This window comes from Lissotriton vulgaris, chromosome 1_1 (genome assembly GCF_964263255.1).
Source record: "Lissotriton vulgaris chromosome 1_1, aLisVul1.2, whole genome shotgun sequence".
In the NCBI taxonomy this organism is placed as follows: Eukaryota; Metazoa; Chordata; class Amphibia; order Caudata; family Salamandridae; genus Lissotriton; species Lissotriton vulgaris.
The window spans coordinates 1464903989-1464976077 of NC_141685.1; positions in this window are offsets into that span (position 1 = coordinate 1464903989).

The following is a 72089-nucleotide window of genomic DNA, read 5'->3' on the forward strand; positions in this document are numbered from 1 at the left end:
TGAGGTTCGCTTGGGCAGGCTGAAAATTATTCTGTAAGCAGCTGTAATTGTGTTATCGAGGATCTTGGCGTCCCTTCCTCTAAGTGCCTCGCTCCCATAGGTGATTGTTGGGAGGAGTTTAGCTTGGATTACTTGTGCCAGAGGCAGAAGAGAGGAACCAGAAAGTTTGCTGTTTAGTGCTTTCAGTGAAATTGCCAAATATAGCCCTTTTCCTCGTATACTTGTTCTCTGAGTGGAGAACTGCCCACTGTTATCGATCTTTACTCCTAAATATTTGTATATTGGGGTGCCTCCAATTCTTGTCTTGCTCCAGAACCATGATGTTAATTTTCTTTTATTCTTGCTGATGGTCATCGTCTGGGTTTTCTCCAGATTTATTGTCAGCTCGTTTTCATTTGAATAGCTATGTGTTGTGTTAAGGAGATGTTGGAGCCCTACCTTTGTGTGGCTTATTAAGACAATATCGTCTGCATATAGTAGACAAGGTAATTGGAGCCCTCCTAGCTTAGGAGCCTGGGAGTTGCAGCTGTTTAGAATCAGTACAAGGTTGCCTAGGAACAGGTTGAATAAAGTGGGGGCCAGGACACAGCCTTGTTTCAGGCCCTTGTTGGTCTGTATGAGCCTGGACAGAACTGATCCATCCCCCACCTTTATCTGTACCCTGTCTCTGTATGAAGGTTGATCAGCAGATCCAACAGAGGTCTCGATATCCCCCAGTTGTTCAGTTTAGACCATAAAATGTTCCGGTTTAAATGATCAAAAGCAGCCTTGTAGTGTATAAAGCAGAAATGGATGGGCATTTTATTTGATTCTGCCTTGTCTATGAGCATGCCCATAGTCAAAATATTGGTCATTGTACCTACTGATTTGGCAAAGCCTGTCTGGTTGACCGGGATTATGGATCTCTCTGTGGCCCATGCCAACAACTCGTCTAGGAAGATGCCTGCGAAATATTTAGCCTCATTATCGATTAAGGCCACCAATCGATAGTTTTGAAGGGATGCCTTGTCTCCTGCCTTATAAATTGGAGAAATGATGGAACCCTTCCAGGAGCTTGGCAGGATGTTGTAATGTCTTATCTCCAAAAAAAGGGGTTCGAGAGCTGCTGCCCAACCTTTCACTTCTTGTTTATAAAGAATTGGCGGGATTCCATTTGGTCCTGGAGCTCCCTCACTTTTTCCTTTCTTAATTTGGCGCTGGATAATATTTTGTAAATTCGGCAAATCATCGTTTAGAGTCGAGTTCTGGCCCTCTTGGGAGCTGATGTCGCTGTTGAGTGAAAGTTTTTTACAAGTATCCGTCTCGCGGTCCAATATTGACACCTGTTTTTTTCCCGTTGCCTGGTTAAAGTGGGTTCCAAGGTAATTTGGCCATGTCTCTTCTGTGATGTTGGATGAGACCCCATAGTGCGTCGGTCTTATAAACGAGTTTATCGATTTCCCGAACCTTGCCCCATCGTTTCGTTTAATATCAGAGTGAAGTCTTGCCCATAGATTATCCTCCAAAGATTTATTAGCTTCCCATTTTTGTTTTTTCAATGTTGAGTTTAATTTCGGTAGGTGGTCATGCTTTACTGTATCCATGGGTTTCTCTTGAAGTTCTCTCATTGTGCGGTAAATTGATGTTTTTGTGCCTCTGATTTTTTTTTATGCTCTTGAGTGAATTTGCTCGATATGTCATAGCCTAATTTTGCGTGTGGCTTGAATCTTGTAGTGTAATTAGACATAGTGTTTGTGAATTGTTCCCATTTGGCAGTTTCGCTTGATCCAGTGCGAGCCCCAAAATGCTGTTTTGCCCTTTCGACTAGAGTTTCATCTGTTGCTGCTGAGTATTTGATTTTGTTTGAAGTTAACGGTGTGGACCGACTCTTTTGCTTCTTTGGATAGCTCGAATTTGGGCTTCACAGTTTCAAGAGTGGTTTATTGGGGACAATGATCGCTATCTCCGCTTCTGCCTATCCGATAAGAGTTTATGTGTTGGAATAATGGTAATGAGATGAAAGTATAATCTAATACGCTGCTTTTACTTGTTGAGTGAAATGTTGAGGCCGGAGGGTTGTCTCCGGATATCCTTCCATTTAGCGCCCTGACGTTGAAGTGTTCCAGTTCTTCTAGAGTCTTGTTGCCTAATTTTGTTTGTTTGGATATTTGCGACTTCCCTTGTGGTGGGATATCCCAAATTGAGTTTTGGGTTAGGATCTCATCTTCTTGCGTGGTGCCCATGAGGTTGAGATTGAAGTCCCCAGTGAGCATAACGTTAGTTGTAGGTCTTTCCCTTATGCATTCCTCCATGTAATTGCATAGGTCTTTAACTGCTTTTGTTTTCTTTCTCGGATGAACATAGACATTGATTAAAGTGAAGTCGGTATCAGCGATACCTGTTTTTAATTGCGCCAAGGGAAAGTTTACTGCCAGCGAGGCTGTCGAAGATGGTCCAACTTCTTTTACCGTCAGGATGCTTGTAGCTGATACATAAGTTACTAGGCCACCTTGAAGGTGCCCGTATTTAGCTGTCCTTTTTGCGCCGGTGTAGAAGCACAGGTATCCCTGAAGGTGCGGGGGATCTGCAAGCCATGTCTCTTGTAATGCCACGACGTCGAAGGCTCTAATATAGTTCATGAAATCTGATTCAGTTATTTTAGAGGCTAAGCCGTTGATGTTCCACGAGCATATTCTTAATAGGTCATGGATGACCTCCCTTGACTTAGTGCCGGTTTGTCATTTGTTGTTGTTTATAGTTCTGGCTATCCACCTTAAGTCAGACAATCCAGCTGATAGCTTGATCTGCCGCCTTTTCCACCGGGATTAATATTTCTGGATATCTTGGCTTTGTGTATGGTTTTATTGTAATTCCCCAGTTTTTAAAGGTCTCTGCTTCTATTTTCTGAGAAATTGCCATAGTTGTCCAAGTTGCTTTCGTTTTTTCTCTGCCTGTACCATCATCGTCTTTAAATTCGATGGATACCAGGTCAGAGCTTTTTACTTCTACCAAAGAGGGAATATGGGATAGCAACCGTGGGATGTTGCCTCTGTTGAGTGTGTCGTGTCTTCCTTGCGAGATGTAGTCCGGGTTGAACCATGTGGTGCCTGTTACGTTTCTTTGCTCATTTGTGAACCCACTCTCTATTTTAAGTTGGCTTGATGGCATATGCTCTACTAATCGTGCTGCGGTTGGTTTAGCCTGGTTAATTTTAACTGCAGTGACTCTTATCTCTCGACCAGATATATGCTGATTTGGTACAGGCGGCTTGGCCAGGTGGTAGGTATCACCGGGCAAAGGGGGTGGCGCGTGAGGTCCGCAGTCACTGTGGTTGCTGGTTCTTCTTCTATCTGTAGGGACAGGATTGCTTGAGTAATTGTGAATAGTTGACTATCTGACGACCCGTTGCTCTTCCCTATATATTTTGGTTCCGAATTGTTCCCAGGTCTTTTGCCCGGAGTATGTTCTTGCTCTGTGAGTTGAGGAAAATTAGTACCAGACATCCTGCTACTTTTTGGCGGCCGTTTCAAATCGGATTCGAAAGTTGCTTTACTGGCCCCACAGAGTTGGAGGCATGAGTCTTGTAATCCGACTTCGGAGTCTTCATGTGTGATATATCCAAGTATTTCCAAGTTCTTAATTTTTTGCCCCTTCCCGTCGGTTATTTGAGTTGGGGCTGTTACCTTGGCAGGAGACTCAGGTAACTAGTGCCTCCCTCAGTCTCTGATATGTAAGTGCCACCCTCAGATTGAACTATGCTTTGTTCTGTGGCTGGAATATTCCCAAAGAGGTGCATGAAGCCTTCGTGATTCGAGTTTATTTTATCTTTTCTACCTTTACGTTTTTTTGCTCTTCTTTGTTTAGCATTCATTTTTGTGTATACTTTTTTTTCCTCCAAGTTTTCAGAGAGTGGAGGGTCTGATGTTCCAAATTCGCTGGCCACTATGCTTTTGGGTATGTTGGGTGAAGAGGCTCTTGTTTTGGAGTTTCCTTGTTCGTTAATTCCCGGCAGTTCCTTGTTCCTTGAGTTATCTATCACTTCTTCGAAGATGCGGTTGCATGGGTTGGTTTGTTGGCACTGGGCAGACCTTTTGAGCTGTGTGCACAGGTCGCTCAATATTGTTGGAAGTGTTGACAGTTTGTCGAGGATTGGGCCGCATCCACATCTACCTCTGTTGTTCCTGGGTGCATGTTGCGGCAGATCCAGCTTGTTTTGAAGAAGCGTGTTTAGCGTGCCCAGCTTCCCGTCAATGGCGACCACAAATAGTGCCAGTGTGTCCAGTAGCGTTAATTGGGTGTCCATTTTGTCCGATTGATAGTTGAGGGCATCTACCAGGAGTTGTATTGTTTTAAGCAGACTAGGCCAAGCGCTTTCGTGCTTTGTGTGTTTTGAGGTTTCTGCATGATTTTCTGAAGTTGTGGATCTTTTTTGACCCCTCTCTGACGCCCCTACACCCACGCCGGTTGTTCGTGTGAGCCATCACTTATCGTAATCGGTGTATTAGCGCTTGTCTCACTTCTGCTTTTATCTTGGGAGTATGCAGCTAGTAGATCTTCCCACTCTTCCTTTCCCAGGTATGAGAATATTTCTATCACCTCTGATGGGGAAGTTAGGGGCCTGTCTGTGTTGGCTATATCCCTCCCAGGCCTCGATGTTCTGTTGTAGTCAATCTCTTGTGCAGTTTGAGTTGAAGCTAAGTCTCCCAGGATTGAGTCATTCTCTTTCCAATGCTCCTTTTCGGTGCTTACGTTTGTCTCCTTGTGGTTGCTGAGGTACTTTGTTGCTTCTTGGCTTTTCGGTTCGCAGTTCGTTGGTACGTTAATTTTGCGGCACGTGCTGATTATATTTTCCTCACAAAGTATATCATTAGCAGTATTGCCGAGATCTGTGAAGCTCTTGTAAGGTTTGTCTGCAGACAGGTTTTTTGCGTTGTTTGCCCTGTGCACTTGAATAAGATTTGTTTCTAAGACAATTTTCATTCCAGGCTTTATCCCATTGGTAAAGTCCTGAGTAATACAGATTTTATCGCGAAGGGTTGATGTCACTTGTGGAGAACTTCTGGCTGTAGGGCTAGTGCTTCCCTTACTGTTGTTCCCGTCTGAGCATACCCTGCCACACTTACCATCACCACCCCCTTTTGTACCGCTTTTGGCCGCCATAAGTGTGGCAGGGTATGCTCAGACGTGAGTCCCTTGCCCACTTTGCCACTGGATTCAAGCAAGCCGGGCTAAAGACGGCTGGAATGCCAGAAACCGGTCCTTGGAAGCTTGTTTCCGGTCCAGAGAAGACATGGCTTGGCAGTTCGGGCTGCACTGTTCCCATGAGGCACAGGGTCCGACTGATTTGCATATAGCCATGTCTGAACTGGGGTGGCAGAGAGGGCTAAAGAACGGTGATGGATTAAACCCAGATCTTTTGACTGGGTGTGAGTGTTTGATTGATTCAGATGCTCCGTCCATCACCACCCCCTTTTGTACCGCTTTCGGCTGCCATAAGTGTGGCAGGGTATGCTCAGACATGAGTCCCTTGCCCACTTTGCCACTGGATTCAAGCAAGCCGGGCTGAAGATGGCTGGAATGCCAGAAACCGGTCCTCGGAAGCTTGTTTCCGGTCCAGAGAAGACATGGCTTGGCGGTTCGGGCTGCACTGTTCCCATGAGGCACAGGGTCAGACTGATTTGCATATAGCCATTTCTCAACTGGGGTGGCAGAGTGGGCTAAAGAACGGTGATGGATTAAACCCAGATCTTTTGACTGGGTGTGAGTGTTTGATTGATTCAGATGCTCCGTCCATCACCACCCCCTTTTGTACCGCTTTTGGCCACCATAAGTGTGGCAGGGTATGCTCAGACGTGAGTCCCTTGCCCACTTTGCCACTGGATTTAAGCAAGCCGGGCTGAAGACGGCTGGAATGCCAGAAACCGGTCCTCGGAAGCTTGTTTCCGGTCCAAAGAAGACATGGCTTGGCAGTTCAGGCTGCACTGTTCCCATGAGGCACAGGGTCAGACTGATTTGCATATAGCCATGTCTGAACTGGGGTGGCAGAGTGGGCTAAAGAACGGTGATGGATTAAACCCAGATCTTTTGACTGGGTGTTTGATTGATTCAGATGCTCCGTCCATCACCACCCCCTTTTGTACCTCCTTTGCTCATGGAGTATCCGCGAACGCGCCCTGATATCATGCTGCTCGGACGACCTGGCCGACAAAATAGTGACCAATAGCGTCCAGTATACAACAAACAGCGGCAGAAGGTCAGTAGAGGGGCAGTAGGGCAGTAGAGGGTCAGTTGACGGCCTTGATGGTCCAGTAGGTGGAGCTTCCAGCTGCACCTCCGAGACACCGCCTGGGCTCCTTGCTCAGCTAAGTTTGTCTGGGGTTGGTAACAGGCAGGCTAGTGATGTAGGCAAGTACTCAGGGACATGCGTAGCTGGGGGGATCTTTAGGACTCCTTGGTGCTCCCTCCCACCTGCCGGGTCCACGCTTCGCAGCCCCCTCCGCAAGAGCGATGCGGCTTACCTCCAGACTGTCGGTAGCCACATAGCAGTAACATAGGAGTCGCAGAAGGTCCACCTCCGGCCTCCCACCTTGTTCCTCGGACAGAGCCAGTGGTCAGTCATCACCCGTGAGCAGTTGACCCTCAGCCAGCAGCCAGCAGCCAGCAGCCAGCACTTCACAAGTGTCCAGTAAGGGTAAAGATGGGGTGTTAAGGTGAGGTGCACAACAGGTTCAGCCCAGTGTTGCTGAATGCCTGGTGCCTAGTGCCTGGTGCCTGTTGTCCAGTGCTTGGTGCTCAGTAAAAGATCTTTTGCGTTCCTTGCTTTGTGCCCTGATTTGACTGTTTTGTCTGTTTTGTGCTGTTTTTGTCTGTTTTTGTCTCTTTTGCGCTCAACCCAACCCAGCCCGGGTTGCAAACTTCAAGCGCTCAAAGGTTCAGATATCAGAAGTCAGAGAACTCAGGAGCATACAGGGCTCTTGCAGCTGCGCCCTCCGTGGTTCCCGGGTCCCGGGTCCCGGCTCCCGGCGGCTCTCAATGGCTCAGAGTTGCACCTTGTTCTCACAGCTGCGCCCTCCGTGGTTCCCGGCTCCCAGCGGCTCCCAGCGGCTCTCAGCGGTGCCTTGCTGCAGCCTCCAGTGCTCCAGCGCTCGCAGCCTACAGATCGTGTGGAGGTGTTAGGGCGCTTAGTGTCATTCAAGGTGCTCAGGGCGATCCAAGCGTTCTGAGGGTTCCGAGGGTTGTGACCCCGCGGCGTCCCCTCAGCGCCCCCTTAGCGGTTTTCTGCGGCAGCTTCCAAAACGGCTCCAGCAATGACTCTAACGGCTCCAACAACGGCTCCCACCTCCAACAACGGCTTTCACAGATAGAGGTGGTGCGTTTGAGGGTGATGCTCATTCACAAGCTTCCCTAGAGGAATCTGCGTTGTTCGGAGACGAAGTCTTGGTGAAATATCATACAGCAGCCAGAGACCTAGTGATGCACCTGCCCGATTTTATACTTGCATAATCTGTATTTTAATGTCCCTGTTTTTAACGCACTCTCTCTTTTCTCCACTCCTAAACAAATTCACAAAAGCTCCGCCTCCCAGCTGCTAAAACAATGACACCGCTACTATCAGTGATTGTATGACAGTAAATATGTGTTAGTATCTGCATAAATAAGTGATGTGGTATGTCTATAAATAATGGAGTTTTAAATGGGTATATAATTGATTCTTTGCATTACTAGCTAGGTGTGTGAGTAACTCTATGGATGACTGGTAGATTGTGACTGAATGCATGGATGTATGAGTGCATATTATAGTCCTGTATTGATGAGTAACTACATGTATAAGTGACTGGATGTGTGTGCGGACCTAAGAAATAGTGAGTGCTATGTAGTATATGGCATTCTTCTGTGTATGGTTTCAAAAATAGTAGTCAGCATTTTAGAATTGGTGTATCAAAGTTTATATTACAGCATCAGTATGTGCATCAGATTGTCACGTAGATGATGTAATGAGTGATGTCATCAGTTATGTCATTTGAGATGTCATCAGTGATGTCATCAGTGATGTCATGGACCATGTCATGAGTGATATAATATGTGACATTACGGTGGCACGAGTTATAGTTAGTTCAACTAACTATAACAGGTGAATTTCTATGGTTTTATGTGAGTCAAATGTTCAACTAACTATAACGTCCCTGAAACCTATGTCTTTTTCAATGAATTTCAAAGGTTTTTTAAATGTCAATTTCATAGTTTAATGTTTCTAAAACCTATATTTTTTCAAATATTTTTTTAAATATTTTGGAACTTTATTATACGTCTTCCTTTTTTTTAACTTTAAAAATTATGTAATTTTTTATATCTTCCCCAAAAAATATGTATATATTTTTTTGGGGGTGAGAAAACTGCACTTCTATACTGGTAGCGTAGCAAGCTCGATCACCACACGAATCCTATCCGCCATATTGCTAAACTCGTAAATTATGCACATTTCGTATCTGACGACTTCGTGTCACAGCGTAACATCGTATATACATGAAGTCACCCCAGGTGCTACTTTGGTATCCGACGGGTACGCAGTACCAAGCCTTGCGTTACATCATGTACGTATTGGGTCGCGCCCGCTGCGCTTTGCTTATGTGATGAGTACACGCTGCCACAGCGTGTGTTACATCACAGACGTTTAGTATCGCGCTGGGTATGCCATTCCATTTTTTATGTCTCAAAAGTATATCTAAATACCTTTAAACAGTATATGAGAGCAAGGAAGAATCTAAAATATTTCAAACATTTATATATTTCTAACTGTAATAAACTTATATAATGATAAATATATTTAGTCAAAATCGCATCAGATGCGGCCTCCTTGCGCGCTCAGTGCGCAATTGCCATGGGACCTTAAAAAAAGCATTTCATTAGTTCATAACATTTCCCTTTGTAACAGTTTAATGGCCCCACCCTTTTTATTCATTCTCTCTACATGTCAGATTCTATATTCTTGTCTAATGACTCGATAATGCCTTACCACTTAACCGCACAGGAACTGAGATGCTAGGTCCCAAATCCCACCAGGCAATAACCCAGAGCTCAGTAGTTAATGTTAATGTTAATGTTAATGTTAGTTGGGATTTGTTAAGCGCTCGTACGCCCGGAGGCTTCATGGCGCTGCAGGAGGAACCAGGCAAGGCAGTCAAAGAATAAAGCAGTGCTATCAGTAGTAAGCTTGAGAAAACAACCAGGTTTTCAAAGATTGTCTAAAACTGAGGATGTTATCATTCTGCTTTATATGGAGAGGAAGGGAATTCCAAAGAACAGCGGCTTGGTGGTCAAAACAGCTACCTCCAAGGCGCTTCCTTTTGAATGGAGGTACAATCAGAAGTGATTTATAGGTGGATCGAAGGTGACGGGTGGGGCAGTATTTTTTGAATAAATCTCTGATAAATGAAGGGCCAGAGTCATTCAGGGACCTGAACAGAATGCACCCAGCCTTGAAGGCCACACGTTGCTCAACTGGAAACCAATGTAGCTGCTTGAGGCCAGGTCTGATGGATTGCCTCCTGGATATATTCAGAAGGAGCCTGGCGGCTTGATTCTGAACAAGCTGGAGGCGTTTAAGCTCACCAATTTGGAGGCCGAGGTAGAGGCTGTTAGAGAAGTCCAGCCTGGACAGAACCAAGGAAAGGACGATCTGTGTGAGGGCTGCTGAAGAAAAGAAACGAGCAATTTTTTTTATTTTCTTCAGTTGAAAAATGCTGGAGGATACCACCGCTCCAACCTGTCTTTTTAGCGAGAGATCCTCGCTGATGAAAATACCTAGGCTTTTGACCACGGAAGACTTAGTAGGAGGCGCTCCCATGTTAGTGGGCCAGAAGTTGGGATTCCAGCTAAGTGGGCTCTGTCCGGGCAGGACCAGCTCGGTCTTGCCCGGGTTGAGCTTCAGATGATTGCAGCTCATCCAACTCAGTATGTGGGACATAGTTCTTTGGAATTCGCCCACTGAGTCCATGGTGTTGAGAGGGAAGATGAGCTGCAAATCATCCGCATAGTTAAAGATGGTTACATTAGCATTCCGCAGGGAGTGCAAGAGAGGGCGTAGGTAGACATTAAAAAGAAGGGGAGATAACGAGGAACCTTGTGGTACCCCGCAGGTGGTAGGTATAGTGGGAGCAGAAAAGGGGCCCAGTCTGACCGATTGTGTGCGGCCCGAGATGAAAGAGCGGATCCAGGAAGGGGGAAAATGGATAAAATAACAAAAGAGAAGAGACTGGTCTTGGCTGGTTCCTCTCGTCCTAGTCCGTCCTGCAGACTCCTATTGAATTTTGAACCTGAGGAAAAGGAATACAATTAGCAACCTAATCCTCTCTACTCTTTTCTTTTCTAGTCTTTTCTAGTCTTTTCTACAATGATCACCTACCATTCATCTCCAAGAGCTAAGCCCCTCTTCTGGTCTTGCTGTTTTACTTTCTTGCTAGTTTTGCTACTCACGCCCAATTTAGTTTCACCTGAAATTATAAAGCCAACCTTTAATTGTATTGTTGCCTTTTGTTAGCTCTTTCCTTTATTTTCTATTCCTAAGATTACTCACTTCACTATTTAGACGGTTTCTTATTCTTCATGTTCTTCTTTTTCTAAGTGTTCTCCTTTTAGTCTTATGAATAATTATCATTTATTTATTCTATGTACTTCATTTACTTCTCACTCGACTACTGGAGACTTGTCTTGCTTATCCAATCTTGTTTCCTATTTTTAACGTGTCTAATATGTTCCTTTTGTATTTACAGGGTTCCTCGTTAAGATAGAATGGAGTATCTTGTCTTCACGAAGAAATGGAATTACATCCTTCCTGTCGGTAAGTATTAGCCAAATAAACCTTTTAGCATGACATGTATTCTCATTATTTAGTTAGTAAATTATCTGTTCACGTAGCTTTCGTCTTATTCTTGTATCTCTTTTCTCCTCCGGACGTTTTCTCTCTGGCATTCAAATCGTCAACTCTGTCAGCAAGGCGCCTTCCAAGAATGAAGTATTCCATGAGACCGGGTTCCGTTTTCAATTGCTCAAGACTCGGATTACGGTGGGTAATTCTCGAAGCCGAACTATCTTCATTACTCGTTGAACTTAAATTACTAGAAGCTTGCTTTAGACTATGAACTCTCTGTAACACTATCCACGGTGAAGTGCGCAGTTCCAATGACGCGCCCGCTTCACCTGGATTCCTGACTGCTGCATAACTTGAAACTAGACCGCTGACTCAAACTCGGAAATGGCGGCCATCTTACTATGCCAATCAGACCAGGAAGCGTTTGATGACAGGAATTTACTTGTCGACCATTTTATTAGACTAATCACAGCCACAAGGGATCTTGGGGTTCTGGCACTACAGAGTTTCATGAAAGACACCTCTTCTGCCTAGAAAGCTTTTTTGAAAAGTGAGTTCCTGTATACAAATATCTTATACTACAAACAAAAAGCAACAATCATCTTGATCAATATACATGCTCTGTACATTAGCCTTCCACGTGTGATTGCCATGCATCTCAAACGTTCCATTAAAAAACAAATACGTGTTACCCGATGCCCCTGGTGTCTGTGTGTGCACATTATTGTGCTCCCTTTCTGCCTCAGTATTCGTGGCTCTAAGAAGTATCAGGAGCCATGGGCAGAGTGCACATCCTAGATCACATGTGACAAGCAGTAAACAGCGGTGCAGAGCGGTAATATCGACGGAAAAATATTGTGTGACATAAATATCCCTGCAGAAATATCGAAAAGAAGAAATATCAACAACAAAAATATAGTTTGACCAGAATATCGACTGACAGGTAAGTAATATCGATAACAATAATATAGTTGTAATAAATATTGTTTACAAAAATATCGATTACAAAAATATCGATTTTTTAATAATGATATGTATTTTAGTGTTTTTAATGAGTATTGTTTGTCAATTTATTATATGTTGTAGAATTTTATTAGTTATTAATGTATTTTATGTTGAATTTTGTGTTATTAGTTCTGTAGCGGGTTGTGGGTTTATAGGGGAATAGGGTGGGAAGTAATTTAAATATATAAAATTAATTGATTAATTAAAGTGTTAATTTAATAATAATTGTTTAATAATTATTTGTTATTTTCAATTAGTCAATTATTAAATAATTATGTTAAATAATGATGTTAATTGTTTAATTAATTTTAGGTGTGTGTAGTGGAGTTTATATGTGAAAATAGTGTGAAGTAATTACATTTTTATTGAATAATTATTAAATACTTTATAAATTAATTATAATTAATTATTTATTAATTGTAAAAGGGTAAATAATTTTAGGTTTGTATTGTGGTGTTTATAAGTGTATATGGTGTGAAAGCTGTCAATTAATTAATTAATTATTTAAAAAATACATAATTTTTCATTAATTAAATAGTAAATATTAAATGTAATTGAGTAATTAATTTTAGGTGTGTAGGTGTTTGTTAACAATAATATATTTAAATGTATATAATAATTATGTTTATATTCTACATTAAATTTTATAAAAAAATTGATAGTTGTTTTTTTTATTGTTTTGAGTGCCAGCGCTTTCCCTGCTGTTGTACCCTGTGGAGTGGGAATAGTAATTTTTACGTCTACGCTATCCAGCGCTTTCCCTACTGTTGCACCCTCTGGTGTGGGAATAGTAATTTTCACCCCTACGCTATCCAGCGATTTCCCTACTGTTGCACCCTCTGAAGTGGGAATAGTAATTTTTACCCCTACGCTATCCAACGCTTTCCCTACTGTTGCACCCTTTGGAGTGGGAATAGTAATTTTTACCCCTACAGTATCCAGCGCTTTCCCTACTGTTGCACTCACTGGAGTGGGAATAGTAATTTTTACCCTTACGCTATCCAACACTTTCCCTACTGTTGCACCCTTTGGAGTCGGAATAGTATTTTTACCCTTGCACTATCCAACGCTTTCCCTACTGTTGCACTCAGTGGAGTGGGAATAGTAATTGTTACCCCTACGCTATCCAACACTTTCCGCACTGTTGCACCCTTTGGAGTGGGAATAGTAATTTTTACCCCTACGCTATCCAACGCTTTCCCTACTGTTGCACCCTTTGGAGTGGGAATAGTAATTTTTACCCCGACGCTATCCAACGCTTTTCCTACTGTTGCACCCTCTGGAGTGGGAATAGTAATTTTTACCCCAACGCTTTCCCTACTGTTGCACCCTCTGGAGTGGGAATAGTAATTTTTACCCCTACAGTATCCAGCGTTTTCCCTACTGTTGCACTCAGTGGAGTGGGAATAGTAATTGTTACCCCTACGCAATCCAACACTTTCCGTACTGTTGCACCCTTTGGAGTGGGAATAGTAATTTTTACCCCTACGCTATCCAACGCTTTCCCTACTGTTGCACCCTTTGGAGTGGGAATAGTCATTTTTACCCCGACGCTATCCAACGCTTTTCCTACTGTTGCACCCTCTGGAGTGGGAATAGTAATTTTTACCCCAACGCTTTCCCTACTGTTGCACCCTCTGGAGTGGGAATAGTAATTTTTACCCCTACGCTATCTAGCGCTTTCCCTACTGTTGCACTCACTGGAGTGGGAATAGTAATTTTTACCCCTACGCTATCCAACGCTTTCCCTACTGTTGCACCCTTTGGAGTGGGAATAGTAATTTTTACCCCTAAGCTATCCAACGCTTTCCCTACCGTTGCACTCTTTGGAGTGGGAATAGTAATTTTTACCTCTACGCTAGCCAGTGCTTTCCCTACTGTTGCACTCACTGGAGTGGGACTAGTCATTTTTTCCCCCACGCTATCCAACGCTTTCCCTACTGTTGCACCCTTTGGAGTGGGAATAGTAATTTTTACCCCAACAGTATCCAGCGCTTTCCCTACTGTTGCACTCAGTGGAGTGGGAATAGTAATTGTTACCCCTACGCTATCCAACACTTTCCGTACTGTTGCACCCTTTGGAGTGGGAATAGTAATTTTTACCCCTACGCTATCCAACGCTTTCCCTACTGTTGCACCCTTTGGAGTGGGAATATTAATTATTACTCCTACGCTATCCAATGCTTTTCCTACTGTTGCACCCTCTCGAGTGGGAATAGTAATTTTTACCCCAACGCTATCCAACGCTTTCCCTACTGTTGCACCCTTTGGAGTGGGAATAGTAATTTTTACCCCTACGCTATCCAGCGCTTTCCCTACTGTTGCACTCATTGGAGTGGGAATAGTAATTTTTACCCCTACGCTATCCAACGCTTTCCCTACTGTTGCACCCTTTGGAGTGGGAATAGTAATTTTTACCCCTATGCTATCCAACGCTTTCCCTACTGTTGCACCCTCTGGAGTGGGAATAGTAATTTTTACCCCTACGCTATCCAGCGCTTTCCCTACTGTTGTACTCACTGGAGTGGGAATAGTAATTTTTACCCCTTCGCCATCAAATGTTTTAACTACTAATGTTTTTATATTGTTATTAAATGTATGTATTATTATTTTTATATACTTTTATATGTTAAATATATGTATATGTACACATTTATTAAGTTTATATTGATTAAATTTATTTCATTTGTTATAAATAGTTAAAATATAAAAGTAATGTAATTTATTTTGTTATTAATATTAATATTATTTAATTATTTATTTGAGTTATAATATGTATTAAAGTCGATATTTTTTACATCTATATTTATTACATCTATATTTTTGAGTCGAGATTTATGTACTTATCTGTTTAACCCCTTGCATGCTGATGACGAACCCCAGCCGTCATGCACTACAGTGCTCGTGTGCTGATGACGGCTGGGGTTCGTCATGGCCCGCCCCTGTTCATTTGTTTACAGCACAGGGGCGGAAATGGGCCAGCAGTCAAGGGGTTAAGTATAGGGAGTCGATATTTTTGTAAGCGATATTTTTACATCTATATTTTTGTAAACTATATTTTTGTTATCGACATTTAAACATGGAACCGTAAACAGCAATGTTTAGATTTCTTCTTTTGCTGTACGGTCTGTTGTCAGGCTTCACCAATATAGTAGTGTGTTATATGTGAGACTCTCAGATTCACATTTGACATGCATTGCTTGACTATAATGAGCGTTATCTCTGTGTGCCTGCGCATAGCCACAACCTTGACAACGACATGTAATGTTCACCATTCAATCTTTTCAAACACCATTTCATTAACGATAGTTTCCGTCCTCCCGACACATGCTATACTAATCTAAATTGCACACTCTGCGAGGTTAAAACTACAAAAGAAACACACATAAGTACACTTCCTGGCCAGACAGGAACTGAACTACTCCCCTGTCCCCGGAATAATTATTCACACTCCTAAGCTGGCCTGGCAAATGCAAGCCAAGCCCACTTTGCGTACATATAAATAGGATAATCACGACGCCACACGTCCCTCTTCTTCCACACTACCTCAGGCAATATGCCGCATCCACCTCACATATCACAATGCGCAATAAAAAAAAAGAAATGGATCCATGAGGTGTACCCGATCCTGGCAATCAACATGGGCTCTAAATTGTGAGCCCTACTGCCCATCGTCTACGAAAGGGATCCATGAGGTGTACACACTCCTGCAATCAACACTCCATCTGAATTGTGAGCACCGCTGCCCATAGTGTTTGCTCACAAAACAATGACAGCAGGTAAGCAGAGCGGCCTGGGTGCAATGATGTGATCTCTGACCTCAATCAGTCACATCCAGCACTGCCCTACAGACATCTGTTGAGCTCAATGCTGCTGGAGGGGTGGGGTGCATCACCCTGAGTGCGCACGTGGGAAAAAGTGATGTTGCCGTACATAATGATGTGATCTCTGACCGAATTCAGTCATATCTGTCTCGTTTTAAGGACCTGCTGGACCATACTGTAGGCCTGAGCCAGAGGGCAGCGCTGCCCTACAGACACATGGTGTTGGCTTTTAGGACACTGTAGTGAGCTTGTTACTAAGTGTACATGCACACAGGCTTCCGCCACTGCATTCAACGTGCACATTATGCTTGTAACATGCGCTCTGTTCCTTTCTATATAAACCTTCGTATAATGTATAATTATTCAACCTTGTGAATTCTCGAGCACTCCATCCCCTCTTTGAACCACGATTACCACTAACAGTTGGTAGATCGTACTTCAAAAACGAAGGATGCACTTAACTCCTATTTTCTATCAAGCTTGAAATAAACCTTCATTTACCTCCCGACGTTTCCACCATTAAATTATTTCTCCCTTTTCAAACAATCCATTGATTGCCTAAAGAAGGGCGGAGCGGGAGCTGACCCCGCAATGATGCCCTGTGCATTCTGACACCTTCCATTGTGGTATCAAGACACCGTCCTCAACCGGAGACCTGGTCTACTGTACAAATGTACTGCGGACTCGGAGCTTGCATCAACACGTCGTGGGACACACTGGTGGTGGCAGGTGAGCAGTGAAGCCTCAGTGTGCAAGACCTACAATTGAGCACAGTGCAGGGGAAGGGGCTGGTGTGCAGCACCCTGGGTGCACAGGTGCATGCAAGCGATTTTCCTGTAGCTAATAATGTAGGACTATATTATCAAAGAACGGCGATAACATTATCACCACTTTAGTGGCAGGAAACTGCAGCTAAAGCGGCTATAATGGGCGTGATAATATGCCCTTGTGAATTCCCATAGAAGCCCAGGTTCTGGTGTGAACCTGGGCTTCTATGGGAATTCACAAGGGCATATTATCAACCCCTTATTGCTGCTTTAGTGGCAGTTTCCTGCTGCTAAAGTGGCGGTAATTTTATCGCTGTTGATTGGTACTATGGCCCATAATCTCTGGCCTCATGTTTTTCATTTTAAGGACTTGCTGAACCACACTCTTTCTCGCGGACCCCAGCGTCCTAGACAAAAGTGTGACGGGAGGTTAAACACTAAGGGCTGGATGCAGTAGGCCAACGCTTGTCTCCTCCTCCCTCTCTTCTTTTGATCTCCCTCCCCTTCTCCCTTCTACCCGCTCCCCCTCCCTTCCATTCTCACTATGGTCCGACCAGCTATGAAGGTAGGGTCAGTATACTGACCCTACCTTCATAGCTGGTCTGATTACAGTATAAACCCCATTTTTAATATACCAAACTAGGAGCAGAATAAATTATTGAGGCCCACTAGCACAGTATTTTTAATTTACTTTCACCCACTCCACTCCACTACACTTTTTTGCACCACACATAGTCCTTCACAACTAAGTGCTCCTACGTAGTAGTTCGCAAGTCGCAGCACGCCCCTTTTCGTAGAGAACTGGTGAGGAAACTCGGGTGAGTTAGGGGACTCAAGAAAAAAAGTTTTCTTTATTTATTTTGGCTCCACTTATAATTTTTGTGAACAGCCGCAACACAAGACAGGTCCTTGAACCGAGGAATGTGGGCTCACACTTTTCAGATGACGTCCTAGGAGGGCGACCTTTTCTTTAGTACCTCCTTTTCCCCCTAGTTATACATATTATTTATTGTAAACATCATCCGTTTATAGGAGTTTTAAGGACAAACTTATCTAATATTAGAGTGCACCTATCAAACATAATCTAACTGACTATTAGGCACATGAAGCCTGGGTAATTCTACAACTGCAAGAGTTCTATGCGTGTATCACTTTATAACACCATAAGTACTGCCCTTGTGATTACCGAACAAATAAGGCACTGCCTAGGACCACGGAGACTTCAGGGACTGCCGAGGCCCACCCTGCATATTTAAATTAAGCCCTGGAGTGTGCGGATCCCCGGACTTCAGTTGGCCTCGAACCCCTGAACATTTAGTAAACAATACCCGGGATGGTGGCGCTCCCCTAGACTGCAAAACGTCTCTGTGCCCTTCCGCGCCTAATTTACATGTGACATTAAGATCCCTAGTCCTACAGAGACCCCGCAATATAATAATTGGATTGGCCACGGAACATTACCCACCAGGGTCTCATTTCAAATAACAGGTAAGACCCAGCTTTTTTTTGTTTCTTCTTTTCTCGCCATTTTTACCTTCTGCATCCCCTCTATTAAAGCGATACAAGGCTTTCCTTGCTTCAAGTAGTCAAACAAGTATTTGCTATCACAGGGTGGAAGATATGCACCAGCCCTCTAATAGCAAACACAAATGTCCAGTGAATGCACACCCCGGACATTGTATGCCCTGCCCCTCTCATGTCGCCCTCCCTTGGACCATGATGCATTTGTTAGTATAAATGCATACTAACACTACTTACACACGTGTAGTACACCGACCAGAATGTTGTGAAGAAGCAGAGAAAGCGCAAAATATAAATCCTATCAGAAGTCGGATAATAGTTCAATGAGCCGACGACCCTGGCAGGAGTAGAAACAGCTACACGAAGAAAACCGATCTTCAGCACAACGCAAGCAATTTTGAAATATTGCTGAGTGGTGCTTTCTTTTTACCTTCTCCCGCTCGTCGCCAAATTTATGTAGTGAAGAGGCAGACAGAGTGGATCCAATAACTAGATTTATTACAAGAAAAGAAGACACCAGAAACAAACACCAACAGGAGCAGAAAGCAAAGCAACCATCTTCTCCAGCACCGTGTACAAACTCCGCAAGGTTCCCCTCATGACAGCCCTACATTCTAACATTACATACTTAGATTCTAGTAGAAGTACATACCAACACTCTACTATGACTTACATTGGAATACTACACAGAGCACATGACTTTATAGCTAAATGTAAATGTAAATGTACAGGAATTTATATAGCGCAAATCACCGAGCGGTTTCTAAGCGCTTGCTTAGGGAACCCGTCCTGGCATTCCCCTGTGAGATAACCCTAGCAGGGTATCCGCAAGGTGAAAGCCAGGCATCCCGCCGCGAGGGGCCGTTGTGGAGATTAAGCAAGCTATTGCCCAGAGTCGCAGAGTGTGAACCCGTGAATCGAGTAGGCACCGGAGCGAGAATTGTCGAGTCCATGGACATTTTTAGGACTCAAGACCCCGCCGAGCCGGGAATTGAACCCTGGTCCCGGCTGACCTCTGCTTCCAGGTCTGCCTCCTCTAACCAGTGAGCCACACTTCTCCTAAGGGGCTCATGGTTTCATCCACAAGTCTTGAGACTGGTAGGGGTAAGTATTTCGCTTCCTACTACCTATATTGTATAGGTATTGTATAACCGTAAACTAACACTTCTTCCACAGGTATGCTACAGTGCCCAGAGCACATCAGTTTGCAGCAATGAGCTCACAATTTAGGCTGACAGTTTAATCCCCGAGTCTTCACACCAGTAGGGGTGAGTAGTTCAATTCCCACTCCCTATATATTATAAATGCATACTAACACTACTAACACACTTATACTACAAAGGCTAGTATCCTCCTGAGCCCATCACTTTACAGCAAACAGCTCGGATTGATCCGTGAGTTTTCACACTGGTAGGCATGAGTACTTCGCTTCCCAGTCCAGTATAGTATAAACGGATGGTACCGGTCAGTAGTTCGCTTCCCACTCCCTTTCTGGTATAAACGCCTACTAACGCTACTTAAACAAGTATACTACAATGCACAGATCCCATTCTTTTACAGCAATCACCTCCTTTCATCCTCAAGTCTTCACTCCGGTAGGCGTAACTACTTCACTTCCTGCTTCCAGTATACTATCAACACACAGTAGCGGTCAGTAGTTCGCTTCCCACTCCATGTATGGTATAAACGCCTACTAAAACTACTTGCACACGTATGCTACAAACACCTTACCGCATCACTTTACAGCAATGACCTCACGGTTTAGACTCTCGGTTTCATACCTGAGTATAGCACCATATCATATCAGCACCATGCCACTCTGAGCAACACCCTACTTTCAGACCGGTAACAGTGATAACTACCTACTGGCGACTGCCAGTAGGTAATAATAAAGAACGAAATTACAATAGTTCCTTGATTCTTTTAGCTTTCAAAACTTCTCTCTATTACTGCCTTTCTAATTTACAATATAAACAATTTTATTATTATTCAAGTACACATAGAAGTCAGAAATGCAACGTATTCTATCAACACACTTTCTAAAACATTCTACAACACGTGGAGGTTAAAAGTTCTTCAATTTATTTAAACCTAATGATATTTTTTTGCAACATTTTCTAAAACATTTAACAGCACATGCAGGTTAAAAGTTCACAATTGTTTTAAGTTCGACCACTGCCTTCCAAATGCAAGTAGCAGGTGTGGTTGAGTTAAGCAAATTTTATCCTATAATATGTACTCCACGTGCAAACTGCTTTTTCTTAACCAACCGCAAAGATGCTTTCCACAAAGCGAATGTGCACCCTACTTTTAAAAAGCAATGCTTTTCATCTTCCAATCAGGTACCATTTTGTGGGTGAAAAGAAACTAGTTCCCCCATCTTTAAACATATCTCTTATTCTACGAAGGAACTGCATGAGCTATAGCCATCTTTCCATACCTTCCAGCCATACCTTCAAGTTGCTAGTGTGGACCGTCGGACATAGCTATGTTGTTTGGTGCAAGAGGTAAGCAGAACAGAGACTTATTGACTGAGACTTTTCTGTTGCCTGCCATTCACCTGCCACAATCAAACGCCGGAAGAAACCCCTGGTGGGAGGAGGGTCCCAGGGACACGCCACACAGCTGCACAGCCCGCATCGCCATTTCCACTCTGGGAAGGACTTCAACTCTCAGAGCGCACCACTTCCAGACCCAGCTGCAGCGAGTTCTGAGAGTGAGGGGGAGACGGGTCATCACGCTTATAGCAGCGCGGGATGCCCGGACGAAGCCCGGACCAAGGGCGGGCCTGTCTGTGCCCGTCAGAGCCTGAAAGAGTCTGGGCTGGGCTAGACCTTTAACATCTGTATTTTTCACAGCCAGGTACTCAATCTGTAACGAATTGAGTAAGTTTCAAGTTAATCGTGACTGTATTTGCATAAATGAGTAGTCACAAGTTAGGGTTGGGCTCTGGGGTGGTGGGGACCCTAGACACGTTCCTTGTGAGCGCTGAATCTTGTCTGATGCATGAAATTGCACTAACTGAACGGAGGCTATCATTGGACCCGCAATCCCTTAATGAACGTCAGCCTGACAATTGTACAGACATTGCCTCAAGTAATGGTCTGGAAATTTCCATTGTCCCTCGACCGATTGATAACGCTGCTGCTTCACCGGGCCCTATCACTAACACTTACCCTAATCTGACGGCTCAGGACATGAGACTTAATTCCGAGCAGGAGCCGGAGATACAGAGCACCAGTGTTAGTACTAGAGGACAGCAAGCAACAAGAAACCTGGGTGGTAAGAAGGGACCTAACCAGGGAACTAGAAAGAAAAGATGTGTGGCACAGAAGAAAATCAACGAGCAACACATAAATCAGTTTCCAGACTAACCTCCCCGGTTGTGAATAACAAAGCTTGTTCCTCTCTGTCGTCACTCTCTAGTAACGCTAAGGCTAAAAATGGTGGGAATCGTTATGCTGCTTGGTCAAATGAGGATGATTTTTGTAAACGTTTGGGATTATTGATTACTGACCTCCCCTGGTACAGAAGTTGGGCAGTATTGAAGAAAGATTAATCTCACTTAAAAAGATGGCAGCCTTTCCTCAATTAACTAGCTCTGCTGTTGGTGATAATAATGGCAAAGGTGCTGGGCCTATGCTCCTCAGGGGGAACCGTGCTACGGATAAGGGTATAGCTATTTCAACTTATTGCCCAAATCTTAAATATAGCCATACTTGTAGCCAAAACCCGAAGACTCAGATGCCTTCTAACACAAGCACTGACCGTCTGACAAATGCACATACTCAGACTATTCAGACTGTCCGGGACCATAACTTCTCAATGATTCAGCCAGTAACATCAAAAAATCCCGTCCCGTCCAATACTGGGGGAGGCAAGCTCAGGGAAATATGAAAGCAGTTTTAGGTTCTTTGGCACACAAGCAGTGTAGGGCGTATGAGGCCTCGCCCAATGTGGTCTTAAACCTCCCCCTGAAGCAACCCCGCACACAGTGGTATAGCAAACATCCCCCCAGTGCTTGAAAATGATTTTGAACACTGGTCAACTCTACAAAATAAATCTTGTAATTTTCTCAGCACTAGAACAGGGCTAAATGATGCTCTTTTTAGTGAATTCAAAATGGCACGAAGAGTCTCATGGATAGTAAGTCAAACAAATGATTTAGATCTCCAAATCTAGTGCGGTTCATTCTTGATAGAGCAGGAACTGAGGAAATCAATGTAAACGGTATTAATATCCTCCCTTTGGGATTTTTCTATCACCCCCTGACCGATGAACAGTGCTATCGCCAGCAGGCTTTTTTTTTCAATAGCACAACTTCTCTTCATATAGTGCCAACCAGCAATCACTTTGAAGTATTTGGGTCCTTAGATGCAATTGACTGACTAACCAATCAAGAATTTAGCGCATCGTATAACGAGTATTTGCCCAGCCTAGCCCAAGGGTCTATATGCAGTATGCCTGAATCATCTATTCCTGATCAATCCCACTATTGCAAAGAGTTGGTTTAAAAATGACACCACACCCAGATATGGAGTTCCTCGGCAAAGGTTGTTAGTTAGTGACCACCACCAGTTATCATTGCCCTGTGCCACTCAGTTAACTATAACAGAAGGAGTTACAAGCCTTAAAGTAATGCAGCTTGTAATGCAGCCCGATATCAATCTTGCTTTGCTGAAATTACCAATGTTTATTCAGGATAACCTAGGAGATAAAGCCTTTGAAAACTTGTATCGTGGAATATAGAAGGATTACACCAGAAATTGACAAATCCAATTTGGTACGATTTTATTCAAAGTCAGGATATCCTCTGCCTCCAAGAGACATGGGCTAGAGACCCACTACATATTAACGGGTATAGAACTTTACACACAGAGGCAAGAGAAAGTAAAGGTGGTAGATTATAGGGAGGCCTCTGTACATACATCGCAAACAATTTTAGCAAAATGTTATCTAGGTTAGATAATGCTGTTCATCAATTTATTAATATTAAGATCACCATCAAGCGATCAATAATTTTTATTAATTTGTACAATAACATTGCCGCGCTTGAAGTAGAAGCTGCTTTTAATGAGTTAGTAATTGAAGTTCAATCTCTATGACGTAAAGTGTCCATGATACTAGGATTCTTTTTGAAGGAGATTTTAACTGTGGTTCATGTCCTATTGACAACTCAAATGTGTGTGGATTCGATACGTAGGAAGGGCCCAGTTGCACGCACTTTATTCATTCAAAAGTTGGGGAACAGTTAAATGAGCTGTTATGCAGCCTGGACTTAGGATTTGTAAATGAAATGTGCTTGGAACCAGAATCAATGGGTTATACTTTTAGCGGGCGGGGTTTATATTCTACAATTGACATTTTATTGATGTCAAACCGCTATGCCTCTCAAGTTAGCTCATTTCACATTGGAGATATATCTCTCGGTGACCATTTTCAACTGTATCCCACTTTTAAAGGTTGTTTAAAAAGGACAAAAAGGGTTAATATATTTCCCCAGCCTTTGGAGTCACTTGTACTGGACTGAACGAATGGTTATGCATTGACATGGGCGATGGTTGATCCTGAATGTGTTCTAAAAACTGTGGTGACTAAGTGTAAAGATGATTTTGATATTTGTACGAGCGACCTAGCTGGCCCAAGTAGCATTTTGGAGGCTTTTGAGTCAATATCTAGCACCATGAGGTAGGCCCTTTTTGTTCATAAGTCCAGGAAAGCAAAACCAACAGGCTGGTTTGACTCACAATGCACGAAAGTACACACACATTTAAAAAAGATTCTCCACACTATCCCGAGAGATCAGGAGGCCATTAGGGTGGCAAGGAGAACGTATAATCTAGCTATCAAGGGGAGAAGAGATAGCCTGAATAGGAAGCCTGGGAGTCCCTCCATTTGGCTGCTATACGTAGGGATAGCAGTGCTTTTTGGAAGGTGGTAAAAGCCCCTTTTTTTAAACCAGACGGGGACCCCTCCATTGAGATCGCCATTCCAGAGGAACAGTGGGCTGTGCACTTCACAGAGGTTTTTAGGGGGATAGATCGGCTTGAAAAGGAATTGAATAACCCTTCATTAATTAAGAAATCACTTAATACTGACCTTCAATTCACCCTAGATGAGTTAGTTACGGCAATCTCCAACACCTGTGGCGGAAAGGCGCCTGAACCAGACGGTGTCCCCAGTGATCTCTTTAAATTGAATTTATCTCTTCGAGGCCCAATCGTTATGCAAGTAGCGAATCCTAATTGCCACGTTCCAGTTCCAGCAACCTGGACAGAGACAATTATAGTCCCTGTTTTTAAAAAAGGAAACCTTCCAAGACCCTAGATGCTGTAGGCCCATTTTGTTGCTTGACTCAATGACAAAAATCCTAGGTTGTGTTATTTTAGTCAGACTGATAATAGGATTCTTTCTGACTTACAGTATGGCTTTCGTGAAGGAGTGGGCACTATTGAGCAGACTCTTAACCTTGCCTTATTGGTGGTAAAATATGTTCGTTTAAAAAATGGTAATTTGTTTTTAGACTTTGTGGACCTGACAGCCACTTTTGATTCGGTACGACATATCAAACTGTGGGTGATTTTAGGAAAGATAGGTGTGGACCATCAAATTATCCACTTTTTAAGGAGGTTTTATTGTAATGCTCAAACTAGAGTCCGCTTTGATGTTAAGGGTGATACCAGAACTCCAATCCCAATTCGTAAGGGAGTCCGTCAAGGATGTGTCCTCCCACCATTCCTTTTTAATTTGTACGTAAATGATCTTGAGGGCACATTACTTGAACAAAACGATGACTACCCTAAGATTAATGGTCGTCCAATCTCTGCTCTTTTATATGCCAACGACGTGGTTTTACTATCTATAACCCAAGTAGGTCTACAGAGAGTTTTGAATGGTTTTAATGATTTTATGCGGGACTTAGGACTATCAGGGAACACGTCCAAGACTTATGTTATGAGATGCGGTGTGGGGAGGAAAAAATGTTATGAAATCTTTATTGCGAATCAAAATATAGATCCATTACATTAGGATGTAATCAAGAGATAATCAAGAGACCCCACCAGGAGCAGTTCCACTGCTCAGCCCCACATACCAACTGACTTCTTCTTCCACTCAAACACTCTCAACATTCTGATGACATCACATAGACTGAGCAGCAAGGCAAGGGCATGAACAGGGAGGATGCATCAATCACTTACTAGATTATAACACATCCCCCTTTCATCAGAATTGTAAAAATGGATGCATGCAAGATCAATGTACATACATGCAAATTGACAGAATTAAATAAAAATGGTTGGTGATGGACACGCACACATACAAAGAGTCAACAAGCTTCAAGGATAACACAAAGCTTAAAGACATAACACTAAAGGGTAATTATGCAACCCCTAACACAGGTTGAGATAAATACCTCAACCTACTAACACAGGTTGATAAAAATACTTCAACCTGGTGGTGATGGACATGCACACATACAAAGAGTCAACAAGCTTCAAGGATAACACAAAGCTTAAAGACATAACACTAAAGGGTAATTATGCAACCCCTAACACAGGTTGAGATAAATACCTCAACCTACACAAACAAATGTAAGTCCAGAGATACTAAAAACCATCTAGCCATCCTCCTCTTCCCCAAACAAGGGTAAAACCAAAGAACACAGTCCAACACGCCACAGGAGGTTAAAATCAATACCAGTACAAACCAAAGAGGCAAATCAGAGAAGCTACTCAAAAGGCAGACTTCTCATGTGCATAACCGTCATGCACAGCCCAACACTTCATAGGAAGTAAAAACCAATTCTAAAGGGTAAAGCCAAAGAAGCAAAACAGAGAAGCTACTAAAAAGGCAGACTTCTCATGTGCGTACCCGTCACGCACAGTCCAACACCTCATAGGAGGTAAAAACCAATTCCAAAGGGTAAAACCAAAGAGGCAAAACAGAGAAGCTACTCAAAAGGCAGACTTCTCATGTGCGTACCCGTCACGCACAGTCTAACACCTCATAGGAGGTAAAAACCAATTCCGAAGGGTAAAACCAAAAAAGGCAAATCAGAGAAGCTACTCAAAAGGCAGACTTCTCATGTGCGTACCCATCACGCACAGTCCAACACCTTCAACACAAATGCATACTGCATACAATAACTAGACTAGGAACACAGTGTAATACCACTTCTGCATACACCACTGATACTACACACACACTTCCCCTTTTCCATACATAAACAATAACAGCATATTGACAAAACACAAATAACATTGACATAAAATACACTGCTGTTAACATCCAAACATCATTTAAAACAGTTTTAGATGATTACAAATGGGCATACCCTCAACTCAATGAGTGCAACAACTCAACACTACCCCAAAACCCTCAGCCTTACAAGAATTACTAAGTGAGCCCCTACAATGTAAAACACACATGTCTTCGACCTCCAACCCGGAAACCATCCCACCCAATCTTCTGCCGTACCTGCACCCCCCTCGAACATCCTTAACAACTGGAACCCAATCTCCACCGAGGACACCATCCGCCTGAAGAACTCCATCCACTCAGGATCCCCCACAGACCCATGTCCTCACCACATTTTCAACAAAGCAGACTCCATCATAGCACCACACCTCCGAGACGTCATCAACTGCTCCCTCAACTCTGCAACCTTCCCGGAAAACTAGAAACACGCCGAACTCAGCGCCCTTCTGAAAAAACCCACAGCGGATCCCACCGAACTCAAAAACTACCGCCCCATCTCGCTCCTACCATTCCCGGCCAAAGTCATCGAGAAAGCAGTCAACAACCAGCTCGCCGCCTTCCTCGAAAGCAACAAATCCCTTGACTCCTCACAGTCCGGCTTCCGAGCCAAACACAGCACGGAGACCGCTCTCATCGCAGCAACAGACGACATTCGAACTCTACTGGACAATGGTGACACCGTCGCCCTCATCCTCCTCGACCTCTCCGCAGCCTTCGACAGAGTCTGCCATAGCACTCTCCTACAGCGCCTCAACAACATCGGGATCCAAGGAAAAGCACTGGAATGGATCACCTCATTCCTCACCGGAAGAACCCAGAGAGTCCGCCTCCCACCTTTCAAGTCCGAGGCCACTGAAGTCATCTGCGGCGTACCCCAAGGTTCCTCACTCAGCCCCACCCTCTTCAACGTATACATGAGCCCCCTCGCAACCATCGCTCGCCAACACAATCTCAACATCATCTCCTATGCAGACGACACCCAACTGATCCTATCACTCACCAAAGACCCCAACACCGCCAAAACCAACCTACATGAAGGCATGAAAGAAGTAGCAGAGTGGATGAAGCACAGCCGTCTGAAAATGAACTCAGACAAAACAGAAGTCCTTATCTTAGGTACCTCCCCCTCCGCTTGGGACAACTCTTGGTGGCCAGAGGCCCTTGGAAAAGCGCCCATCCTGACGGACCACGCACGCAACCTGGGCGTCATCCTGGACTCCTCTCTCTTGATGAACAGACAAGTCAACGCAGTCTCATCTTCATGCTTCAACATCCTCCGCATGCTCAAAAAAACATTTCGCTGGATCCCCACCGAAACCAGAAAGACAGTCACCCATGCACTGGTTACAAGTCGCCTGGACTACGGAAACACCCTATACGCCGGTATCACCACAAAACTCCAGAAAAAATTCCAACGCATCCAGAACGCTTCAGCCAGACTCATACTAGACATCCCACGCAAAGACCATATCTCTAGCCACCTGAAAAACCTCCACTGGCTCCCCGTCAATAAGAGGATTACTTTCCGACTCCTAACCCACGCCCACAAAGCACTCTACGAACTTGGACCCGAATGCCTCAACACACGACTTTCCTTCTACGCCCCCCCTCGCCAGCTTCGATCTTCCAACCAAGCCCTTGCTACCATTCCTCGCATCAATAAAACCACCATGGGAGGTAGATCCTTCTCCTACCTCGCAGCTAAAACCTGGAACTCTCTCCCCACCCACCTACGTCTCACACAGAACCACCTAGCATTCAGAAAGCAACTTAAAACCTGGATATTCGACAAGTAACTCCCTTCCCCTCCTCAAGCGCCTTGAGACCCTCTGGGTATGTAGCGCGCTATATACATTTCTGACTTGACTTGACTTGACTTGACTAAATGTACAGTAAGGACAAACTTGAGCACCGGTGAGCGTTCCCTCACCCGAGACCTTCAGTTCATCAGTTCCCAGAGAAAGACAAGTTGTGGCGAGAGAAGATCAAAGTGATGGATTTAGAATCCACTCCGAAATAAACTGAAGGCTCCGATGACGACAGGAAGCCTGTTCCCAAAGGCTTCGCCGAAAGCTGGAAGACAGTACACAGTATTGACACCTGTGCCAGTGAGAGTGAACCATCGTGAAGAAACACCCCCACACGACAACTCCAAATTTAGACTGTTCAAAATCTCCAACTTTATCGAAACGACATTGTGGTTGGCAAGGCATGCGTGCTATACATGAAGGGTTGACTTCTTGCAAAAGCGAAGAGACATAACAATCCCCAAGATGGAGGCACGTTTAAATAACGTACACCGAATGGCTCTAGGCGCGCTCTTGCGCCAAAAACGTCCCAAATCAGCTAAGCAGGCAATAATCTAGACAGATGTCATAGAGGTTCGTACGGGAGCAGCTTTAAAGAGGTAAGAGGCACGTGCACCGCATGGCGTTTTAAAAGACTGCTTGACGGTTTAACAGTGAAGCTGTAAAAGTCGCTTTTCCACAACAGCAAGGCCCATGTAACGTTAAAGTACACCATAGCACAGCAACACAGTCCCCATGTACGTACTACTGCCAAACGTACGTTGTTGAAAACCCCTCCACCTCACCGCAGTTACATGTGGCTCCGCAAAATACTGGCTTGGATGAGCACTTCAGCGCTATGCTCCTCAAGTGCAGATTGTCACAAAAAGCCAATTGTAAAAAGAAACGCACCGACTCGCTCACAAAGATGCTCCTCTTGCAGTAAGGAAAAGTTCCTCCAGTCCGTTATTAACACTGCACCAAAACAAATTGTCGAAGGTCACAAGTGGCACAGCTGACATGTTAAAGATTCACGATGCACGGCACAAAAATGAACTGTCTCTCAGAAAACAGACACACATTTAAGCCTCTGTAGGTGTCCATAAAAAAGTTGCTGAACATTTCAAAATGGGTAGCAGGTTCAGCAGGGCTACAGGAAAACTCTCCATACTTTCGTGAGGTCCCACACAGGCCAAATAGTGCCGGCTGGTCAATACAATACAGCCAGTCTTACAGCCAGTCTTTCTAAGTTACCAGTATTTGTAAAAAAAAAAAATGTCATTTTTTCCAAACAAAACCAAAAATCAGCTCTCCATACTTTCCACGGTGTGTAGTAGAACACAGCAGACAAACGTTAGACCACATGTGGTAAATTGAAGTCAGGGAAAGAGAAACTGGCACTTACAGGAAAGGGCGACCGATGATGTGTTCACTGGTGGGGTTTTAGATGTGCCAGATATCTTAAAATCCATATTTGCTTTAGGTTCCCTAAGTCCAAAGTCCATTTCAGTAGCACGCAGGTTCTTTAACTCGTCGCCAGTGTTACAAAAATAAAAGATCTGTAGTCCATAGATGTATCCAGGATCATTGCTTTATTCTTCAGTATAGATCCATTACATTAGGATGTAATCAAGAGATAATCAAAAGACCCCACCAGGAGCAGTGCCACTGCTCAGCCCCACATACCAACTGACTTCTTCTTCCACTCAAACACTCTCAGCATTTTGATGACATCACATAGACTGAGCAGCAAGGCAAGGGCATGAACAGGGAGGATGTATCAATCACTTACTAGATTATAACAGTATTTCTTCCGTAACCTATGGGTCCGGGGTCTGGGGTATTGCAAATATCAACTCTTTACAAGTAGTGGAAAATACATTTTTAGGATATCTATTGTCTGCACCCAGAACAACATCTGCCTATATGTGTCATGCCGAAATGGGATTAACGTATTTGACTGACATTATTAAACTTGAGCCAGTCTTATTGTGGCATTGTGTATGGACTAAAGAAGAACCCACAATAAATAGGGATATTTTAAAGGATATTTTAAAATTGGGAAAAGTTTTAAGGATCCCCTGGATTTATCATGTTTTTAATTTTATGCAGAATCTGGGTCATCCTGAGTATTTTACTGACCGTGATTACCTGCAATCAGTAAGTAGGAAGGAATTAAAAAAAGAAAGTATTGCGATGCTGGAAATGACAAGGTTGATGACTGAAATAGTCAAACCCTCGGTATTGGATAATCAAATGATTTTAAGTGTTTTCAAAATACAGCCCTTTTTAGCCATAGTTCCAACAGGTTTTTACTAACAAGATTGCTCATGTCAATCCATGTTACCTTTTTTTGTGTTTTTTACTCCAAGATTAGGAAAGTGTGGATTCAACCAAAGTTAAAAATGATGGGACTTAGGACTTGCCGACCTGCAAACCCTTGATAATGCGGATACTATCTGGAAAGTTGCGATTGTTTTGAAAAGGGTGGTCGCCTACAGGAAGAGCTTAGTGTTTTAATTATCATTGGATTTTAATTCTGTTATCCTCGACTATATCTATGTCTTTTTAACTTTAATTGATGACTGATGCTAAAGGAGTTATATTATTTTTATATTGTCATTTTGATTACACTGTGTATGTACTGCTTGTATGATTGCACAATTTTACAATCGAATAAAGCTTTATTTGATTTGATTTGACTTAGACCTAGGTTTACAAAATGTGGACATTAAATGGTTTGGACAGAGAGGAATGAAGTGGCACCAATTGTTGCCTTTGTTTAAAACCTGTTTGCAACATCAACACCCTGGCCTCATGATTGTGTACTGTGGTGGAAATAACCTAGGCACATTGACTGGGGTAGGTTTTGAAATGCTTATAAAGGACACCTTTGGACAATTGATGTTACTTTTACCTCAAATTGTCTTTGTATATTCCAATATATGCCAAAGACAGAAGTGGAAATGGTCCAAACAATTTTGTCCTCAGATTGGAAAATCTCAGAAGAAAGTAAACAAAGCTGTGTCTGCATACCTCAGAGACCACAAAATGGGCTCCATCTAGAACAACAACATACGTTTTGATATGGCGGATATATACAGAAGTGATGCAGTGCACTTCATAGATCAGGCAAACCGAGTTCTCCCTAATAACTTGAAGCTGTGCATCCGCACTTATATGTAGCTCCAACTAATGAACACAAGGGCTCTTTTTAGAGCCACCCTATAACTTACAACTTAGGCCGGCTATTTTAGGGCCAGATAATGGCAACACCCCTGGACCCTGGTCAAAATTTATTCTCCACACAGCTGTGGTGCAGCAGCCAGACCATCTCACTTTGAAGCACAGACCTCTCGCTTTGATCCCAGGCTCTACTCACCCATAAGGGTGAGTAGTTGGCAATTTACAAATACTGTATTGATTTACCTTCGCACTCCCAACACAACACCACCTAAGCACCATATACAAGTTGAACACTTGTTGCACAGAGCCCAGAGCACATGACTTCACAGCATACCACACACACTTTAGGCTCACAGTTTCATCCGCGACTCCAGCAGCAGCTTAATTTAACAGCATGACACTCTAGGCCAGAGGTCTTCAAACTTTTGTCGGCTGAGCCCCCCCCCCATCAAAAACTTTTTACATGCCGAGCCCCCCCACAATCACCACCACCTGACAAAAATGTTCTGGTTGCTGGTACTCTGCATCATTGATGGCCCTTCCCTCCTGCAGAGCCCAGGTCGCGTAGAGCAAATAATAATAAATAAATTAAGAGTGTTTAGTAAACTGGTCTGCTTGCTGGTAGATGTCTGGAGGACTTATAGGACATCTTGAGTTCCCTACAGAGGGCTGCCTTTAGGGGGTGCACTGACAGTGCTGCGCCACCTTTTGTAGCCTCCTGATGACTTCTTCGCCTTTTTAGCCAAGTCCATTTTATGGCACAGGTGGAGAGGCAAAGAGATTCACCCTCCTGCAAATGAGGAACTGGGGACTTGAGATAGCGCTGGTGTTACATGTTCACCAGTATTACAAAAGGGGCTGCACAAGTGTCTTCTATAAAATATGAGTATTCTCATTGCAGAGATTCCACCCGAATGAGGAGACTGCTCCACAACTGCATAGCCTCTGCCACAAGGGTGGAGGCCCTTTGTGAATCAGTCCCATTGTGTATATGTGTTAGGTAGAGATCTCCAAGCTGCATCATGATTTGAAGTCAGACTTCATTGAGACATTTATGACTAAATCCATTCTCCTGCAAGAAATGTTACATTATGGCAAATGGTGAAGATCTGCACATTTTACGTAACACAAAATTAATTAATTTTACAAGAATACACTTACATATAAGAAGTTTCACACAGTCCCACCCAGGACGCAGAGAATTTGATTCACAGATTACAAATTAATTGTAGACACAGAATCGACCCTACGTGTATTCAGACCTCATAAAGATGCTAAATAAATGGCGGACAGGACCTTGAAGTCAGCAAGAGCAACATTTCGCTTTTTACTTTGTAACATGCTAAAAGATCCTTAAATATACATTTGACAACTTTCTTAAATTCCATTGCTATCAACATTCAGAAGAAAGGTGACCCTCAGGCAGTCAGACATTCAATTACAAGACTGGTGTCTGCTGAAGCTTTAATGAGCCCCATTTCTTCTTGGCTGCAGTTTGTTTCCTTTCAAAGCTATTGCTCACGCAATCATCTAAGAGCTTCTTTAAATCCTCACTCTCATGTAAAATCCATTATTAACAAGTTGTGCTCTAGCTTTCACTGTAGCCCATTTAGAGCTGAAATAAATGTGTCTTTGCTCGTGTCTAGTCCAAAACATATGTGGCCACACAGTGTTAAGATAATTTGCACCGAGAAATGTATTCTTCTGATTTTCTCATATAGGGTTAAATATTTGCTCAAACGATTTAAGACGGGACTCCAAACCATGCTGTAATCTTGATTGAGCATTAGCACAAGTGAAGGATTGAAAATCTTCACTAACCACTAGCAAACTAATACTGGATTTACTAATCAAATTACAACAGCCAGCTAAGATAACCTGACCGCACCCCACCTCTCACTTTTAATTCCTCCATCCCACGGCTAAGCTTTCAAACCCACGAGGCAATAAGACACAGCTCCGGGCATTCTCACAAATGACACAAACCAACTGCTTGAATCATAGGCTCACAGCACCTACAACACTTTTCCAACCAGGCACACCCCCATAAGCATGCCACCCCTCTGGTAAAGCACTACGGCAATCCGGAGTGGGGAATATAGCGCTAATAAATGCATTATCATACATAATATAAAGGGCATTTGCATGCACAATCTGTGAGATTAGTCTTTTGTCTTGGAAGAAAATTCAACAGGTTGTTTTACTTTTCTTGTAACTAAAATACCGTAGGAGGAGCAGTAACATAGATTTTTATTCTGGGTGTTATGGACTTTAAACAAAAAGGCCAGTATAGGATATTTGAAATATTAGGGAGCTCAAACTATAGATGGCAATTGAATACCTTCTCTAGGCCACTGTATTTGTCTTTTAAAGCCATTTGTGTTTATTTAGGAAGGTTTGGTTAAGAGAACAATAACACCACTAGACTCTTTTTGAGCTTCTTTTTGAGCTTCTTGCTCTCCTTTCTGCACTTTCATCTTCTGGGTCCAAACCTTATGAGGAAAAAAAGCCCCCCTCCCCACCTTACCAACCTTTAAATGAGTGAGTAGAACCCAATACATTTGTTAAACCATATTTACCACACATTCGCTCTCACAGGGACATTATTCCACATAATGGTGGAGGGGCGGGTGGTAGCCCACACCCAGGGGTTACACAAAACAGCAGCATGACACCTTTCTGTTACTAAGCGTACAGCCATGGACTGTAGGTCACTGGAGAGGTCGCTTCCTATGGATAAAAGGAGGAGCACTTTCGGTGTTCCTGAACCTGACAGAGTCCTCCTAGTAGCCATGCGCTACCTCCGAGTAGCCATGCGCTATATAAATGTTGTTTTATTTTTACAATTTTACAACGATTTGATATAAGGCCCGCATGAGGACATCAATAGCTTACCATAACTTTTCCAATACATTTTATTTCGTGTGACTTTCACACAGATGCAGTGCATTTCATAGAAATGTAGCTACCTAAAACTCCCCAGCAGCCTCCATATTAACCTAGAAATAAACTACTTAAAAATGCAGAAACAGTTATTACATGCATGTGATGGTCTTATTGTAAAGTATTTTTAAACTTGACCACTGTAGTTTAGTTCAAAACAACTTTATTTCGATTCATAACGAATCATAAAAAGCACATAGACAAAAATACCACTGTAAATACCACTGTAATAGAAGGTCCTGTGAGCTTGTGGCGTGTTTTGATGGAATTACAGTGATATATCAGAGTGTGCAGTCGACATCACTGGGAGCTGCCATTAAATAAAAACATAACCCCTCGTATAATCTCTGTGCGAGAGGTCACTGCTCCTTCGTGCTACAGAAATGTTCTGCATTTTTGGAAAGTTCTTGTCTCATTGATACGTCCACCAGGACCCTTTATTTATCTAGGCGAGTAAACTAGAGCATCCCCAGTGCTGTGTTTTTTTTCCTTCCCTCTTGATTTTCCTTTGGCTCTAGAGCAGAGGCCAGCTGCATCCGTGTACTTCACAGGTCGTTTAAAAGACCATTCACGTGTTAACGAGGCTTTGTTGTTTTTTACCTCTTAGTGCCCCTGCATCTCCAGTCTGCCTATGGCTGAGATACATAACTGGTGTCTGGAGGCAACAAAGGAAGATGAAGTGGTGGCGCACCCACCCTGAGGGGATGCTGCGCCACCCCAGGGGGGGCGCGCCCCACAGTTTGAAGACCTATGCTCTAGGCAATACCTCACTTAATTTCCGTACCCCGCACTTTCAGACTAGTAGGGGTCAGTAGTTCAGTGACTTTACACTGAGTCCGTTAGCATCTCTGCTTATGCCCCCAGCGCCATCAGACCCTTAGGAGTGAGTACTTAGCACTTCACAAATACTGAATTGATTTGATAACCGCAAATTTACCTTAGCACTCCCTCTATAATGCCCCCTAAGCACCATACACAAGCTACAATGTTTGAAACAAAAGTTCATCCAAGTAGCAATAACTACATGCTGACACTACTTGCCTTGCACAGATGTGGCACAGCGGCCAGAGCACATGACTTCAAAGCATATGACTCACACTTTGGGCTCACGCTTTAATCCCCGACTCTGGCAGTAGCTCAGCTTAGCAGTATGAGACTCTAGACAATGCCTCACATATTTTCCGTACCCCAAGATTTTCAGACCCGTACGGGTCAGTAGTTCGTCCTAGTAGTTATAAACACATGCTAACACTACTTCCACAACTGTAGTGCAGCGGCCACAGCACATGACTTCACAGTATAAGACACACAATTTGAACTCACACTTTAATCCCCGAGTCCCACACCAGCTCACCATACCCACATCAGACTCTACGCAATACCTCACTTCATTTCTGTAGCCCACCACTTTCACACCAGTAGGGGTGAATACTTCGCTTTGCACCCCCTCTATAGCACACCCTACACACCCAACAGAGGTTACAGTGCTTCTACCCTCCGATTTCCCCCTTTTTTCGCCCTTTTTTCGCCTTACTCGCTGCAATGAAATCATAAAATGGCGGCCATCACTTCCTAGTTGCAACCACTTGCAGCCAATCAGCAGCAAGCCTGTGCTCATAACGCCTCAGCCAATCAGATGGCAGAATCCCCAAATATCAATATCTGTAGATTTCGATATTTCTCAAAAACTACTGAATGAATTTACACCAAATAAACAAAAGCGTGCTTTCTAGACCAAGACCCTTCTCCTTGCCAAATCGTTCACCGGTTCGACCTGTAGCCTTGTCTAACGTTTCCTATGGAAATGAACATGGAGAAAACAAGTTTTGGGAACCCCCTTTTGTCTCGCCCCCCTTCAATGAATTACCCCCCTTTTGTTAGTACTTTGCACAGTTTATTGGAGGCAACACCCAATATGTCTTTTTTGCCGGTGGGGTATGGGGATTCAACAATGCACTTTGCGCTTTGTGACTTTACCCAGGTACTCTATACCATTCGGCTCCCAGTCCCACTATGGGGACAAATTCAATCTGCCTATTTTGCACACGTTAACTTTGCACTATTGCATTTTTTGCATATTCGTCTAAGCCAAAAGACACAATAAATTTGATTATTTGAATTATTATCAGAAGAACAGTTGAATGTAAGGCATTTATGCAGTAATGTCTTGTCGCATGTCTTCAATGTCTATTGGCCCTATGGTCAAGTGATGTTTAGCATTTGCACTTTAAATAACTTACTGACAGTGTCATGTGATCAAGGCCTTTCTGGGGCCGAAACGTGTCATGGCGTTGCGTGGTGCTTCAATGGATTAAATAAATACCTTTTGCACGCAGCAGTTTGGGTACGTTGTCGCCTTACCAGCATTGGGATGTTTAAGACGGAGTTCTTCGCATATGTATATATATGAGGGCACTAGTCCTTGCAACTATTTGCGGAAATACAATTTGCACTGCATTTCCACGACTATTGGTGTGGAGGTCGTTGATTTCGCTTGAGAGAGACTGTGAGGTCCGTGCCTGTGTGGTGCCACTCCAAGGACTGGGGCGGACAGGATTTCTTCGCTATATATATATATATATATACACACACACATACAGAGTTAATTACCATAAGATACTTCAGTTCGACAGCATATCACTCACAAGATGTTTTTACATTTAAACAGACTTAATTTCTTGAAGGATCCATAAGATCGTACATCAAACCCGCCTTATTAATCACGTAATATTGATTTTAGAAGGTGAATAACACTTTCCTCTGAATTTTTCAGTTCGCTGTAAATACTGGTTTTATAGGCTATAGTCTCGATCACAGCCACACACAACCGACAACACTTAACCACCCGTTTCAGACTGAAGGCCTATCATCACTGCTCACTGTCGAAGCAAAATGTCTGACTTAACTGTAATAGCACATAATTTCATCTTTCTTTCAATCCAGGCAAGTCAAACAGGTCATTACGTGAGGCCTGGAGACAGCTTTCGCTGTTTTTAGCAGTCGCATGTTTTCCTAAAAATATGATAAAGAAAAATTGACATATCCACATAGAGAGGCTTTGGGTCATCCCTTTTCAGTGATTAGAATCTTAAACTGTCATTCACATTTTACTTCCACCACCATAGCATACAGCAGGGGACCGTGGGTCAGCCCACTTCATGCGTTTGCTCCTCTCATTCTGAAAGACTGCATTTTCACTGTGTAAATGTGCACATCTGCCTAAAATGTAGCACACTTTAGTGCCAAGGCTTGTGGGCGAATCTCTCTTTTCATTGCTTCTTTAATGTATTATATGCCAGCCAACATTATGCAGTTGAGTGTGGACTTAATCAATGTACGAGATGTTACTTTGCCTCTTATGGCTGCACAGGCTTCACTGGTTAGATCAGTGAGGTGCTTTACTTCACACAATAATTTGCAATAACATTGAGCTTCTCGTGCTAAATATAGCTCCACTTCAATGAATGACAGTGTCGCAATCAACAGACAAATATCTTCAAACGCAGCAGGAAGCACTTGTCAGCTGTGGGTAATGTTGAATTGAGTCTAATTAAATTCATATAAAGTGTACTCATCTTCTCATGCAAACTGCAATAAAGAGTAACAAGAATTGGCAAAGCTAATTGGTCATGCCTTTGTGACCAACTGGATTTGCCAATGCTTTTTAGCCACGCTGCACAGCATCCACAATGCTATGCATTATGAGTACATTTGAAAAAAACAGTTTCTGAAATGGTGTATCTTGTCATTTTGTAGGCATGTGCACAATGTATGCCTGCATTTTTTATATTTGTAGTTTACTGATCTGGCTTAGATCAATAACTAACAAAAACTGGTAGGTAAGGGGAGCAGAAACAACACAGGGAAGAGTGGGAACAGTGACAAGGCAACATGGGGGGTGAGGGGAAAATGTGAAGCAACATAAGATGGGACGTAAAAGCAACATGTTTGGCTTGAGGAGACTTTAAAAGAGGGTGGGGCAAAACCAACACAGGGTTTGGGGTAAAACAACATGGAGGTTATTGAAGGAATGGGGAGAAGAGGGAGGAGGGTGAGGAGAATCAGTTGGGCAACAGAGAGCAACAAAGTGTGGAGGGAGACTTGAAACACGCACTCCCTAATTGAATGATTAACAAAAAAGCAGTGCTTAAAAAGCAAGCGGTGGAAGCAACAAAGCCAGACAGTCACAGAGATTGTAAAAAGGCAATGCTCCGTGGACGGGACAAACACAAGATTGACAAGCTGGGATACAAACGAGAAGCAGGGAAATGAGAGTGCCAAGGAAAGCTAACCAATGGTAAGCTACAGATAAGACCAGGCATGCGCTGGCAAGTAGGCTCAAACTAAAAAATGTCATATGGACTAAAGGTACAGTGCTCCTTGTGGCAGGGGCGTAACACAGGCCCCGCGGGTCAGGGTGGCCAGGGCACTCACGCACCGACGGTGACACAGTGCATGCCTCTATTTTTTTTAAACTCTATGGTGGCGGTGCGTGCCGTACGTGTGCACTCCCTGCCGGCCTGCCAGAGCCCCGAGCCTTTAAATTATTTAAATAGCTGCCGCACGCGCACTGCGCTGGGCAGGACAGCTCTTTGTCTTCACAACAACATAATTAAAAAAAAAAAATGGTCCGTGCTCGTGGGCGTGGCCGTGGCGGCGCGCAGTTGTCTATCAGCCTATCAGGGTGCGTCTGCGCGCCGCGGTCCTGCAGTCTTTTGGGTGGGGGGCGCTCACCTCCTGACCAGGTTGCCAATTTTGTCATGCGCAGCCGCATTGTAGTGCGTGCAGCACATAATTTTAGAAGAACAAAGAAGCAAGAAGAACCGGACCAGAACGGGTCAGGCCGCCGTGGTACTAAAGAGTAGTACGCACTAGTACTAGGGAGCCCCCTGGTCTCTGGTGCCAACTTCAAGCCCCTCCCCCAGTCAGTCGCCCCCTGTCTAGTTCTGCTGCCCAGTGCAGTGTGCCCGCCCCGCTCGCCTTAGCTGCTGCAGGCGGTCATCCATTCCAGGCCTAAGGTGAGCGTGAGCGAGTATGTATGTTGTGTGTCTGTGTGTGTGTCCTGCTCAGTCAGGACTTGGGAGTCTGTCGGATTTGGACTTTAATGGAGGATGGATCAATGATAAGGAAATCCTTACTTGCATCTATCTGTGTTAGATGGACGGGCGGTTAGCTTGGTGGTTTCATGCGCCTACAGCAGTCACTCTAACACTGCAATATCATGATCTTTCTGTCTTCCGAGGCCTATAAAGATAGAACAACCCAGTTGGACTACAAATGGACACCACACCAGTTTAGAAAAATAAGCAAAACCTTATCTAAACCAACAAGACCAATTACGACACAAATCCAACTTACAATACTGTAAAAATAGTTACTTGGAAGATAACCTTCAATTTGTAAGAATAACTGAAAAACACAGTTCTTCCGAGTCGGTAGCTCCATCCGGGGCTACAGCGATGCTGAAAACGACAGTCTGACAGATTCAGCCGACTCAGCCGCCCACGTTGGTATGGGCCTGCTAAGTGTTGACAGACTCTTAGACAGTACCTTTCCCGTTGCGACCGATCCCGTTGGTACGAGTTGGTCGGAGCAACGGTCGCTGTTCTGATGTGAAGTGGAAACAGTGCACTGCGTGGTGCCCTCACAGTGTCGTGCAGGCAGAAACTCAGTGACAGTCGTTCAACGGCATTGGTGAGGCCAAGGCTTATGATTTGGATTGAGGCAGTGCTCGATACAGTGCTGGCAGGTCATGGTGCAGGTGACGGAACCGGTCGACCTTCAGCAGTGACGGTGATAGTCATGTCTAGGCAGAGTGAAGCGAGGTGGTGTGGAGTGCGGTGCCCACAGTAAGAGTTGCAAGCAACGGCTCAGTGATGGTCGCCCAGCGGCGTTGGTGAGACCAAGGATGCGGGGCCAAGGGCAGAGGTGACTTCAGGACACGGAACCAGCGACAGACTCAGTGACAGAGTTGGCTGCTCTTTTCTTCTGTGGCGACTGAAACCAGCGGTTCCAGAGATGGTGCCCTGAAGGCTGATGAAGCCTTTGCTGTTCCTGAGACTCCTTGAACAAAAGGCAAGCTCTAGCTCAAGCCCTTGGAAATACTTTGTCAAGAAGGATACCCACACAGTTCCTCTTCTTGGCAGAAACAGCTACTTTTTTTATAGCACAAATTCCTTTGTTCTGTGGTGGCTGAGAAGCTCTATGCCTTGCCAAAAGCAGTTATTTCCTCTCTAGTGCATCAACCCTCCCCGGAGGTGGAGACTGCATTGTACAAGGCAGACAAGGCCTATTCAGGTGTGAAAGACATCTCCCCTTACTCTGAATGCATCCCAGGTCTATTCAGCCCAGCCCTGACTCACCCTGGAAAGGCAGGACACACCTCACCACCAAGTGGCTGTCTAAATAGAATGCACAACCCCAGCCCCTGTCAATCCAAAGCCAGACAGGTGTTGTACTAGGACTTAACAGTAAATCAAATAAGCCAATTGTGTAAACAATAATCTATGACAAAAATTTACAGAGGGAGCCCTTGCACTTAACAGCAGTGGCAAAGTGCCCAAAACATCAAGGCCAGCAAAACCTGCATCCAACGCACAGTAAAAGCGCAGGAGGTAAAGGCAACAATAGAGGGGAAACCGACACCAAGGATGCCAAGTCTACCAAGGAACATATCAGAATGTAGAGGGAAGAAGTGCCAAGGCATCATACTTTGGTCATGCAGATGATATAGGCCCTCTCACACTAGGTCCTGCCTCAATCTGAAGGTCCAGGTCATGCACCTCAGGCAACTGAGATCCAAATGAAGGGTGGGAGAAATCTAAATTCCAAGTCAACTCTACCAACAAATTCTACCAACAACCCACCTGAAACCCCACTAACCTACTTGCTTCCACTGCACCACCAGATCATACACACAATCTGGGCCTAATATTGAGTAAAAACCATCAACCCTATGTACCCCCAATTCATTGACCAATCCTCACACAACACATCCCAACTTTTAGATTCAACCATTCGGCCTCTGCAGATATCTAGAAAAACGTATTTCGTTCATATTTGTAAAAAATTAATTAAATTCTCTGGCATTCTCTGTATCCATTGCCATTGAAAATGGGAGTATGCAAATAATGTAATGTATTGTTTTATAGAGTTTGGGTCACTTCCCATTTTCTCTTTCAGCAGCCATGCTAATGCATTCAGATAAAACAAGAACTCTTCCAAGTTAGCTCTGAGCAAAAATATGTTCATAGATTTTCTTTTCCACCCAAAAAAATTGTAACATTGAAGATTACAAAAACTATCATTAGAAAGAAGAAATAGAAAAAAACAGTACCTGAGTCAACTCGGTGGGTGTTGTCAATGGATAAAACACATCAGGAAAGTCAGGGGACAAGTCTATTTACACAGTTTAAAATGGGATAGTGCGGGGGCGTGGCCAAGATGGTGGGGTGAGCGGACGCTTCCTCCCGCAGCTCCTCCGGCCCGACTAAGCTCGAGCCCTTTTCTTACGCTTTTCTCCCCCCGCTGATGCTCAGCGTGTGAGAGGAGTGTGGCGGAGCACCTGGCGCGCACGTTGATGTCGCTTTGGCCCTACTCGCCTCGGGGAAAGTACCTCAAAAGTCCGATCAAAGATCGAGGAGCGACGGAGAGCCTGGGAGGCGGAGCGAATCGGAGTGCTGTCCAGATGCCTCAGCTGGGCCTGGTGCTGAAAGCTGACGATCTGGAGGGAGCCTGACCCGTCACTCGACAGAGGATAAAGGAGCCTTGCGGGCTGGGACCCGGCGGCACGGAGGACTTTGGGCGTGTGCTTTGGCGCCCAGACTTGTGTCGGCGACACCCCGCACTGTGTGGGCCCCGGTCCCGTGGGCGAAGTACAGCGGACTCAATGCTGGGGTCGGACCATTTGGGCCCTTTTGTGTGACAGCGTGAAATTGGCTGTGGAACTTCTCAGATTGCTGTGTTTCTAAGGGGCCCCGGTGGTGTCGCCGGGCTTGGCCGTTCTGCCCTGCCCCGCCCTGCCGCCATTTTGTCCCCGAGGGATCGGTGTTGTTGGCCTCCACTGGAGCCCTTTGCTGGCAGATGTCTGTGCCCGCCACCGCTGCCGGGCTAACTCTCTGTGGGACATGCTGATGGAGGGCCCCCTACTATAGCTCTCTATTACCGTTTCGGCTGGGCGCCCGCAGCTGGCGGTGCCCGGACTGATCCGCCATTTTGTCGCTTGTGACGCAGCGACTCTGCTTGCAGGGAGATCCCCACATCGAGCGCTTGCCAGCGGCTGGGCATTCCTGAGGCGGCTGGACCTGTGCCCCCTCATCGATTGCAGCGATTGCGATGACTGGAAGAGGCGGTTCGAGGAAGGAGGACCGCACCCTGCCGGACATGCTTGGCAGGGCCCAGCAACTGCGGGACGGAACACAGCCATCGCCGGGGTCTTCCCGGGCCTCGGCGGATGCGACTGGGGGGGAGCCACCGGTCAGGAGGTCCTTTATGGAAGAACTGTTTAGCTCCCTCAAAGAGGACTTCCAGACGCTGAAACGGGAAGTGGCCAGTGAGGTCCGTGAAGTGCGTAGGGAAGTGGAGGGCCTCGGCGAGCGAGTTGAGACGGTGGAGACGGCGACCCAGCGCCGGGACGAAGAGATAGTCCATCTTCAACAGGACGTTCTCCGCTTCCGGGAGCAGTGTGTTGAGCTCCAGGCCCACTCTGAGGACCTTGAGAACAGGTCACGGAGGAATAACATCCGAGTGCGTGGTGTGCCGTCCACGGAGGAAGGGACCGACTTGGTGGGCTATCTGCAAGACCTGTTCCGGGAGATCCTGGGGGAAGCTGCGGACTTCCCTATTTGCATTGATAGGGCACACAGGGTTGGCCGACAGCGCCAGTCATTGGCGCCCCCACCGGACATTTTGGCTTTCCTGCCCGACTTCCTGCTGAAGGAACGCATCATGACTGAGGCCCGCAGGAAACAGCCCCTGACTTTCCGGGAGCGGCCTGTAGCGCTTTATCAGGACCTATCCGCCATCACGCTGCAGAAACGCAGGTCCTTCAGGATTGCCACTGACTTTCTGCGCGAACACGAGACGCCATACTCTTGGGGACATCCCTTCCGCCTGATCTTCCGGTGGAATGGGGTGCTGCATCAGCTACGCTCCTTGCAGGACATTTGTGGAGTCCTGGGGCTTACGGCGGCGGAGGAGGAAGGAGCTACACCGTCATGGAGGCGCTCGGAGAGACGGAGCCGGCGGAGGTCGGCGAGGAGACAATCGGCGGCAGGCGCAGGGCGTCCTGATTCCCCTACTATCAGGGCGGACATGGCCGACGCTTTGAGGGCGGCAGCCAGGGACTGGGCCGGCTCCACCGGCGTGGCCATGACGGCCTAACACTCACTCCGGGGGGAGATGCTCTCAGCTTCTTTGATGCTTGGTTTGGGGCGGGGGGGTCGGGAGGGAGCAGATGGAGGTGAGTGGCTGAACGTCCACTTTGCTTTTTTCTACGGACTTGCCCGTTTTGGGGCTTGACTGAGACAATGGGGTGTTTAAGTTTACATTTGGCTAGTTGCCATGGTTGTGTTTTGGGTGGGTGTAAGGGTTGTTCTGCTGTTGGGGGAGTCCCGTCCGATGTTGTCCGTGCCCACGCTTGGTCTGTTTTGGCTTATCCCGCGCCACTGCCCCGCGCGCCCCACCCGCTGATCCCTTGCCCATTGCATAGCGTTCCTGATCCCCGGGAGGAATGTCGTCCCTAAAGGTAGTGACCCTTAATGTTAAGGGTCTGAATAACCCTGTGAAGCGCAGAGCGATCTTATCTTTGCTGGAGGGGACGCAGGCGGACATATGCCTCTTGCAAGAGACCCACTTATTGTCCCGGGATTGCCATAGGCTGCGCTCTGCTAAGTTCCCCACCCAGTTCTTCTCCTCGGCAGCGAACAAGACTGCGGGGGGTAGCCATTCTTCTAGCGAGCTCCTTTAGGGGGGAGGTTTTGTATAAGTATGCTGAACAGAAGGGGAGGCTTCTTGCATATCGCATGCGCTTAGGAGGCATAGCGTTCACGGTTGGCTCCGTTTATAGCCCAAATGACCACCAAGAACGTTTCTTGGACTCCGTGTTGGTGGACGTCACTGCCTCTCCCGACCGCCATGTCATCTTGGGGGGAGACCTTAATATTGTCTTCGATTCTGTGATGGACAGGTCGGCGCAGCACTCTCCGCAGACGGGGGAACTATCCCAGGCTGTGAAGGCCCGGATTGCGGAAATGGACTTACACGACCTTTGGCGCTCTATGCACCCCTCTGATAAGGACTACTCTTACTTTTCACATGCACACCGAACCTACTCACGGCTGGACTATCTCCTGGTGAGTGGACCGATGCGCGCTGCCGCCACAGCGGCGGACATTGGGGTCCTGACCCTGTCTGACCATGCACCAGTCGCTGGCGTTTTCAAGTGGCCGGTGGCCTCTCCCTCTCGGGGGGTGTGGCGCCTTCGTGATACCCTTTTACACAAAAAGTCTGTAGTGAAACGCGTTGGGGAGGTCATACAGGATTATTTGACTCACAATAGCAACACCGACACTTCCCAAGCGACACAGTGGGCGGCATTGAAGGCAGTCCTCCGGGGGGAATTTATTTCCATCTCCTCAGCCGAAAATAGGGAGCGGCAACGGAAGAGGGACAAGCTGACCGTTCAGGTCCGGGAGCTTGAGCAGGTCCACCGCCGCACGGGGGCTCCAAGGGTGTGGAGGCAGTTGAAGGCAGCGAGGAAACTCCTGTCGGCACTGGATCTTGATAGGGCGGAGTATGCCGCCTTGCGCTTGAAGCATGCCTTCTACACAGGGGGGGACAAGTGTGGTAAGCTCCTGGCACACCGGCTCCGGGTCGCGCAACAGAGTAGCGTCGTGAAGGAACTGGTGGGTATGGACGGGGTGGTCGTTTCCGGGGACGCAGAGGTAGCGGAATCCTTCCGCAGCTTCTACAAGGCGCTGTATGCTGAGGAGCCCTCCTCGCCGCGGGACGCCGAAGACTATTTGGAGTCAGTGGCCCTTCCGGTGCTGGATCCTGCTCAGGCGGACCATCTGGAGCGGGATATCCATGTAGAGGAGGTGATTTACGCTATAGCGCGGCTGAAGCATGGTAAGGCCCCGGGCCCAGATGGGTACACGTCTCTGTTTTACAAGACCTTTTGCACGGCTGTGGCCCCTGTCCTTGCTCGGCTATTTAATTGCTTCTCCGAACCGGGAGCCATCCCACCGGATCTCCTGAGTGCGACGGTCTCGGTAATCCCGAAACCTGGGAAAGTCCGGCCCTTATGCGGTTCGTATCGACCCATTTCGCTTTTAAATGTCGACCTCAAGTTGTATACGGGGATTCTAGCGTCCAGGCTGGGCCCGCACCTCCCCGGACTGGTGGAGGCGGACCAGGCTGGCTTTGTACCTGGCAGACAGACGGTTGACAATACTAAGCGGGTGACGCATGTTCTGGAGAAGGCCTTGCGGATCCCGGGGGAGCGGATGCTGCTGTCAGTTGATGCGGAGAAGGCCTTCGACAAAGTTCATTGGCTGTATCTCGAGCTGGTTCTCAGGAAACTGGGAATCGGTGATAAGTTCCGCACCATGGTATTCAACTGTTATAAGCATCCTTCAGAGTCGGTGCGGGTCAATGGGTGTAGATCCAGTGGCTTTGCTATCGAACGCGGCACGAGGCAGGGCTGCCCCCTCTCGCCGCTTCTGTTTGCCCTCTACATGGAGCCGTTTGCTCAGAGGATTCGCAACAATCCGGATGCTATTGGGGTCAAGATGGGCCAGTATGTCCACACGGTTAGCCTCTATGCGGACGATGTCCTGTTGACCCTGGACGACCCTAGGAGGTCGTTACCTGCTTGCATCCAGGAGCTGGACACCTTTGCACATGTGGCCGGCTTCAAAATGAATATGAGCAAGTCGGTGGCGTTAGATGTGTCCCTGGCTGCGGATACCAGGAGGGACCTTCAGCGACTCTTCCCCATGCAGTGGTCCTCGTCCACGGTGCCATACCTGGGGATTCTGCTGGCGCCCACATTACCGGAGATGGTTGCGGCCAATTACACCTCCCTCAGCAGGAAGATCAAGGAGGAGCTTGGCCGCTGGAGCAAGGGCCTACTGTTCTGGCTGGGACGAATCGCGGCGGTTAAGATGACGGTGTTACCCCAGATACTGTATCTTTTTCGTGCCCTGCCTCTCCAGCCACCGTTGGGCTGGATACGACAAACGCAGGCTGACATCTCCCGCTTTGTCTGGCAGGGCCGCAAGCCGCGGATGAAGAGGGTCCTCTCCACGCTTGCCCCGGAGGCAGGGGGTCTTGGCATCCCGGACCTCCGTAAGTACTTTCAGGCGGCGCAGCTGCGATACCTGGTGGAGTGGAGCAGGTGGGAGTCCGACAAACACTGGCTTTTTCAAGACCAGGCGGTGGCGGGCCGCACCTTACAAGAGGTTCCATTCTTGCGCCGCGCGCATCGCCCCCCTAACCTTTACGCCTCTTTTGTTACGCGGGTCCCCCTGAGGGTGTGGGATGCAGTCTGCGAGGACCGGGGCCTTACCACCTTCCCTTCGCCGTTCACGCCCATAGTGGGTAACCCGGACTTCTCCCCGGGGATGGAGCCGGGAGCTTTTTCCCATTGGGTGAGTGCGGGCTGCAGGGTGCTCTTCCAGATCTACGGACCGGAGGGCGTGATTCCTTTTCAGCAACTTCGGCAGGAATTCGGCCTGACGGAGCTGGACAGATTGCGCTATATGCAGGTTCGGCATTGGGCCCTCCAACCCCAGGTGCGTGACACTGCTGCTCGTCAAATTACACCGTATGAGAGGTGGTTGGTGACCCGGACCTCCGATGCTAAGCTGATTACCGATTTGTACAAGTACCTACAACCCCCGCCGTTTCACTATTATAACCCAGGGAGGGAGCGCTGGCACAGGGAATTGGGTAGGACACTCAGCCACAAGGAATGGGACAAAATTGCATATCGGGCGCGGCACTCTGCATATCATACGGGCCTTACGGAGACCTTTACTAAGGTGTCCACTTATTGGTACTACACCCCGGAGAGACTGTATGAAATGCATAGACACACTGACAAGGGGTGCTGGCGGGGCTGCGGGCAGGAGGGTACCCTCTCACACATTCTTTGGGATTGCCCCGTGCTGACCGCTTACTGGAAGGAGGTTTTGGACCAGGTGGATAAGCACTTTGAGATAGAGCTGCCGCGCTTTCCGGCGTATGTCTTGCTGGGCCTCCCCAATGACCTAATGTACCCATTGAAGTCCCGCAGGGGTAGGCAGATCGCAATTGCGCTGGGGTCTGCGGTCCAGAACATCCTTATCCACTGGCGCACCACCACTGTCCCCTCCATTACGGGTTGGTTGCATAGGCTCTGGCATGTGTTGGGAATAGAGAAGTTGTTGCTTACGGTGGCGGGGGAGATAGACCAATTTGAAGAGCTGTGGCAACCCTTCCTAGCGCTGCTGTCCACCGAATTCCGGAAGCTCACCTGCCCGAGGTACCTTAGACTTCTTAGGCTGACGCCACCGGTGATCCCGGCGGACTAGACTAAATGGGGGACGGGATCCTGGGGGGGGGGTGCGGGCTTTTTGGGGCGGATAGTCCTAGTGCGGGGCCATTGGACGGGGGAGTTGGGGTATTGTTTCCTTCCTTTTTTCTTTTATTGGGGGTATGGGGGACGGGGGGGGTTGGGTTGTGCTTTGTTGAGTTGCTAATGGCTTTAATTGCTCAGATTTGGGGTGTTGGATATGCGCACAGGGGTTACACAGATTGCATTTTTTGCTTTTCATTTGCTGTGCTTTTCCTCTGGACCAACGAACTGCTCTTCGCCAACGCTCCTGAGTTGCACCTTTTTCTTTTACTGTATTGTATGTAACCCTAACCTCCTATCCCCTTCCCCCATGTTTTTTTGTCTCAATAAAAATGCTTTAAACCTAAAATGGGATAGTGCAAGAATATGCAAATTGTAAAGCAAGGTTAATGTTTAAAGCAAATGTCCACAGTGCAACAGAAATGTAAAGTCTGTCCCTCAACTAATTTCTGACATGTGTGCCCTGTGAACACAGGACTCACTCCTTCCTTCCACTCCTTTCTCTTTCATTCAATTATTGCTCCATTAGTTCAGGTCGCTGGTTGTAAATTTAATTTTCATTTTCAAACTTTTACTGTGTAGCGAGTTTTCAATCAATGTGTTTTCATATTCTTTCAGTTTTACATATTATTTACATCATTTTGCTAAGTCCCAATGCATTTCAAGCAATCTGCTCTTCATCAGGGGATTGCTTTCTCTGAAAATGTAATACATCTTGTTAAGTACTTGGTTCATTACCATATACGTACATACAGAAGCTAAATGACATATACATACATGTGCTTATTAGTACCCATTATATCATACTCTTATTAGAGTGTATGCCTGTTTTAAGCTGACATGAATAGACATGGTTTGTAAACCGTGCACATATTACACCTTATAGCCCTAATGACTGGAAAGCGCACGTTACACTGACCTTAATGCTTCACTTTAACTTTCAAAACTGTAAAGGGGACAAAAAGAACCTTCGGTAAATCACTTACTCGATTAGATTATAACGTGTACTGAAACACGATGTTCAAAAGCCCTGCTCTCATAGTGAAGTTGTAGGTTTTTCATAACATAGTCTTGTAGTCCTTAGTTAATCATGAGAATCTGCTCTTAGTTACATGACAATTTTTTACCGATGTATGAGTCATTTGTATGCAAGATTTAAGCTTCAAAAGACAAAGTCCTGTATAGTATTTGCTCCCACATCAATACAGTTAGGACCAACATGATGTTTTTTATATTTTGCTAGAAATCCAACAACTCAGGACTTCTTTGATCTCTTTTGATTCTCTCCAATTGAGATCTAGTCAGGCTTAAGTTACAAATATTTTCCAAATGGTGTGACTAAGTGGTAAGAAGCGCTGGCAGGCAATCAAATACTGCAATTGTCTAATCAGTCCTTCAAAAATGATTCTTTTCCAGTAGCCTCTTGAGTTTTCAAGAGTAACAATACCCCAAAAGATTTTTTTCCACAACTGACCTTGCAGGTGAAACTCATATAAAAAACAAAGGGTGCATAGACAATGTCAAACCGTAAAAGCCAGCAGTATTGATAATAAAAAGAGAACATGCCATCACAAGGAAAGAAACAGAGGGGCTGATTAGGATGGAGGATTTTCCGCATCCTCCGGGCCGGCGGAAGCCACCGCCGGCCTGAAGGATGCGGAAAATCCTCTGCGGACCCACCAAGACCCACCGCCACATTAGGATGGCTGGTGGGTCCTGGTTTCCGTCCGCAGCTTTTCCTCCGCGGTTGGCTTACAACCGTGGCGGAAAAGCACTAATATGGTGACGGTGTCTCTCAGACACCGTCAGCCAGATTAGGATGTGCTTGGAAACATGCTTTTCCACGGCGGCTTTTCCGCCGTGGAAAAGCATGTGTAACTTCACTGCGGGGGCCCGTTGCGGGTCCCCTAGGTGAAGGGGGGTGGGGGTGTACATGGGGGGTACGCATTTGTATGCAGTAAGCGGCAGGCACCGCGCAGTGCCTGCCACTTTCTACATTCAAATGCAATGCGTGCATTTTTAACATTGCTGCGGGTGCAGCTTGAAGCTCCACCCGCCGCAATGTTAAAAATAGAGGATGTGACAGCCACCCTGGCGGTCACATCCTAATCTGCACAGAGGGAACGCCGCAGCCCATGCGGACGTTCCCTCCTACTCAGGGGTCGCGGACGGACTCAAGTCCGTCCGCGATCCTAATGACCCCCAGAGTGTTGGGATTCTTAGAGGAGAATGAAAAGGTAGGCTTTCCCAGTGGCTATGGGCTGGATCATCCAATTGAGCAACCAGGACTGTTAAATATGGGTAAATGTTAATAAAAAATTGTTTGCACAATTTTGTGAGAGTTCAGCAAAATTATGTGAAATTGCGCTTAATTAGGGGAAATACAAATTCATCATTTCACGCTTAATTTTACACCAAATGGTACATTCTTGATAAACCTTTACTGCGAAGTGCACATAATTCTGCGAAGTGCCATAATGGCGCAATTTTGTGTCATAAGCATAACATGAAATTACACGAATTACATGAGTGTCATTTAAATTTCACACAGGCCTACGTTAAAGTTTATGAGTGGACAGTTCCTGTTCAACAGACGTAAAAGATTTTTCGACTCTTTCATTTGACCATTTAAGCAATTAAATGGGCTTGCTCTGCCTTTCATCACATTACTCGTTTTGTTGGCTTGTAGGACTCAGTGCACTTTTTTTTAATGCAAACCAGTGATTAAGTGCCTGTGGTCTTTCCCTAAAACATGGCAAAATTGGCTTACACCTAATCAGCACATTTAATTCACTTGTAAGTTTCTAGTACTTGGGACATATACTCAGGGCCTGTACATCAAATACAGTGGACTAGTGGGCTCCAGCATCAACTAAAGACGCCTTTTAAAACATGTCTAAACCTGTCTCAGGCCTGCCACTACAGCCTGTAGTGTGATTTTAAATTGCCATTTCAATCTGGCAAAATACATAATTTGTAGCTGCTTCAGTGTGCTTCTGTTTGTTGCCGTCTCCCTCGCCTACTATCTGCCTGCTGCCTGTTGCGCAACGAAGTCAAGGAGACAGTCTTGCCATCTCTTCACGTCGGAGGCTGCTTGACAGGGGCAGGGACTGCGAGACCCAGGGTTCAGCGCGTGGAGACCTAAGCGCACCTGGAGTCTCTTCCCGCCCCTGCTCCGCCTCAGTTGGTTGCCTGCTCCACTGCCTGCTGATTGGCTAGAAGCACTACAACAGCTCGCGGCCCCCGCTTCGCGGGAGCCGCTCGTAGCTGCTTCAGTGTGCTTCTGTTTGTTGCCGTCTCCCTCGCCTACTATCTGCCTGCTGCCTGTTGCGCAACGAAGTCAAGGAGACAGTCTTGCCATCTCTTCACGTCGGAGGCTGCTTGACAGGGGCAGGGACTGCGAGACCCAGGGTTCAGCGCGTGGAGACCTAAGCGCACCTGGAGTCTCTTCCCGCCCCCTGCTCCTCCTATTTAAGACACTCCCCCCACGCTAAGCGGGACGCGTGCGGGACGCCGGGCGAAGCCCGGGCAAAGGGCGGGCCGTCTGTGGCCGTCCGGGGACGCCGGAGGACGGGACGGACCACCCCCCTTTAATCTTGCTCACCTGCACTGTAATCCACTACTACAAGGTAAGAAACTAGATCAACCCCAAATCATTTACAATTACCACTTGAGATCACAAACCTTTTTACGCAGTAACCTACACAAGAACAACAAAAAGACCTTCAAATGGGCTTCAAAAAACTACGCTCCCGTACAATTTTTATGAAAAGAATGGGGACTGAAACCGCTATACGGAAATCCACCGACAAAGCCATAAAACCGGGCCGTTTAATTCAAACACCGGCAATCAGTTCTTATTTTACTTCACTCATAGCAAAAGTCACGCCAACTTCATATACCTCAGTCCAAGAAAACTCTCTCAATGTTTCTGCTATCATTAAGGAAACTGAAAGCACCCCCAAATTGCCTAATGCACATTTTCAAACGGGCCAACTGGACCACGACTTAAGTAATAAAACACTACATACCCCAAAAGACTTAAAAAACCTAGATCGAGAACCGTCTAACCTAATAACTTCAACACCTCTAAAGAACAGAGGGAATTCAATGTTATTCGAAGACCTAAAAGTTACCAAAACAAACGATTACACACAAAAATCGGATCACAGAACAAGCCATAACTTGCAAGAAAAAATATCCCCTCCCATTATCCTACCTGAGCTTTCTATGGATCTCTTCAACAATAATTATACAAACAACAACAACATCAACCCAACTCCAACCATATCTAAAGCTTTGTTTTCTCTGCAAGAGATTCTGGAATCAGTCCTCTCCTTCTTGGGAAACATCCTAGAAAATTCCGACCAAACATTGGATACCCAAATAGGGATCTTAAAATTTCTGGTAGACAAGAAAAAGAAAAAAGATCTCCTCATAGCAGGGGAATACAAAAACTCAGACTCAATCGACAATGAACAAAAAGACTTATTAAAGTGCCACAAAAAAGAACAGAAGAATAGAACTCGCGACTTCGGCACTCAGACTTCTGAGATTCTGATACAACAAAAACTAACACTGGATAACCCAAACGACTTAGTTGTATATTCCCTAAAAAATCTTTTTAAAGAAAAACACCAACAAAAAAATAAGCCCTACCCGATATTTTCAAAAAGTAGTGCAACAAATACTTCCGCTAAAGATTCTATACCTGCAACTAAGGAAATTCACAACGTAAAAAATCAAGAAGAAGAAGTAAGGGCATCCAAAATGAAATCGGAAAATATCCCAGAAGGAAGGGAAAGAAGGAGGAAAAAACCACTAAGAAGGATTCAGAAAAAGAAATCTTACAAACTAAAATTTCAAAAACCTGTTAAAACACAAAATCCAGAAGAGGACAAAGTGGATACCTTAACAGCACCTGTAAACGTAGAAAACTCTGCCCTCAGCAAAAACGTCTCAGAAATAATACCACAACTGGACCCAAGAGCTAAAGAATATGTTCCCATTATACACACTGAGGAACTAGAGCAAACTAATAACAAAAAAAATAGGGTCGACACAACTAGGTATATCCATAGCTACACAGAACCTTCCTCCAAAATCCTTCAATTCGAGGAACTCTTCCCAAGTGATCCAGCTCCACTAAATAGAGGAAGATTAATACATTTATTACGTCACATCGAGCCATTACACTCTCTGAACAGCAATGAACTTGACCTAGTCTCCTTTCCTTGTAAAGACAATGTTAAGCTATCAAGGGTAACTTTCTGGTCATCTGTTCTACCGGAGATCATACTTAAGGAGAAGGAGACACTTCATAGACATGGCTACGATGTAGTCGAAAAAAAGGAACAAATGGTCCGTAAAGACATAATGGGGTACAATGCTCAAATTTACGCTCTCTCCAATTCACAAGGGACGCAATTCAAAAGAAATCTTGTGGCAACTGCAAACCAAGTAACGACATATTCCGATCAACTTACTACTGGGCAAGAAAAATTAAAAATCTTGGTAAATAAAGGTCAGCGAGCAGTATGGTACCAAGCTCCCAAACAATCTGACAATGACAATAACATTAAATCTTGGGCTTGGGTGTCTGAAACCCTGAACAGCAACAAAATCAAAATTACCAACCAACATTTTGTTTAGCATTGGCACAAAAATAACTTCCTGGAATATCGCAGGTGGGATAAAGAACAAACTGTCCACTGCCTTGGGAAGTCATCCGGATATCCTATTTTTACAAGAAACGTGGGCAGTCGAATCTATCACCTGCAAAAATTATTTTGTGTATGAAATTCCAGCTACAAACTCTTACAGAGGTCATGCTAAAGGTGGTCTAGCCACCCTACTGAGAGAAGAATTTCTCTGGGCACAGGAAATAGTGGAAACTAACCTAGAAAATCTACAGTGTACCAAAATCTCCACCATAAAACACAGTACGGCCCACTCCAACACAATTCTCCTCTTCAATGTCTATGCACCACCGGGCAAAAAACACGATATAATATTCCTTAACATCATGGAAAAAATAGAGTCTATAACTGAAAATCATCCTCACTCATCCTTCTTAATTGTTGGCGACTTTAACAGCAAAATCTCGAACACAGCCATAAATACTTGGGCAAAACAACTGATCGAAGAAGGCAGGGAAATCACAATTCCACAATTTCCAGATGGTATATTTACTGATAAAAGAGGGAATTTATTACTGTCAACATTAACAAGACTTAACGGTGTAATAGTGAACGGCACTACGGAAGGGGACATTCCTGCGAACTACACTAGGCGAGGCAATGGGTCTCCTTCCATTATTGACTACATAATCAGCAGCGTGGACTTGCTAGACTCTGTAACACACTTGCTTAATCAGTTTGGTCATGAAAGCGACCATGCTCTAATGCTTTTGACCACTGACTGGCTTCCAAAATCCTCTGCAACTAGCCACATTAATTACCACAAAAGCAATACAGTGATAAACAGTGAAAAAAGACGTATTTATTGGAATTCCTCGACCATCGATAAAATTACATCTCAGATTGACCATTCCCTAATTTTAACGAAAATATTTTCTGAAAATCCTATTGAAAATTTTGAAAATATCATAAAAGACTTCAGAAACCTTATTTTAAATATGATAACAAAGGATGTAGTTGGAACTGGAAAGATGAATGATGATAACAAAAGGCACACTTTTAAGAACACTGAAATAAAGAAACAATTAAATAAATATATACGCGCTCAATTCTTGAGTCCGACACCAATCTTAAAAAAAGAAATAAATAGACTAAAAAATCAACTGAGACGCGAAAGCCAAAGAAATAAAAAAACTCTACAGGATCGTAACTGGGCCGACATCCAGATCGCAGCGAAAAATAAAAACCAACGCAAATATTGGTTCTTAATAGGAAAACTCTCTGGAACAAAAAAGAACTTACAGCCAATTCCGGTCCCTCCAAAAGACTGGGAAGCTTTTCTGTTAGACCTTTATAAATTAAATCCAACTACACTTTCTGAAAGTTGTGAAGATAATTACAAAGGAAAGGAAAGAAGTCCTATAAACAAAACAACAGCATCATCAGTCGAACTAATCATTCGCAAGGCACGAACCACGGGTGCTTCTGGCCCTGACCAGATCCCTATTAAAGCATTGCAAATTGCCCCCAAGGAATGGAGCGGACTGCTATTTCCCCTATTCAATTATATTTTAGATACTGGCCAGGTGCCAAAATCTTGGCAGGGAAGTATCGTCATCCCCATCCACAAAAAGGGTAGCAAAACCAACGCTTGCAATTATCGCCAAATTGCACTTATAGACGCTGTGGGCAAAGTATTCGCTGCTGAAATTCTTCATCGTTTGAAAGAATGGGCTTTCTCATCTGGCCTGATCCCTATGTTCCAAGCAGGATTTAGACCCAACCACGCGGTAACAGACAACATCGCAGTTATCCAGGTCATCCTCGATAAATACGTAACTCAAAAAAGCCAGGTTGTCTATGCCGCCTTTATAGACTACTCTACAGCATTCGATCGTGTAGATCGACCAACGTTGTGGAGGAAACTGAAGAAGCTTGGTATACAGGAACAGTTGCTACAATCAATTGTAAGCCTACACACCGACACTTGGTGCCAAGTTCAATTGGGAGGAGAAAAAGGGTATACAGAAAAAATCTAAACTGAAAATGGACTAAAGCAAGGGTGCCTTTTAGCCCCAATCCTTTTTTCGCTCTACTTAAGTGACCTGTGTAATTTTCTCCAATCAGGTTCCAACCTACCACCGACAATAGCAAATCAAAAAATTAATGCATTGCTATACGCGGACGACATCGTATTATTGGACCTCACCCCCTTTGGATTACAAGCATCTCTGGATCTGCTGTACAACTACTCCAAAGAGAACTTTTTAGTTCCAAATATCAAAAAAACAAAAGTGCTTGCTTTCTCTGGGAGGAAACAAAGCGCAAGATACCTTTGGAACTTAGGAGGAGAAAAACTAGAAGAGGTGTTGGATTATCCCTACCTTGGCAGGACCCTCTCCAAAAATCTTACCAACGCAAAGCAGATAAATAATCTTCAAAGGAAAACTGATATACACACTGCAGCCCTCCAGAAACTCTACAGCGCAACAGGAAATAGACATTTCTCCTCTCTAATAAATGTCTATAAATCAAAAATACCACCTGTATTATCTTACGCTACGGAGTACATACCTATTAAACAATGGGTTTTTATGGACCGCAAAGAGGGAAAGGTATTGAGGAGAATTTTGAAACTATCAGACGCAGTCCCAGTCCAAGCACTAAGACTGGAATTATCTGTTACTAGTTCATACGCTGTAGCTATTGCAAATGTCATTAGGTGGGCATACCAACTACTGCACGCAAAAGAGAATTCACTAAGGTCACTGCTGAAAAAAGAAACCTTTGAGTCCGATATGAAAAAGCAGATTTTCCAAGAAAATATGACCGAGGCATTCCGTATTGCTAATATTGACACTGAAATGTTGCTATCCTGGTCACCAGCACAATTAAAACTGTTTTTAAAATGCTTCACCCCAAAAATAAGTTTCGAGATGGACTCCAAACACTGTGATAAACTACTCACCTATAAACCTTTTGTTGACACATTAGAATACAAACAAAGCCGGTCTTACATCGGATTAACCTTGACCCACGGTGCAAGGAGAACAATTGCCATGCTTCGACTGGGTATCCTTCCCGTACTCTCATACACTTCAAGATGGCTTCCGGGAGGATCACCTTTATGTACTTTGTGCGCAGGCGGAGACCAGACTCTGGAGCACTTATTATTAATATGCCCGAACCAGAACGTAACGTTAGCCTGCACAAGATTTCTTGAGCCCATTTATCGCTCCAGTAGAATTTTGTCGGTGAGAGACCTTATTAGTTTGTGTAAACAACCCCCGAACGAATTCATCTGTTATAACCTGTACAAATTCTTGAAACTGTTTTTATCCTTGTATTGAGAAATTGATTAACTTTTTAATTATGTATATGTTGAGATATATTTGTGGTCCTCGGTTGAGTACCAGTACAAATAAAACCTTTTTGACTTTGACTTTGTAGTAAAGAATGGAGCCTCTTCAGGTTCCTCAACCCAAGGTGCACAGCATATGAACAGTTAAATGAAATTCAAATACTTTCAGTGTTTTAAATCTACATTTATGACAGGTAATCCATTGTAATCCATTTGTTCATCCAGGCAATTCCAGTCTTTTCAAAAGTTCAAGGAGTGCCTAAAGGGGCTTTACTCATGGAGGTTCAAGTCTTCTCATAGCCCAATGTGGATATTATGGTCCCAATGCATTTCAGGCTAACAAATGCCATTCCTGAGGAGTAACTGTATTACAAAAAAAACAACGTGAGAGCCATGTGTTACCAGCACGTTCTTAAATTAACCATATATGTACACAAACCTCCAGCTAGTGCGAATACACCATGCTTAGATGAGTGCGACCATTTCGATAATTAAACTCTCCCTTAAAAATGCTATCTCTTTAATCACCGAGCTCTAACCCCACTTACAGCCAGTGCTCAATAACTGTGCTCAATGCTCCATGTGCATAATCATTGAAATCACCCGTGTTTCAACCGAACAGTGGGCATAAAGCTACATTCAGTGCTGCAGGCTCACCAGTAGCATTTGATTGTACAGGCCCTAGCACACTGAGTGCACTTCATTAGGGACTTACCAGTACATCAAATATGCTAATCATGGATAACTAATTAGAATTAGAATTTATACAGAGAGCATATGCACTTTAACACCGAATGCCAATGGTAAAGTGCCCAGAGTCAAGAGTCTTAAAGCCAACAAAAACTGGATAGAAAAAAAAAGAAAAGAAGCAAAACGTTTGAGGATAACCCTGCAAAAAGGGCTATTTCCAACACCTAGGTTACCCTGTGAGACTCCGAGGGTTACTTGGCTGCCCGTGTGACCTACACACACATTCACGTCTAATGGAAGGCTTCGGGAAAGATACAATCTCAGCAACAAAAGAAAGAAAGCATATTGTGCTAACAAAATCTTAATGTGAAAAATAGATGTTTCATGGTAATGCATTATTTTCAGTTAATATGGCATTGACAGTTAGGCTAACTTAAGTCATTACATTATTATTTCTTGAATATGCTTGTAATGCCTATATCTGATTCCTTACTCTAAATATGCATTTAACGTTTAATTTCATATATTTTTTGCCATTATCGGTTAAATTTACTTTTATTTTAAAAATATAAATTCACACCAGTAATCCCCCCGTGATAGTTGAATAACCATCACAATTTCTCCAAAATTAATCTTTAAAGGTGCACTCTCTTCAACTGTGCCATCAAATGTATTTTTTAATGTTTGTGTTTCTTTCATCTTCTTGTACACTCTATTCTTTCTTTCTTTTTTCTTTCATTTCTATTTATTCTCTCATTTGATTTTCTCCTTATGTATTCATCTTTTTTGTAAAAAGCATTTAAATCCTATCTACATAACATATAAACATATTAGACATATGCCAGCAATTAGTGTAGTTTTCAATGTGACCTTAAAAATACTCCTCCCACTGTTGAAAACCAATTGCCAGTGACAGAAGCTCCCTTAACTAACGTTCCTAACACTTTAACTGTCTCTTAAGGTTCCACTCAGAAATGATCTTTTGAAAATCTTCAATCTTTCATCTCTTGTCAAATATGTATGAGCAACAATGTTGGGACTTCAACCTTTTTCAGACTCCTCCTTTCTCTGCCATCAAAATATCAAATGCTAATCAATCTTCCAAACCATTTGTCTAATAGCTACTAACTCTATGTAAACTGCTAGCAAAGCAAATTTTCTACTAGTAGTAGTAGTCAAGTTATCTACTACAGTAGAAATGTTTCTCGTTTTTTTTGTCATTTAAAACTACTCATACAGGTGGAATGGTTGCTCCAAAAAAAAATGTCTTTCACTAATTGTGTTCCATCGCTAGAACTATGTGTATGTCTGTGTAATGGTTTCACTGTCAAGGCATCTTTGCTATTTAGAGGAGAAGTGTGGCTCACTGGTTAGAAGCGGCACACCCTGAAGCAGACATCGGCCCGGGACCAGGGTTCAATTCCCGACGTGGCAGGGTCTTGGGTCAATGTCCTCGGACTCGATAATTCTCGCCCAGGTGCCTTTGCTAACCATGGGTCCCACTCTGCAACTCTGGGCAATAGCTTGCTTAATCTCCACAACGGCCTCAGCAGCGCCGGGGATGCCTGGCTTCACCTTGGGGGTGCCATCTCACAGGGAATGCCAGGACGCGTTCCCCAACGGTATACAGCGCCAGGACACCACGTAACAAGATAACAGTGCGCTTTACAAGTATACATACATACATACATGAGACACCTTGGGAAATAATAAAACTAAATAACAAACACCCTCCTAATCATCAGTTAACTGGAAATAGGTATCTTGTCCACAAACAAAGTATAATCTGGGAATAACTACTTCAACTCCTGTTAAGGTTTCAGTTAAATGTGTTTTTATTGTATAAAGATGAATTCAACCCAGCAGTTTCTACCACCCAGGACTTCGAAATGTCTCTCCCCAAATTGTATACCTCTTGAGTGCGTGGGCCTATTTCCAGTGTCATGAAAAGACCCAAAGCACAACATGGATAGTTAAAAGTTTTACATTCAAAACCAAACTTTTTTTCAATGTGAATGGCTGTGGAATTTTACCCATACCTCAGCCAGCCTGCAGGGTATCCTACTAAACCCAGACATTTCTGAAAGTCAGACACCCTGTGGATTCCAGGGTTGGGTGACTTATGTGAATGTCATGAGGTTTTGTTTACTCAGAAGACGTAGTAAACATCAAGCTTTGGCTAAAACACACATTCTCGTACATCTTTTTAAGTGAAGGTTCTGAAATCTATAGGGATCCACAAATGTCCTACCACACAGTATTCCTATACATCTCTTAATAAACAACATACCCCACTTGTGTTGGCGGACCTAGGGCCTGCGACAGAAAAGAGCTTAAAAGCAACTTGTATAAATCAAATTTTCACACTCGAAATTGACCCTTTTTTGCAAAGTGGGAAAATGTGGATTTTGGGTATTGCACAGCCTGCACCCTGGGGAATCTACCAAACCTTGCATTTCTGTAATGTAAACTTTTGGAATTTGCAAAGGTCCATAAGATTACTCCCACCCACAGTTCCTCTTGTCCAAATACAAATGCTATTCCTGCCTAGGCCTGTACCACCTGCCTAAAGACATTCCCCCAGATTCATCAAAGCCAAATTCTGCAAATTTCGAATTGCGATAATTACTGAATCGCAATTTAAAATTCGCAGAATGAGACTCATGAAGAAATGCGATCAAAAAAAGCGAATCGCAATCGGCCGCAATTGCCGTTCACGATTTTGCCAAAATCGCAGAAAAATCGCAGAATCACCCTTTTTCCGTGTTGAAATTGCGATCTCGCAATTACCAAAATCACAAATTGCGATCTCGCTAATTGCGAGATCGCAAAAACGGGAAGTTGCTTTTCGAGCACAATGATGATATCACAACCAGGAAGTAGGCAGTTCCCTCCCTCATTCTGCTCACTGAGCCTGAAAGTGAAAGCAGCACTGGCCAGAGCTCCACTACAGACCACCTGCAGCAGCAAACCAGGATACAAACAACCCGAAAAAATGTCCCAGGAAGCAGCAGGGAGCAGTGCCCCTGGAAGGAAAAAGAAAATTAAATTTTCCGAGCAGGAACTTGAATATTTAATTGAGGGAGTCACAAAGGACCATGACCGGCTATCGGTAAGGATTCACGGAGGGTGCCTGAGGCGGACAAGAGGCGCATTTGGCTGCGCATCCGCGCTAAGGTCAATGCAGTGGGAGTGACCCAGCGCTCCATAGACAAACTCAAAAAGAGGTGGTATGACCTCAGAGGGCGTGCAAAGGAACAAATTGCAGAGAGGTTGAGGGAGCGACTATCAACCAGAGGAGGAGAGCCCACTGTACCACCCAACACCCCACTGGAGGACCTTGTGGAGGACACCCTGAATCTCGAGGCATGCTTGGGGGTCACCTGGCTGGACTTCTCCCGACCCAACCAAGAATCCCAAGGTAAGAGCAATGCGACTGTGACCCTGTCCCCTGACAATGGCCATGACTCCAGAGCTACCCATTAGAAACCCCAGTTATGCAGGCCATGCACTCCAGAAATGCCCAATTGCATTGTGGGACTTGTAGTGTGACCACAATTTCCAGGTGGCCCCATAGAGCCAGACCTGTCAAGTGAGAGTAATTCCTAAAGCCAGTCAGGGAATGCTAGCCTGCATGCATGTAGCAACCTCCCATATGCAAGAAACATGTCATTAATCACGGTCCAATAACATCACAGGTGGCACAGAATAACCCAGCAACGACAGTGAGGCCCTACACATCGGCCATCCTTCCCTTCAACTAGGACCATCACAGCCAGCACCAGCAGGAGTAATACCACCTCCTGCCCCTGTGGACAGTGCCACCCCTGCAGCCACAGGCGCGCCACAACCACAATGTGTAACACCCATGGCAGTGGCACAGCCCACAACAGTTGCAACCAGGAAGCAGACAAGGCGCACAGCCACTGTGAGATCACAGTCCAGTGGGCTGGTGAGGGAGCAGCGTGACACAACACCACGTGCAGGCAGGGGGTTAAATGTCCAGGCTCCTGGCCTGTCCATTGAACGCCGGATGCTCCGAGTCCATCAGAAGCAGGCACGTCACTTGGCAGCCATCCACCTGCAGCTGCACAAGACTGCACATAATGTAGGACAGCTCACTGACAGCATGCAAACCATGACCGCTGCTGTCCGTGAAAGCAGCCAGGTCCTGTTGTCCCATCAGGATGTCAACCGCCGCCGCCACTGCCACCGCCAGCTGCTGACCCGCCTGTCAGCTTACACACGCTCAAATCATATTATCGGGAATGCCACCTCCCAACTATCGTGTCGCTCCCTAGCGATGCAGATTCAAATGGTGCAGTGCTGCCAGGACGTCGCTAGGGCACTGGAGCAAGTCAAAGCACAGCAGTGCTGGGTCTGCAGGCGACTGGCCATGGCCAAGCTAGTGGGGGGATGATGCCAGTGAGGGCAATTCCAGCCACAGCAGCCTGTCGTTGTAGCTGGTGACGGTACCCCGCCGCAGCACCAGGCCCACTGCAGCCTCACGGGCTCATGCTGAAGTGGAGGAAGTTGAAAGGCAACTGGGAGCATCCGCCCATAGGCGCCACTGACTCTTTTAAATGTACCTGCAGGGCCGTGCTGATGATACAAGCATGCCCTCTTCACAAACATGGGTATGGATGAATTAATACAGCTCACATGCAATATAAGAAAAATATATGTACATTATTGTGAAAAAAACAATAAGATTTAATATGCACAAGTTGATCTGACTCGTCATTATTTCATTTGTCATGCATGAGTGAAGTGTTGCGTGAGGGGAGTGGGTGCACTAGAAACAGTTCATTGTGATTTGGTTGCGGCGCCTGTGTCCTTCAGCAGGATTCTTCCCGCGTGCATGAGTCACATGTGCAGGTGGGCGGTTGTCCCCTTCTGACTCACTGCCAGAGATCTCTACATGTATCCTCCGCTTGGTAGCAATGTTGTGGAGAATTGCACACACGGCCACGATGCGGCAGCAGACCTCAGGCTGGTATTTGAGGGCCCCACCAGTCTTGTGTAGTATGCGGAATCGGCTTTTCAAAAGCCCAAATGTCCGCTCAATGCAATTTCCTGTGCGGATGTTTGCAGCATTGTAACGCCGTTGCTGTGGTGTGGCAGGGTTGAGGAATGGGGTGAGAAGGTACTCACGGAGACCGTAGGCGCTGTCACCTGAATGAAAGGAGCAGAGGGTGAGTGCCTGTTATGTGCAGCTACATGGTCGCGATGTACTGTTTGTTGGCATGTGTACTTACCTAGAAGATGTCCTTCACCAAAGTCTCCCCTGGCCAGCCGTGTGTGCATGCCACTGTGCCGGAATATGAAGGAGTCATGTGTGCTCCCCGGGTATTGTGCCACTATGTCCGTGATGATTGTCTTAGCGTTGCACACCACCTGGATATTCAGTGAGTGGTAGGACTTGCGGTTCCGGTACATGTATTCTGTTTGTGCAGGTGGGCAGATGTGGATACAGTCAATGCATCCAATTACATGGGGGAATTGCGCAATGTTGTAAAAATCAAGCTTGGTTTGATTCAAGTCCTGTTGGGTGGTCGAGAATGTGATGTAATGGTGTAGCCTGGTCAGCATGGCCTCCAGGAAACTCCTCAGGCAGCGGGACATGGTGCTCTGGGAGATCCCCCCTGTAACAGCAACTATCCCCCTGGAAGCTTCCGGAGGCCAGGAGGTGCAGGCTGCACAAGACCTGGACATGGGTGGGCACGGCATTGGTCCTCCTTGTTGGGTCCTGCATCAGGGGGTCAAGGTCCCGGATGAGCTTTGTAATCATTGCCCCATTCTACTTTGAGTAGATTTGCTCCTCAGTTTGGCCTAGAAGTGTGATCCGCTGGCGGAATATTCGCTCCTGGATCCTGAGTCTGTTCCTTGCTGCAGCCTGTAGCCTTCGCCGCCTAACCACCATGTAGAGTCCTGGCATTGTGAATGTCCTCATGCTCCTACTGTGTCTCCTTAAGTGTGTTTGGTCAGGGACGCAACTGTGGCTAGTTTGGGAATTTTTTAAAAAAAAATTATTGACTTCATGATTACCACCTGGTTTGGGTTCTCCTTAAATTGCGCCTCGTAAATTGTGATTTTGTGGTTTTTTGCAATTTGTGATTTTTGATGAATTTAGCTAGCGATTATTTAGCGATTTCGCAAATTAAATCACAGTATCATTGGAATCTCGCAAATTCTGATTCGCTAAGGGGGTTTCACCTAGATTCTGAGATTTTATTTGCGATTTCGCTAAATCGATTTTGGGAATTCGCTAATTGGGCATTTTTCCTATCATGAATTGCAGATCAATGAATTGCGATCGCAATAGCTAATTCGCAGCTATTGCGATGGCAATTTTGGGTGATGAATCTGGCTGTGAGTGCTGAAGAAAGTGTTTACAGTTTTAACAGCATGTAAAGTGGACTAAGCATCAAGCAATTACATACTGTCCGCTGTATGCAAACAGAATATTGAGCTGGAAATGTCGACTTAAACAAATATTGAGTTGGAAATATGGTGACACAGAAATATCGACAGCAAGAATACTGTGGTCAAGAATATTGACTTTAAGGTAAGAAATACTGTTTTTAAAAATATAGAAGTCATTATTATTGCTTGCAAAAATATAGTTGTTTAAAATCTCGATTTTTTAATTAGTCTTATGTATTTTAGTATGTATTTTAAATGTATGTGATCTATTTATTTGTTTAAGTATTGTTTTTGTTTTTCAATAAATGTGTACATTTTTTGTAGTTATCAATTTTATTTTAATAACATTTTGAGTTTTTTAGTTCCGTTCGTAGTGGGTGTGGGTTTATAGGGAAATAGGGTGGTGTTATGGCTGGATTTTCTGATTAGATGGGATCAGCCCCTAGGGCCCCCTCCAACCCAGCCAGAACGTAATCACATCCCTCCTCAGGACCATCCATCCAGGCACCTGGGTACCTACCTGAGGATGGGGAACTCGCAATATACAAGCTCATATTATTAAAAACACCACTAAATCTATAGGGATACTAAGAATACTCACTGATTACTAGGGATATCCCTACCCTACACCACACTTATATTCACATCAGTTGGTCTCGCGGCCACCCCGACCCAGACCGGTCTACCCTGGGGCAGATATGACACACAATCCGGTGCGTCTACACATGGGCCTGCAGAACCCAATACTCTCTTTTCCAAACGGTTCGCAATCCGGCAAACCTACACGCCAGTCTCCCACCTGACGCTCTCACTTATGCAAGCCACAATCTTGTGGGTATACACGCTGGTATCCAACCCAGCGTTCTCACTAACGCCGCATATCAACGACGACCACATTCCTATGAACACCATCAGATATTCACTAAGGGTCTGCTACTACAATAATATTATGGGATGGCCGAATTACTTAGTGTCAACAATTCCCTAGCTCAAGGGCTCCCTGTTCTCTCTATTCATTCAGACTTACCGGATCAGGGGCAGCATCTGTTCTGGCTGTAACATCTGACTAGGAGAAAAAGGTTACCTATGCTTTGGAACAGAAGACGCTGTTTATAGGATTATGGGAGGGTGTACTAACTTAGTTCCTTAGTTGCAGGTCTCCTCTCTCCCTCACTATTACTTACCTGATCAGGGGTAGCATCTGTTCAAACAGTAATACTACTAGGAAAGGGGATTACCCTCACTGTATGTGATTGAGTTATTCCTTGATTTAAGCGCTCCTACTCCCTTCTGATCCATCAGTGGCTCAACAGCAACTGGCTAGAAGCCAAGATAGCTTTATCATAAAAAAACTCATGCACACTATTAATAGGGATGTTTATTGTAACAATAATAAAGTATACATATACAAAACTATGGGGTCTCTATAACTAGCAGTAACTTTAACACACCGCTGAAAGAGAAGGATTAAACATAACAGGAACACTCCGCTGAAAGGGAAAAGATTAGACATACAATAGCCTAGGGAATAAGAACAAGATTAAAGTGTAAGTGTAAGTGTAACTAATTCAGACTACCTCACCTATTAGAAGGAAGATTTCTCTCTCTGCCTCTGGTGGGATTAGGGCTCTCTCTGCCTCTGGTGGGATTAGGGCTCTCTCTGTCTCTCCCTCCTTCACCACATCACCACGCCTCTGGTTCAGTTGCTCCAGCTGACAGCCTTCTTTGATGCCCTCTGCACTGCTCTCTCTCTCTCCTCATCTTCAGCAATTGTCTGCCTTCTTTCTCCCTTTAAGAACTGCACTCTATTCTGCAGCTCCAGCAGACACTCTCTCTCTCTCTCCAAGCTGTTCTGAGCTCCAAGCTGAACTGAGCTCCCAGCTGTTCTGAGCTCCAAGCTGTTCTGAGCTCCACGCTGAACTGAACTCCAAGCTGAACTGACCACTCCTCCTCTCCTGTAGCTCACTAATATGGAAGCTTGTCCTTTCATGGAAAGTTACGGCCAGTAACCTGCCGCCCACCAAATTCTTGTACCTCCCCGTACCAAGGACACGTTCCCAGCTGGCCAGCCTGAAGTTGTGTCTTCGGAGTGGAGAAAAATACATTCCTTCGATAAGGGCCAGCCTGAGCCGGTTCTCTCCAAGCGAACAACAGCCTTAACTATAAACTTTAACTTTACCCTGAAAAGCCTCTCAGCTCCCTCAAAATGGAGTCCCTCTAGCTCTAGGCCTGTATGCCTGAAAGGGATGAAATGCCCCTTAGCTCTGTCAGAATACCTACATAAACCATACCAATGTGTCTAGTATGTCAAAGCCAATAGGCAATAGACAGGTTAGAGTCAAAAATAAAGGATCTATCATCATATTAAGCAGCTATCCTCTTCTAGGTCTGGAAGAAAGGGCTTAAAAGGGCCAACACAGGCTAAGAATACCTATACTAGATGTGAGCAAGAATAAGATCTATATCACTGCTAAATAGAGCCAAAAACTCTGCCATAACATTCCACCCTTAGATCCTTATCTTGCGAACATCAATAAACAACAACATCCATATAAACAAACATCAACACAATCTATCAACAAATCAAAAACTAAAAAACTCTCTAAAAAGAATGACAACTTAAGGAAATTCCACCTGAAACTCAATTGTAGGGAATACAAACCTAACAACCAACTGAAAACAAATCAAAGCACCCTTGACTTGAATGCTGAAACATATCTAAGGTTAGATCTGATAACAACAGAAACTAACCAAAGCATCCTCAAACTAAATGTGCCTCAACTTCTAGTGACAACTGGTGAAGTCTAGTGATGTAGGGACTTATGTGTTGAATGAAAACAGCAAGGGGCCTAAATGGGGCCTACCTACTTCGGACAACTTAAGAACTAGATGTGTTTCAACTTCTAATGAAAAAACAACAAAGGGCCTAAATGAGGCCTACCTACTATGGTCAACTTAAGCTAATGATGGCACATGAAATCTATTGGTGTAGGGACTTAAATGTGTAATAAAAACAACAATGGGCCTAAAGGAGGCCTACCTACTATGGTCAACTTAAGGTAATGATGACTCATAAAATCCATTGGTGTAGGGGCTTGTTTGTGGGATGAAAATAACAATGGGCCTAAATGAGGCCTACCTACTATGGTCAATTTAAGGAAACATTTTGGTGAAATCTGAGAAATAGACATGACAAATTATTTTCAAGGTCTGGGCAAACATTAATACATAATCATACTAAAAGACACACCTCCCAGGACAACCTAAAGTCTATGGTAACCACCCTTTGATCAATCAAGGTGAAAATGTAATAACAGTAAAAAACAACCCCATTTCTACAAGATAGCTGGTGTAACACCAAGCCTAAAACAGCCATTTTACATCACACTGTGGAACACATGTGTGCACCACCATTCAAAAAAAAGGTCCTTCATTGGCAAAAACTGTTTTGAAGAAAACAGGAAAACTATAATAGGTGACATGTTTGTGTTTTTTTCTTTACAGTGGGGCCTGCTCGTAGTGATTGGAAACATGGGAATAATGCAGGCCAAGGAATTACGCAACCAAATCCTTTTGCGAATCTGTCACAAATTTAAAAAAAGTGTCTTAGTTTTTCATCCCAAAAAAAAAAGTCCAATGTCAATTTTGGGTAATCAGTGTAGGTCACCACCCTGCATCTTCGGTATCCGGACACTTCCTCCGATGCGGCCATCCACCACCCTTCCGGTCTGGTCTGGTTCCATCTTCCAAAAATAATAAACTAACATAAAAACATGAAAGTAAAAAACTAAAACAATAAAGGGAGTGGGGGGGGGCCGACCCACGCACCGACACCACAACCCAGCAATCCTAGGGACAAGAAAACAAGTATCATTAATCTTGCATGACAAAATTTTCCATTTAAAAAAGCACCCCGGGTGCCTTTCATTATTGAAAAGAAAATATCCTAATTAATTAAAAACATTCAAAATCTAATTTTTAAGGACAGTCAGTAGGGCCTAACATACCCTAATCCTTTATGAGACAGCCCCTGCCTTCAGAGCAGGAGCCAGGCTACAGTATGAAGTAATTTGAATCACTGCCAAATGATGATCTCACAGCAGGAGCAGGGCGCTGCAAGCCTCCAATTCCCAGATCAGAGAAGCCCGCCTAAGCCTACTGTATCTAACTAACTTCAAGGGCAAGAGTCTACAAGAATCCCTTATCAGCAGGCAATGAAGCTGCCTGCGTCAACAGCCAGGAAGAGCGAATTCACCCACCCTTACATAAACAAGCCGTCCGCGGAACAAAATTGGATTATGGCCAATCAAAAACAGGACAGGCTGCAGCCGAAGCCTGCAGAGGAAAAAAAAAACTCGTCTTCACAAACCAGCTGGTCTGCCAAGGTCGACAAACAAATTCCTTGTAAGCTTGTTCCCAGGCCTGATTTCACTAACGAAAGCTAGCATTTTAGAAAAAACAATTCTGTTACAATGTACTGCTACTTAAAAGCTCCAGATTCTAAAAAGACTTTTGTCTAACTAATTCAGCTAAAGGCAACATGCAGATCAACATACAAAAAGGGGCAATTAAATCTGCACACAAGAGTATGCATTCTGCATTTGGAAAAAAAACGAATTATCATGGACTATTGTCAGCTGTTGAAAGAGAAATAATTTTAAAACAACATAAAATGCAGACACATTTCACCATTGTGTATTGTTCAACCAGGGGCATCATGTAATTTTGCATTACAATGTAATTCATAGCGCAAACTTTTAAATTGAACCTAATAAAAGGGCCACATTCATATATTATGAAACAGCTATTTATTTTCTAACTGAGTTGGATAACTTACCAATGCCGGTTTTGCTGCACACAATCACATTTATAAAAAAGTTTCAGTTTGCATTTGGGAAAATAATAATAAGAATACTTTTTTTCAAAAGCACACGGTTGCCTTTCACTAATTAAAAGCACATGTTACCATGCACTGTCGGGCAAGATTGATTATTCTCAACCTGTGATAATTACAAAGCATCGGCCAACACATTCCTTTCTAGATGGAAAACCCTCAAAGAAATAATTAATGAAAACAGCCCCGTAGCGTGCACTCTAACAGGGCCATCTTTTTAACATTTCACTCATTTTAAATCATGCATTCAAAAATGATTCTCCACACGTCAGTGGATGCATATTAAGAAGCGCATTTAAAAAAAAAACACAGCTCTCTCCGTGCAAACCCTTATCTCAATCCGACTAGTTGATTTATAACTTAGCGACCCCTACAAGTCAAACACATGGAGACATCCGTTCCAAGGTAAACCCACACAAATTCGTAGATGCATTTCAAAAAGAATGTGAAATGAACAGAACCCTTTGCAAAGCACAAGATGTTACCTTTCCGTCAAGAAGCTGACAAAGCACGTAGGCAGACCTAGGAATCAGTAAAAGTCAAAATCAAACCATTAATCCTTAAAATAATGCACTGACTTTTATAGTCAGTTCAGATAACCATGCGTGTTAACAGCATGTTAAAAATAAAGACTGCCATCTCAATTCAAGATATTAACCCTTTGGCAGCTCAAGCACAATCATTCCCCAATGTCCATGGATACATGGGAAAGTCATGAGCACATCTCTTCACGTTTACAGATAACACGTACACACATTTTCAAAACGTTATCCCCAAGCACCCGAGAGAGATCCAGCTCTCTCCTGCCTAACGTAATGATAACATGCCCTGTCCAAACCATTACCACATGGCGCTATTCACAAGCCATATTTACAAGACAAGCTTTTCACAGACAATATATCCAAGGCGCAATGCACAAGGAACACAGCAGATCAACATGAGAACATGTACCTCACAAGCCACAATAATATGGTGCTATTCACAAGCCATATTTACAAGACAAGCTTTTCACAAACAATATATCCAAGGCGCAATGCACAAGAAACACAGCAGATCAACATGAGAACATGCACCTCACAAGCCATATTAATATGGCGCTATTCACAAACCATATTTACAAGGAGCTATTCACAAACAATATATCCAAGGCGCAATGCACAAGGAACACAGCAGATCAACATGAGAACATGCACCTCACAAGCCACAATAACATGGCGCTATTCACAAGCCATATTTACAAGGAGCTATATTCAAAGAACTCCACAAATCATATTACAATGAACACATTTCACATTGCACAGCATAAGCAGATGCAGCAAGCAATTTAATGGACAATTTAAAAGCATCTTTTACACACATTTATACAATTGGACCATTACAAAAATGTAACTGGCTCCCTCATGTAATGCCATCCTTCAACCCTGACAGATTAAACACCAAGATGAAAACCATTCCTTCCACCCTGAATAAGCCAAATGCCATGATGTAATGCAATCTCCTCACGCTGCAACTGTTCAAGCCCATAGGTCACACAGGCTACATAAACTGCAACATTACGCCAGATGGAACCGGCGCTCAGGGCACTCCCTCAGAACACATGGGAAACTCTCTAAGCACTTGGCCAGGACACACAGGATAGGTAAGCAGTTCGTGACGCCAGATGTTATGTCTGGCGCTCAGGGCACTCCCACACAACACATGGGAAACAATCTAAGCACATGGCCAGGTCACACAGGTTTCGTAAACTGTTCGTAGACGCCAGATGTTATGGCTGGATTTTCTGATTAGATGGGATCAGCCCCTAGGGGCCCCTCCAACCCAGCCAGAACGTAATCACATCCCTCCTCAGGACCATCCATCCAGGCACCTGGGTACCTATCTGAGGATGGGGAACTCGCAATATACAAGCTCATATTATTAAAAACACCACTAAATCTATAGGGATACTAAGAATACTCACTGATTACTAGGGATATCCATACCCTACACCACACTTATATTCACATCAGTTGGTCTCGCGGCCACCCCGACCCAGACCGGTCTACCCTAGGGCAGATATGACACACAATCCGGTGCGTCTACACATGGGCCTGCAGAACCCAATGCTCTCTTTTCCAAACCGTTCGCAATCCGGCAAACCTACACGCCAGTCTCCCACCTGACGCTCTCACTTATGCAAGCCACAATCTTGTGGGTATACACGCTGGTATCCAACCCAGCGTTCTCACTAACGCCGCATATCAACGACGACCACATTCCTATGAACACCTTCAGATATTCACTAAGGGTCTGCTACTACAATAATATTATGGGATGGCCGAATTACTTAGTGTCAACAATTCCCTAGCTCAAGGGCTCCCTGTTCTCTCTATTCATTCAGACTTACCGGATCAGGGGCAGCATCTGTTCTGGCTGTAACATCTGACTAGGAGAAAAAGGTTACCTATGCTTTGGAACAGAAGACGCTGTTTATAGGATTATGGGAGGGTGTACTAACTTAGTTCCTTAGTTGCAGGTCTCCTCTCTCCCTCACTATTACTTACCTGATCAGGGGTAGCATCTGTTCAAACAGTAATACTACTAAGAAAGGGGATTACCCTCACTGTATGGGGACAAAGATATACACACTATGTGATTGAGTTATTCCTTGATTTAAGCGCTCCTACTCCCTTCTGATCCATCAGTGGCTCAACAGCAACTGGCTAGAAGCCAAGATAGCTTTATCATAAAAAAACTCATGCACACTATTAATAGGGATGTTTATTGTAACAATAATAAAGTATACATATACAAAACTATGGGGTCTCTATAACTAGCAGTAACTTTAACACACCGCTGAAAGAGAAGGATTAAACATAACAGGAACACTCCGCTGAAAGGGAAAAGATTAGACATACAATAGCCTAGGGAATAAGAACAAGATTAAAGTGTAAGTGTAAGTGTAACTAATTCAGACTACCTCACCTATTAGAAGGAAGATTTCTCTCTCTGCCTCTGGTGGGATTAGGGCTCTCTCTGCCTCTGGTGGGATTAGGGCTCTCTCTGTCTCTCCCTCCTTCACCACGTCACCACGCCTCTGGTTCAGTTGCTCCAGCTGACAGCCTTCTTTGATGCCCTCTGCACTGCTCTCTCTCTCTCCTCATCTTCAGCAATTGTCTGCCTTCTTTCTCCCTTTAAGAACTGCACTCTATTCTGCAGCTCCAGCAGACATTCTCTCTCTCTCTCCAAGCTGTTCTGAGCTCCAAGCTGAACTGAGCTCCCAGCTGTTCTGAGCTCCAAGCTGTTCTGAGCTCCACGCTGAACTGAACTCCAAGCTGAACTGA